This window comes from Nicotiana sylvestris, chromosome 12 (genome assembly GCF_000393655.2).
Source record: "Nicotiana sylvestris chromosome 12, ASM39365v2, whole genome shotgun sequence".
Lineage (NCBI taxonomy): Eukaryota > Viridiplantae > Streptophyta > Magnoliopsida > Solanales > Solanaceae > Nicotiana > Nicotiana sylvestris.
This window is the reverse complement of record NC_091068.1, coordinates 2288629-2360717: the sequence shown is the minus strand read 5'-3', so window position 1 is coordinate 2360717 and position 72089 is coordinate 2288629. Positions and strand designations below refer to the sequence as shown.

The window sequence follows — 72089 nt, the reverse complement described above, 5'->3', positions numbered from 1 at the left end:
TGAAGGGCCGTGTTTGCAGCACCAAGTTTTTATTATAATTTGAAAAAAAGAGTCGACGGTCAGGTGAATACCGTTTGAAAATTTTGTCATAATAAGCCGAGCCAGCTTCGGCCGCGTCTTAAACCGTTCTTGCCGAAATAGCCTTAGAGTATCTTTCAGTTGTCGAAAGGTTATTTTCGTAAAAGAATGGACAAGTTTTAAAGTGTCAAAATAATCCTCCCCGGCCTCAAAATTCATGTGAAAATTGGAAGGGGCCACATTTGCAAAAAATAACCATTTGGTTGCATTTGTCGAACAGAGAAAGGGAGCTGGAATTTTGTTTTTAAGTCTACCAATCTTTTGATTAGAACATGCGGGTTGTTTAATTTTCAAGCTTGTGGGTAATCTTTAAATCCTTGAAACCCAGTTTGTTTTAAATTTTAAAAAAAGTGTTTAGTATTGTTTATCTTTTATTGGTCCGAACTACGCAAGGTCTGATTCATGCGGGGTCATGATACGTAGGCAATCTCCATAAGATTCGACCACAACAAAAAAAAAGGGAAAAAAGAGAATGAAAAAGAAAAAGAAAAAAAATAGAAAAAGCAATGAAAAAAAAAAGAAAGAAAAATCGAAAAAAAAGAAAGAAAAAAAAAGAAAAACATCGAAAAAGAAAAAAAAAAGATGTTGTCACCTGTTTTGTTTTGAAGCATAAACTTAAGGTGGTTGGTTTGTGGTAATCCGGACAATGACGCCCAGAATCCTTTGCTTGCACCTCATGATATACAGTCTGCGGTGATCAGGCCTAATAACAGAAGCACTTGAATCCTATTGGAAACTTGTTGACGGAGGTTGCTGATATTGAAGCTGGCAATGGTCTTCACAATACTAATGCAAAGCTCAGTGGCTAAGATGCCAGTTTTGATAAAGTGGGAGGACGCTCCGTTCCTTGGTCAGCAAGAGAGAAGCTTGTGGTGGCTTATTTTGTGGTCATTTCTGTTGTTCGAATTATTAAGTTTGTAATTGGGATTTTGTCATGTGCCAAACCTTCTTATCTTTCCATTTTGTCATATCAGTTTGTTTAAGTTTTGTCGAGGTTGTGTTAGGATTTTATTTTGGTTGTTTTGTTTGTTTTATTATTCAAACCATTTCGCCGGTAGTCTAATGCAAAGCCGGTCTTTTGTTAAGTTCCAGTCGTCTTTTTGTTTAGTCCTTTTATCATTTCGTTCAATGCCGATTCTAGGGACATGACATACACCCAGTTTGGGCCTAATCTTAAAAGTTAATCATAAAACCCTGGGAAGGTGATCAAAGCATTCAAAAGAAATAAGAACGGTTTGGGATTATTTGGAGCTCGAGTCATGTGGAACTGGGGCAAGTTAAACACAAAGAAAACCGTTAAAGAAAGATTCGCCTAAATTGGCATGAGGGTCGTTCATAATAATGAGAATGAGAGTGTCGCCCAACGGTGCTTTAGAAGTGACAAATGAACAAACAGATGTTGAATATAATTGTCAAGTCCAGCACCATCAGAAGAGACTACAAATTTAAATTGTGTTGTTTGCACTTGGCATGTTTTGAAGACTGGAATGACGAAGGCATTTTGTTCTGCTACCCAAACACTTTATCCTTCGTTACCCCTTTTGAGCCTTTTTTATTTTCTTTCCTACCCCTCGTTCGGAGTTAGTAGCAACGAATAAAATACGCAAGCATGGCGGGTAAGAGAAAAGAAAGAAAAGAAAACAACAAAATGGAAAAAGAAGAATAAAAGAAAAAGAGAGAAAGAAAAAAAACGACAAAAGAAAATGAGAAAAGAAAAAGAGAAAAGAAAAATGATAACAAAAACACAAAAAAGAAAGTCAAATGAAAAAGAGGAATTGGGAACTACGTTTGACCTGATTCCTCAAAGAGGATACGTAGGCGCTTCACGGCTCGGTCATAGTTTTGAAAAATGAAAAAAATCAATTAAAATATCCCCAAGCAAGAAACTACTGGGGCAAAAGTTGCGTTTGTTGTAAATAAATCTAATTCCGAAGGTTGTAATTAATAACCCAAAATCGATTCATTTTTGAGCCTTTAATACCCTTTCTTTCTAGCCCTATCCAAAACCCACATTACGGTCCAAAGAAAGACCTTCTGACCAGTCTTCAAAAGATGCCAAGTCAGACAAATGAAGAGTCTTACCGGCGAACATAACATTCTGTTCCACAGCAGAAGGGACTCTAATCTCCAGCAGAAAGAGTCATGCCGACGACACTCCAAATCCCCAGCTGGAAAATGATACAAATGAGAGAGTCTTATCGGTGAAAACCTTCACAGGCACCATAAGGCGATGAAAGCTGAGAGAAAAGCCAAAAATGAGAGAGACTTGATAGTGAAAACCCTTCGGGCACTACAAGTCGAATAAGATTGAGAATCAGATGGGGAATCGCCAATTGAAGATCTTGAAAGATGATTGACGGTAAAAGGATAGGCCACATGCGCATGTCATGGCCATTAGAGTCGGTATCTGCATTTGATAGGTTTTATTTATAGTTTCTTTTGTTAAAGAGTCGTCTTTCCCTTGGTCTTTTTATTCTGTTCTTTTTTTTTTTATCTTTTTCCTCTCATAGAAAAATCCCCAATAGAGTCTGTCTGGTCAGAACAAGTGTGAATTGACTTCAAAATATGCCATCAGCTTTCCAATTATGCCAGATGAGATCTGACTAGTATATCCAAATGGTATAGTCAGCAAGGAACAAGCGCGAGGCCAGTGTCAAAAAGATATCCCCAGCAAAGGGAATTGACAGAAGGATTGACGAGCGTCAAGAGAGATATCCTTGCCAAAACCAAGGTTATAAACCTCAAAGGCCAAGGCCCATGAACAGAGCAAGGAGAGCAGCGAGCATGATTTGGCGAAATCCATACTAGACTGAAAGGTCGGGGAAAATGCCAGTTTCCAAGCTGTGCCACAAAAGAAGAGGGATACCCCCCAGCAGGAAGGGATTATCCCCAACACATAATATCATCCCCAACAAGTTGTGGAACACAAAGCAAGGAGGGAGAAAGGGAAAACCATCCCAGCAGGAGTATCACAACCAACCACCATGTTTTAAACTAACAAATTTTGTTTGATTTGAAACAGGTAAAGGAAATGGCATTGAGGCAGAAACGCATGCCACAAGGGATATTATCAAACTGGGGCAGAAAATTTTCCTTCCATTTAGAAAATTTTCTGGAAGTCAGGTACCCCCAGCTGATAACATTTTACCCCCCAACAGGTAAGTAAATCAAGGGAGGTATTCTTTGAAGGGAGAAGCTATGCAAAAACAAAACAAAAATAAAAAAGGGAATAAAAAAAAGAATAATAATAAAAATGGGGAAGGTAGAAAAGGAAAATTCATCCCAATCCCCAGCAAGTATTCAAGGTAAGATATTTTCAAGTCTTAAGGATATGTCGGGTTCATCCGCCCTCAAATAGGATCTGTTGGGTTCATCCGCCCTCAAATAGGATCTGTTGGGTTCATCCACCCTCAAATAGGATATGTCGGGTTCATCCGCCCTCAAATAGGATCTGTTGGGTTCATCCGCCCTCAAATAGGATCTGTCGGGTTCATCCGCCCTCAAATAGGATATGTCGGGTTCATCCGCCCTCAAATAGGATATGTTGGGTTCATCCGCCCTCAAATAGGATCTGTCGGGTTCATCCGCCCTCAAATAGGATATGTTGGGTTCATCCGCCCTCAAATAGGATATGTCGGGTTCATCCGCCCTCAAATAGGATATGTTGGGTTCATCCGCCCTCAAATAGGATCTGTCGGGTTAATCCGCCCTCAAATAGGATCTGTCGGGTTAATCCGCCCTCAAATAGGATCTGTCGGGTTCATCCGCCCTCAAATAGGATCTGTTGGGTTCATCCACCCTCAAATAGGATATGTCGGGTTCATCCGCCCTCAAATAGGATATGTTGGGTTCATCCGCCCTCAAATAGGATATGTTGGGTTCCTCCGCCCTCAAATAGGATATGTTGGGTTCATCCGCCCTCAAATAGGATCTGTCGGGTTCATCCGCCCTCAAATAGGATCTGTCGGGTTCATCCGCCCTCAAATAGGATAGGTTGGGTTCATCCGCCCTCAAATAGGATATGTTGGGTTCATCCGCCCTCAAATAGGATCTGTTGGGTTAATCCGCCCTCAAATAGGATCTGTTGGGTTCATCCGCCCTCAAATAGGATCTGTTGGGTTCATCCGCCCTCAAATAGGATCTGTCGGGTTCATCCGCCCTCAAATAGGATCTGTCGGGTTCATCCGCCCTCAAATAGGATATGTTGGGTTCATCCGTATCTTTACAGCCAGGCGCCCACCTGTATAATGAGAGGAATACATTCAGTCTTTACTTTTAAGTGTTGAAGCCAGGCGCCCACCTGTATAATGAGAGGAATACATTCAGTCTTTACTTTTAAGTGTTGAAGCCAGGCGCCCACCTGTATAATGAGAGGCATAAATTCAGTCTTTACTTTTCAAGTGTTGAAATTGGGAGCCCGCCCAGATAACAGAGGCATAAATTCAGTCTTTTTATTTTCAAGTGTTGAAATTGGGAGCCCGCCCAGATAATAGAGGCATACATTCAGTCTTTACTTTCAAGTGTTGAAATTGGGAGCCCGCCCAGATAACAGAGGCATACATTCAGTTTTTTTACTTTTAAGTGTTGAAGTTGGGAGCCCGCCCATAATAACAGAGGAATACATTCAGTCTTTACTTTTAAGTGTTGAAATTGGGAGCCCGCCCAGATAACAGAGGCATACATTCCACGTCTTTACCCATAGGAGATGCATTTCCTCCTAAGTTTTAGTTTTACCCATAGGAGATGCATTTCCTCCTAAGTTCAGTTTTACCATAGGAGACGCACTTCCTAAATTCAGTTCTACCAATAGGAGACGCACTTCCTAAATCCATTCACCAGTAGGAGACGCACTTCCTAAGTTCAGTTTTACCAATAGGAGACGCACTTCCTAAGTCCATTGTACCAATAGGAGACGCACTTCCTAAAAAGTTTCACAAGTAGGAGACGCACTTCCTAAAAAGTTTCACAAGTAGGAGACGCACTTCCTAAAATGTTTCACAAGTAGGAGACGCACTTCCTAAGCAAGTTTTATCAGTAGGAGACGCACTTCCTAAGATAAGTTTCACCAGTAGGAGACGCACTTCCTAAGCAAGTTTCACCAGTAGGAGACGCACTTCCTAAGCAAGTTTCACCAGTAGGAGACGCACTTCCTAAGCAAGTTTTATCAGTAGGAGACGCACTTCCAAAGATAAGTTTCACCAGTAGGAGACGCACTTCCTAAGCAAGTTTAACCAGTAGGAGACGCACTTCCTAAGCAAGTTTCACCAGTAGGAGACGCACTTCCTAAGCAAGTTTCACCAGTAGGAGACGCACTTCCTAAGCAAGTTTTATCAGTAGGAGACGCACTTCCTAAGATAAGTTTCACCAGTAGGAGACGCACTTCCTAAGCAAGTTTTATCAGTAGGAGACGCACTTCCTAAGATAAGTTTCACCAGTAGGAGACGCACTTCCTAAGTTCAGTTTCACCAATAGGAGACGCACTTCCTAAAAATATTTCACCAGTAGGAGACGCACTTCCTAAGCAAGTTTCACCAGTAGGAGACGCACTTCCTAAGCAAGTTTCACCAGTAGGAGACGCACTTCCTAAGCAAGTTTTATCAGTAGGAGACGCACTTCCTAAGAAATATTTCACCAGTAGGAGACGCACTTCCTAAGCAAGTTTCATCAGTAGGAGACGCACTTCCTAAGATCAGTTTCACCATAGGAGACGCACTTCCTAAAGTTCAGTTTCACCATAGGAGACGCACTTCCTAAGTTCAGTTTCACCATAGGAGACGCACTTCCTAAGTTCATTTCACCCATAGGAGACGCACTTCCTAAGTTTAGTTCTACCAATAGGAGACGCACTTCCTAAGTTCAGTTTTACCATTAGGAGACGCACTTCCTAAGAATAGGTTCACCAATAGGAGACGCACTTCCTAAGCAAGTTTCACCAATAGGAGACGCACTTCCTAAGCAAGTTTCACCAATAGGAGACGCACTTCCTAAGTTAATTCCACCGATAGGAGACGCACTTCCTAAGTTTATTTCACCAATAGGAGACGCACTTCCTAGGTTCAGTTTCACCAATAGGAGACGCACTTCCTAAGCAAGTTTCACCAATAGGAGACGCACTTCCTAAGTTAATTCCACCGATAGGAGACGCACTTCCTAAGTTTATTTCACCAATAGGAGACGCACTTCCTAGGTTCAGTTTCACCAATAGGAGACGCACTTCCTAAGCAAGTTTCACCAATAGGAGACGCACTTCCTAAGTTAATTCCACCGATAGGAGACGCACTTCCTAAGTTTATTTCACCAATAGGAGACGCACTTCCTAGGTTCAGTTTCACCAATAGGAGACTCACTTCCTAAGCAAGTTTTACCCAGTAGGAGACGCACTTCCTAAGAACAGTTTTCCCAATAGGAGACGCGCTTCCTAAGCAAGCTTTACCAGTAGGAGACGCACTTCCTAATTTGATTCATTTTAAGTTCGACCATAGGAGACACCATTCCTAGTCCAGTTTTTGAAGTTTACCCGTAGGAGACGCACTTCCTAGTCGAGATTTTATTCATAGGAGACGCACTTCCTAGTTCTAGTCACTGAAGTTTTCACCCTTAGGAGACACACTTCCTAGTTTAGCTCATTCCGATTCAACCATAGAAGACACACTTTCTAGTTTGAGTCATTGAGGTTTTTAGTTTAGCAGACACATTTGCTAGCAAGAGTTTTGGTTTTACTCAGAGGAGATGCACATCCTAGCCCAGTCTTTAGTTTACTCTCATCATTGCATCAGTAGTGTAAGTGAGTTACAATTTTGCTAACGACTCACAAATCTTCCCAGTACAAACTGGGTTAGAAAATTTTGTTTGTTTTGTTTGTTTTGATTGTCAGGGACCCGCCTGTAGAACAGAGGTTGTTGCGTGTCGAAGATAGAAGAAATCAGGGGTCCGCCTGTAGAACGGAGAAACATGTTTCAAGATCAAGCAGTGGCCCACCGGAAAGCAGAAGGTTACAACAGAAATCCCCAGCATTCAATCCAAGTTAGAAGCTCGCCTCAAGAACGCGAATCAATAGTCTGGGATGATCAACAGAAGCTGGTCACAAAAACAAAAAAAAACAAGAAAAAAAAAGAAAAAAAGAGAAGAGCCCAAAATACGGAAGTGGAGAACAGATGAGATCTGCTCAGGAACTAGCGCCTACAACTAGCAAGTGTCAAGGTTCAGATCCAAAGTCTGTATGAAGCACCATTCAAGACTCAAGACCAAGTTTCAGAAGACTTAAGAGATAGGAACCCTTGTAACTAGTAGCTGATAGGCTTAGTTAGTCTTTTTCAGTTTTCATTTTTGTTGTAATGACAGGACCGCGGACCGGAACCTCAACGGAACGGCACCTCGATCGGCTCTTCACCTCGGTACACTTCACTATCTCTCTCATTTCCGAACTACACGTGGCCTGATTCCTGTATAACCAAGGATATGTAGGCAGCTCGGATACCAGGGCTCGGTCACATTCCCTCCCTTTCCTGAAGTGTAGTCCGTCCAAGTAATGGTCGGGTCAAAAACACGGCTAGTCGTTCTTTGTCGGAAAACTCTTCGTGTTTCCAGTCAAAGAGGGGCAGCTGTAAGCACGTGATTTTTGACCCTCCCCGAGAATTTTCACATTTTTAGCGTGAATATGTGAAATTGGGTCTAGTATAGCTATTTTAACTATTTTTACTTTATTTCGTTGCAAAAAAAAGAAAATTTCAAAAAAATATATATATAAATTTTAGTTTATGTATCTCTCATAAACTTGAAAAATACAAAAATTGTACTTTATTTTGGTACTTTATATAAATTCGAAAATTACAAAAAATATAGTTCTATTAATGTTTGCAGTCATTATAATACAAAATATTACTTCATATTTTTGTCTTTATTAAAGAACGAAAATTACAAAAAAATAGTTTTATTAATATTCTATAATCATTTTAACTTTGAAAAATACAAAAAAATATTACTTCATATTTTTATTACAAAAAATAAGTTTTATTAATATTTTGTAGCTATTTTAAATCTTGAAAAATATTTAAAAAAGATATAGTTTTGTTTAAATACTAGTCTTATTTTTGGTAGTTATTTTGCTTACATAGGACTAGTTAAGCAACGTGTTCCTATTTCTCGGGTCCGGGCAAAAGAATAATATTCGGGTTCAAACTACCCGGTTTTAGGCCTAATTTTCGGACCTAGCCCGTAATAAACCGTGTCCAGGACACATGGGGAACCCCACCACGCGTGGGGAACATATGCCTCGAACCCCACCACGCGTGGGGCTCATTTTCCTTGACAAACCCATGCTAAATACACGGGTGAAAGGAACGAACAGGGGACTTTTTGATTTTTGGAAAAGGGGGGCAACTATTCATCTTCTTCTCAAAAGAGAAGAAGAAACCCTACTGTAAAAAACAGGCAAAACCCTCCATTCCGTTCATCTCCCCGTCACCACCAAACAGACCCCAAACCATCGACAACCTCCCAGCTGCCTAAACGACCACTGTTCCTCCGTCTTTTTCAAAAAACCAGTCCAAAAAACCCTACCCCGTCTCAACCCAAACCAACAGCAACCACCCGCCAGTCCACGCCCGCCATTGCAACCCGTTGCGAGCTTCCCCCGTCGACCAATCATCACCACCGTTAAACCCCCCCGTCACCTCCACGCCATAACCATCACCCCAACCAGTCGGACCTCCCTTCCCCAACGCCTCAACACCACTGCCCACACCCCTTACTGTCCGAACGACCAAAAAACCAGTTGCGACACTCACTCCTTCGCGCCCGTCGACCATCGTTCGCCATCGTCTTCCTCATCTCGCAACCAGTCCGTCGACCACTGCCCAAACGATCATACTCCACCGTCGTCGTCGCTGCCCCCGACCCACTGTCCAAACGCCATAACAACCAACAAAAACCACCTCCATCACGAACCAGTCGCACCTCCGTCAACCACCATTGCCATCCGCCACGAGCTCCAGCTCCACCCAAACCAGTCCGGCAAGTAGCATCGTCAAAACGTCAGTAGCCCTCCACTCCCTCACGTCCAAAACCAGTCGCGACACTCCCTCACGCCGGAACAACCATCGCCGCTGTTCCGTTCAGCTCCCCCACGCCCAAATGACCGCCTGGAAAAGTCAGTTGTAGCCATGACTCATTGTTAGTCCGTTCGGGTTCGAGTTTCCGGCACGAGCTATTCCGTCCGAGCTTTGATAACCTTTTCTATGGTTTCCCGGTCGAGGTTATCCGTAGAGGTCGCTGTAGGGGTTCGGTCCATGGCTCTATGCGTTTCTGTTTATTCAGGTTAGTAAGCCTTCGATGTATTGGATTAAAGAAATTTTACGTTCAATGTTTGAAGTTGCAATATATCAATTGATATGATAATTTTCTGCTTATGTTTCATCGTATGCATTTTAGTTCATTTTTTGTGTTATGTTATTATTGTTTACTTGATGTCATTTGATTTAGTTGTATTAGTAGTCCTAAGACACAGTTTGACGTTGATTCGCTCGTCCCTTCATTGTCTTAGTTTATTTGGACAAAATTAGTATTAGTACCTGTTGTTACTACGCCCGAAACACTCATTCGCTTAACTTCTTTTATCAAATCTTGACAAGTTACGAGATTGTAGTTGTAAAGAAGCCGTAAGGTTTAGTATTGTTAAAGGCGTAAAAATGGCATCCTTTTTAAAAAAATAAAAAAAATATAAAATAAAAAAAATATAATAGTAATAATAAAGAATAAAATGAGACGAGCCTCGCTGAATAAAAGGGACAAATTGCGGGGCCCTCACAAAATATATGTATTAAATACTTAGATTCCGGGATGGGCCGTTTAACAAATTTCACGGCCCTCCCCAAAAATAATAATGCGCTAGTTGCTTTAGGCGCGCCTTTAATAATGTTATCTCCCTAAACTCGGGTGCACATTTATGTGACCCAAGTCCAAATCTCAACGGAGTCGAAATATGTCTCTAGTCACGGGCGCATTGATTGTGGCGTGGCCCGAGATGCATTTCCATGACGTTGCAAATTCCTTTTAAAAATAAGAATGAGATGAGCCTCGCCGAATAAAAATACAAATTGCGGGGCCCTCAGTAAATACTTGTTTTAAATTACTTAGAATTCAGGAGGGCCGCTTAGTGAATTTCGTGGCCTTCCCAAAATAATAACGCGATAGTCTCTTTAGGCGCGTGTTTAATAATTTACTTTCTTAAGCTCGGGTGTGCATTTCATGCGACCCAAATCCAAATCTCAAAACATCAAATAAAATGCGTTCCGGATTGTGGGTGCATTTCATGTGACGCAGTCCAAAGACGTGTTTTAAGCGATGTTCACATTCTTGTAAAAACAATAATAATAAAGCGGTTAAAAGTTAAAATTGGCACATTGGTTCATAATTGTATTTAAAATCAGATAATCAAGCCGAATATAACAATTGAGCGACCGTGCTAGAACCACGGAACTCGGGAATGCCTAACACCTTCTCCCGGGTTAACAGAATTCCTTATCTAGATTTCTGGTACGCAGACTGTAATATAGGGTCATTCTTTTCCTCGATTCGGGATTAAAATTGGTGACTTGGGACACCCTAAACCTCCCAAGTGGCGACTCTGAAATAATTAAACCAATCCCGTTTTGATTGTCCTTTAATTGGAAAAAACTCCCCCTGCGCCCCTCTCGGGCGCGGAAAAAAGGAGGTGTGACACACCTGTTAAAACTCACCTTGATGAGTTTAATTCAATTATAATGGACCTGAAGAATGTGGATATCAAAATTGAGAGTGAGGATCAGGCCTTCATTGTATTATGTTCTTTACCACAGTCTTATGATACTTTTGCCGATACACTGCTATATGGGAAAGATAGCATTTCACTAGAAGATGTTAGTAATGCACTAAAATCTAAAGAGTTGAAAAAGAGCTTTCCAGACAACAGAATTGAGGGCGAGGGTCTTGTGATTAGAGGAAGAACACAACAAAAGGACTTTAACAAGGAAAAGTCAACCGCAAGATCAAAGTCTAGAGCAAGGAAGCAAAACTGTTATGAGTGTGGGGAGCAAGGTCACTACAAGAGAGATTGTCCTAAGCTGAAGGAGAAAAGAGGGAAGCATAAAATAGATAATTCGGCAAATATTGTTGACACTGGCAATAATTCTGATGATAGTGATTATGTAGGGGAAGTTTGTGCTGTGAGTTCTAGTCATTGGCAAAATTCTTGGGTTCATGATTCTGATGCTACTTTCCACATGAGTCCACACAAGAATTGGTTTGCAACTTACAAACAAATGAGTGGGACTGTCTATATGGGAGATGATAAACCATTACCAGTAGAGGGGGTTGGTAACATCACATTGAGAATGTTCGATGGAATCATCCAAAACATTGAGTGTTGGCATGTTCCTCGGATAAAGAGAAATTTGATTTCTCTTTCGACTTTGGATGATCAAGGGTATAAATTTCACTCCGAGAATGCAATACTTAAAGTGTGTAAAGGCTCCATGGTACTCATGAAGGGTAAACTACATTCTAAATTGTATCATCTTCAGGCCAGTGTAGTTGAAGGGGAAGCTGTTGTAGCTTCTAGGAAAAGTGATCTGAATCAGTCTCAGTTGTGGCAATTGCAACTTGTACATATGAGTGATAATTGATTGTCTTTGTTGAGTAAGCAGAATTTGCTGAATGGGTACAAAAATCAAGTTTTGAATTTTTGTGAGCATTGTGTGTTTGGTAAACAGACAAGGGTAAAGTTCATCAAGAAGGCCAAACATAAGACCAGAGACAAGTTAGATTATATACACTCTGACTTGTGGGGTCCAAACAGAGTTCCCTCCAAGAGTGGTGCCAGATATTTTATGACTTTGCGATGATTACTCAAGGATGGTGTGGGTGTATTTTCTGAAAACAAAAGATGAGGCATTTTCGATATTTGTTAAATGGAAGACGATGGTTGAGAGGCAGACGGAAAGAAAAGTTAAGCGTCTTCGAACTGACAATGGGTTGGAATTTTGCAATTCTGAGTTCGATAATTTCTGTAGCAGGGAGGGCATAGTGAGACACCGCACTTGTGTCGGAACACCACAACAAAATGGTGTTGCAGAACGTATGAATAGAACGCTTTGTGATAGGGCACGAAGCATGCTTTCACACTCATGTGTTAGCAAAGATTTTTGGGCTGAAGCAATCAATACAACTTGTTATTTGGTCAATAGATCTCCATCCATAGCTATTGAGTTCAAAACTCCTTTTGAGATATGGTCCGGTTCGCCTGCTGATTATTCAAATTTAAGGATATTTGGTTGTCCTGCGTATGCTCATGTGAGGGATGGAAAACTTGAGCCGAGGGCAAAGAAGTGCATATTTCTAAGGTATGCAACTGGAGTGAAAGGTTATAAGTTGTGGTGCACAGATCAAAAGACTCCAGGGCTAATTATCAGTAGGGATGTAACATTCAATGAATCTGTCTCACTGGACTGTCAGAGGGAGAAGGCAATAGTAGAAACAAATCGTGGTGTCAGTGACCGCATAGAGCTAGAAATTGAATCTCCACTAGCTCAGCCTAGTAGTTCTAAAGTAGAGGAAGTGGATGAGGTGCAAAATATTGATCAAGACGATAATGTTGATGCACCTGCGCAACAACCATATAGCATTGCAACAGGCAGGGAGAAGAGAGTGAGCAACCGACCGCAAAGGTTTGCAAACGTAGTTGATGGGAATCTTCTTGGATATACGAATCCAGTGGGATTTGCTTTGGCAGTTGCAGAGACTGTTGATGCGTTTGAGTGTTATAGCTATCTAGAAGCTATTCCGAGTATAGAACCAAATCGACGGATTAGTGCTATGAGTAAAGAGATTGAGTCTCCTAGACTTGGTTGGTGTGTGCAGTACTCAATAGAGCCCTTGCGAGGGCTGAGGGCAAGGTAGAGAGACGTTGTTCCTGTTGATGAAGAGAATTCAAGCCAAGGGGAAGATTTGTTATTTGTGGCTTGAATTATTTCCTTGTATTTTTAGGAAACCCATAGTCCCTATAGGTTTAGGAAAACCCATTGTCCAAATAGATTTGGAAAAAGAAAACCTATAGTCCTTGTCAAATTGGGAAACCTTTCTCGTATATATTTGAGACCTTTTGGGATCTATATTTAGGGATTGTAGTTGAGGATTCTATAGATTGTATTGTGTTTTTCTTCTCATTCATAGTGGAAAACTCTCTCTGCTTTTGCCCCGAGGATTAGGCTTGGCCGAACCTCGTTAAATCCTTGTGTTGATTTTTTCTTCTCTATTTGCTTTGTGTGTGATTGTGTGCTAGTTAACCCACGATATTCCGCAACAGAAAGTAAGAAACAAGTTTTATCCTCTACCGAGCACTCCAAACTAGTATCTTACAAAGATACGAAAGTGCTGAATAAAAGTACCACAAAAATTTAAGGAAATGGCTAATCGTTTAAAAAAATATCAACTTCTTTTAATGTTGACGACCAATTCAAAAATGTTGTTGAGCAGTGAATATCTCTAGTTGGAAAAATGATACACAAACGAGATACAAACTCAAAATGACACACATATACAGAATATAAAGAACAATGAAGAAGTATGAATTCTTTGATTTGTTTGACTCAAAAATATTAAAACCTTTTTGAACAAATCAATCAAAGATGAAGGGGTAAATCTTAGTCAAACATAATTAATTCCAGATCGAAATGTTAACAACAACGATTGCATATGGGACGAAAGAGATATGATTGATTTTATAAAGATACGACATTGTCTTCCTCATCAATCGATGAGGAAGTAGATTTACATATTTTCTTCGAAGTCATTTCCTCTTTTTTCTAGAATAGAAGAAGGGAGATTTTTGTCTTTCTTTATTAGAAATCGGAGAATCCCCCCAGTTGAGAGCTTTCCCTGGCTATATATAGTCAGGGTATCCTTGCCCTTTGCTTGACTCGACGTCTTCTTGCCACTGATGTGCCTTGGTCATGATTTTAGGCATCACTCTTACCGATTCGTCATATGTCATGGAGGAGAAATGGAGTGGGCTTTGTGGACCTTCACTGCCTAGTTACTGAGACGAGGTGTCGGTCGGCTTAGTCGTGATGGTCAAATTTTGACCAATACAGTTAGTCCCTCCGTCTGTCGGGGTCATCCTATGTCGGACTCGGCAGACGGATCATGTTCGTTATGACTTCAAGAGAAATCTAACCTACGACTTTCCGTTCCTTAGTCACATTTTGTGGGTTTTTTATGGAGTGGCGGCGTTCTTTCAATCCTCATGGACCGTTGCGGCAGTTTCGAAACTAAAACGTCATTTGGTATTGAAGTATTGGTTCGTGGTTATCACCATTATGACACACGTTCCTAGAGAACTGAAACGTTTCATGCCCTATCAGATTTGATAGGTGACTCTTGGATTTCGTGCTCGGGGGATTTATGTCTCTTATAAATAGGTGGAGTTTATCATTCGATTGGCATACTTCTTCATCTTTTACTCGGGAGAGTTCTGCAAATATATCTTTTTTTCTGATACCTTGAATTTCTGCTTACCCTCTTGTTCACTGAAATCTTTCATCTCTCTTTTTATTACTTCTTTGGTGCGTTTTCTGCTAAAAATGGCTGGTGATTCTTCTCATGACGATCACCCTGCTATTGATCCGGTATCGGAAAGTGCTGCTCAAATCATTGGAGGAGCGGATGCGGTGGAGGATGAGGGGGTCCCATCAGTGATTGAGATCTTACCCCGCCTTGGGAGAGACCCGACTGACTTCACTACACCCGCCGGGGTCGAACCGGAACCTATTTACTCTGTTCTGAGGGAGAGGGACATTGCAGAGTTGAAGGAAAGGTGGGGGATTCCCGGTTATGTCGATAAGCGGCCGGCAGTGGGAAAAAATATAGTTCGCTTCAACCGCCCCTGGTACTGTGTGTTCTATTCCTACCCCTTCATTGTATGGTACACATTTCCTCTTCCCCTATTGGTGGTGGATTTTTGCCGCTTCTACGAAGTGTGCCCCGCCCAACTTTCACCATATTTATACAAGGTATTCCTTATGCTTCTCAAGTATGCTGAACTCGCTGGTCGTGAGGTCACTTTGGACCATATGCTCAACATCTTTGCTCCTCAAACTTATTCGTGGTTTGATGGTTCACATGAGTCCTCGGGGATCGAGGGGGATGGTGGTGAAGTTGGACGATAGGACCAATCGTCATTTCTACGAAAATTACTTTTATGTGCGAACTTAGCCTATCGTGGCAGACCCTACGGAATTCCCTGTAAAATGGAACTTTGCACGTAAGTTTGTATTCTTAGTCGTCGAAGTGCTCGACCATTTTCTATGGGTACTAAATTTTATCATGTCTTTGCAGCTGAGAGATTGCCTCCTCCACCTTTCGAAGGTATCCATGAGTGGGTGGAGGCCATATTTCCCCATACGGTGGGGATTCTCACCTAGTCGACCTTTCATGGGAGGTTCGACGCAGGCCCCTTACAGGTGAGATGACGTCTTCATCTACTGTTCTTTCCCTTTTTACTTAGCTTCTCATGTGCCGTTTGTCGTTGTCAGGGAGAGTGCGGAGAGCAAGGGCCCCTCCGTTAGCGTTTCGCCAGCCGGCCGCGTCTGCTCACCCTATTGTAGTACCTATTACCCGACCTTCATCGAGGGCTGCTTCAGTTGAGTCTGCGGCTTTGGTTACTCTTGCGAGGGTTGTTTCTCAGGATGAGGTTCCGACCGATGTCGTTCGCCCAACGGGTGAGTCACCATCTACAAGAGAAGAGGAGGGACCGCCAAAGAGACGGAGGGTGGAGTTTGAGACAGTGCCCCCGACAGTAATTTATTTGGATGACTCTCCCCCGACGGGTTCTGGAGAGGGCGTTATGGCGGTTCCCCCCATAGGGACGGAGCAGACCGTCGAAATTGTCAATGTCTGTGATCGACAATCAGAGACTCCTATCGTTGCCTTGGCTTAATCAGAGATCTTTGTCGTTATTGATGTCCAACAACCTGTCATGATGGAGAATCAGATTTCTGGGGCCGCCGTCGTGATTTCAGACGTGCCCTCATCTTCTGCAGTGGGTCGGGCTCCATCTTCAGTAGTAGAAAGAGGAAAAGGCGTGGTGGTTGATGACTATGAATATGAGTTAGACCTGGACCCCGATGATGTCAGGATATTTGAGAAGGGCCTTACTCATTCGGTGGTTAATGCGGGGGGCTCAACCTATATTCTTCAGATCCCTTCCGGCCTCAATCTCTTGGGGAAAGGGGAGGATCTGGTGCCGCAGTTCAACCTGTTATGCTCCGAGGCCGAGAATGAGTCCCTCCGGTCTGTTCTTGTTGCTGATTTTTATGGACGAAGTGGCCGCCATGGGCTTAAGGGTACGTTGCATTTTACTTTTGCTTTCTTTTTTCACCCTTCTCGGAAGTACTAGCCTAACCCCGTCTTTGCGTTTTCCATACATATATGGTGGAAGTGGAAAGCATTCGTAGGGCTAACACCCGGGCAAAAATTTTCTTGAAGATGTTGGAGAAGTATCGTCATTACCGCGACAGATATCGTGAGATGCATAGGTGGTTGAGGACGGATCCCCGTAATTGGGCTCTTGGTGAGGAGTTCGAAAAAAGGGACTAGGAATTGATGCAAACTATCCGCAGCAAGAGCGCACTCGAGGAGCAAATTCGAATTAAGGACGAGGAGCTCGAGTTGGGTAAGGGGGTCGCCGCAGAATGTAGCGGTGTGCATTCGATTTATCGATTCGATTTTGACCCTTATCGATTATCGATTTGTACATATGCTTATCGTTATCGTTTCAATAAGGTTTCCATTTTTTCGATTTCGATTTAACAATTTTCGGGGCTTATCGATTCAGTTATCGATTACACAAATAAGAAAATTTGCGGGATTCCACGGTAAGTATATCGCTATAAACACGCCTAACTAATATGGACAAAAGAAGCTAAAATAAGACGAACACCGTTTATAACATAAAAATTGTGTCAACAAGCACATGCAACGAAACTAAAGTAAGGGATCAAATGTATACCACCAACACTCCAACGGTATAAAAAAATAAAAAAAATACACCATCACAGCTAATTCTGTTTTCCATTAATTTGAACTTCATTCCCTTGAGCTTTAAATATGATCATTCATTAAATGTTGTAGAGGAAATAATAGGGTTAGGGACATAGGGTAAAGGGAAGGGTATTATAGGATACATTTTTTTTAGTATATCTTATCGATTTATCGATAAACCAATAACCGAAGAGGACAAAATCGAAATCGAAATCAATAACTCGATAAGGAAAATTTCAAAATCAAAATCGAAATCGATAAATCAATAAACCGATAACAAATAATCGATTCGATTTATCGATAAAACCGATTCAAAGGCACACCCCTAGTAGAATGTGCGCATTTGCAGGGTAGGTTGAGGTCAATGCAGTCGGAGATGGATCAGAACTTGGTCAAGGTCGAGGAGATGAGTGTAGAGTGGATAAGAAAATTGACTGCAATGGAGAACAGAGTCGTTGGGTTGGAGAGTATTCAGAGTGCCTGGTCCGAGGCTTCAGCGAGGGAGACGGCCCTGGAGAACACCATCCACATCCTCCAATCCGAACAGGAGTCAGAGAGAGCAACAGCTACCCTCAGGGAGGCGAGGCTCGAGGAGTGTATCAGTGTGATTGATCAGGAGACATCGGTTCTGGGAGATCGGGTTGCAGCTTTGGAGGCAGAAAATGAGTGATTATTGGCTCAGGTTGAGTCATCTTCCGCTGTCGTTCCCCCCAAATGCATAAGCTCTGGGTTTATGTTGAAGCCCAGTGGGATATATACAAGCGTTTGTGGGAGGCGGGCATCGTTGCCAAGGCTACTTATGAAGAAGCGCGAGCGAAAACACAAGATGCTCGCATCAATTGTGGGTATGATGTTGTGACGCCAGAATCTAATGGGGATGTGGATAGTGGTAATGGAGAACCTCTTGGAGATGGTGATGATGGTGGTGACAGTGATGGTGATGGTGACGGTGGTGATGACGCCTAATGAGGAATGTTGTCCTCTACTTTCATTTTCAATTGTTTGTCGATTGTTGTTCGTTCGTGTGTTTTTTTTTCTTTGGGTTGGCTTGGGCCATATGTAAGCGGCGATAGCCCGCACTGTGACTTTGTATAAATGAGAGTTCTTTTCTTCGCTATCTGTCTTGTACTTCACTTTTATTCCATTTGTTTATGGCTTTTGGTGCGAGATAGATGCCCGTATGACGAGTTTCGATTTTTCTTTCCTTTTGGTGGTTTTCGGCCTTAGAAATATTTTGAACTAATCGAAATATTGCCTTGTCATTACTGGACCGAGATTGAAACCTTCTCCCTTTTTGACGAAGGCCCTTGGCCTTAAAGGGTGTTATTCCGAACTTGTCGAAATAATAGCTCGTCGTCATTCGATCAAGGTCGAACCCTTCTCTTTTTTGGCGAAGGCCCTTGGCCTTAAAAGGTGTTATTTCGAACTTATCAAAATAATAGCCCATCATAGTTCGATCGAGGTCAAACCCTTCTCTTTTTTGGCGAAGGCCCTTGGCTTAAAGGGTGTTATTTCGAGCTTATCGAAATAACAGTCCGTCGTTGTTCGATCGAGGTTGAACCCTTCTCTTTTTTGGCAAAGGCCCTTGGCCTTAAAGGGTGTTATTTCAAACTTATCGAAATAACAACCTGTCATCGTTTGATTGAGGTCGAACCCTTCTCTTTTTTGGCGAAGGCCCTTGGCCTTAAAAGGGTGTTATTTCGAACTTATCGAAATAATAGCCGATCATCGTTCGATCGAGGTCGAACCCTTCTCTTTTTTGGCGAAAGCCCTTGCCCTTAAAGGGTGTTATTTCGAACTTATCGAAATAATAGCCTATCATCATTCGATCGAGGTCAAACCCTTCTCTTTTATGGCGAAGGCCCTTGGCCTTAAAGGGTGTTATTTTGAGCTTATCAAAATAACAGCCCATCGTTGTTCGATCGAGGTCGAACCCTTCTCTTTTTTGGCGAAAGCCCTTGGCCTTAAAGGGTGTTATTTCGAACTTATCGAAATAATAGCCTATCATCACTCGATCGAGGTCAAACCCTTCTCTTTTATGGCGAAGGCCCTTGGCCTTAAAGGGTGTTATTTTGAGCTTATCAAAATAACAGCCCATCGTTGTTCGATCGAGGTCGAACCCTTCTCTTTTCTGGCGAAGGCCCTTGGGCTTAAAGGGTGTTATTTCGAATTTATCAAAATAATAGCCCGTCGTCGTTCGATCGAGGTCGAACTCTTCTCTTTTTTGGAAAAGGCCCTTGGCTTTAAAGGGTGTTATTTCGAACTTTTCGAAATAACAGCCCGTCGTCATTCGATTGAGGTCAAACCCTTCTCTTTTTTGGCGAAGGCCCTTGGCCATAAAGGTTGTTATTTCGAACTTATCGAAATAACAGCCCGTCATCATTCGATCTAGGTCGAACCCTTATCTTTTTTAGGTAAGACCCTTGACCTTAAAAGATGTTACTTCGAGCTTATCAAAATAACAGCCCGTCGTTGTTCGGTCGAGGTCGAACCCTTCTCTTTTTTGGTGAAGGCCCTTGACCTTAAAGGGTATTATTTCGAACTTATCGAAATAACAGCCCATCGTCGTTCGATTGAGGTCGAACCCTTCTCTTTTTTTGGCGAAGGCCCTTGGCCTTAAAGGGTGTTATTTCGAACTTATCTAAATAACAGCCCGTTGTCGCTCGATCGAGGTCGAACCCTTCTCTTTTTTGGCGAAGGCCCTTGGACTTAAATGGTGTTATTTCAAACTTATCGAAATAACAGCCTATTGTTGTTTGATCGAGGTCGAACCCTTCTCTTTTTCAGCGAAGGCCCTTGGCCGTAAAGGGTGTTATTTCGAACTTATCGAAATAATAGCCCGTCATCGTTCAATCGAGGTCGAACTCGTCTCTTTTTTGGCGAAGGCCATTGGCCTTAAAGGGTGTTATTTCGAACTTATCGAAATAATAGCCCGTCGTCATTCGATCGAGGTCAAACCCTTCTCTTTTCTGGCGAAGGCCCTTGGCCTTAAAGGTTGTTATTTCGAACTTATCGAAATAACAGCCCGTCGTCGTTCGATCGAGGTCAAACCCTTCTTTTTTTTGGCGAAGGCCCTTGGCCTTAAAGGTTGTTATTTCGAACTTATCGAAATAACAGCCCGTCATCATTCGATCTAGGTCGAACCCTTATCTTTTTTAGCGAAGACCCTTGACCTTAAAAGATGTTACTTCGAGCTTATCAAAATAACAGCCCGTCGTTGTTCGGTCGAGGTCGAACCCTTCTCTTTTTTGGTGAAGGCCCTTGACCTTAAAGGGTATTATTTCGAACTTATCGCCTGTTGTTGTTCGATCGAGGTCGAACCCTTCTCTTTTTTGGCGAAGGCCCTTGGCCTTAAAGGGTGTTATTTTGAACTTATCAAAATAACAGCCCGTTGTCGTTCGATCGAGGTCAAACCCTTCTATTTTTTGGCGAAGGCCCTTGGCCTTAAAGGTTGTTATTTCGAACTTATCGAAATAACAGCCCGTCGTCATTCGATCTAGGTTGAACCCTTCTCTTTTTTAGCGAAAGCCCTTGGCCTTAAAGGATGTTACTTCGAGCTTATCGAAATAACAGCCCGTCGTTGTTCAGTCGAGGTCGAACCCTTCTCTTTTTTGGCGAAGGCCCTTGACCTTAAAGGGTATTATTTCGAACTTATCGCCCGTTGTTGTTCGATCGAGGTCGAACCCTTCTCTTTTTTGGCGAAGGCCCTTGGCCTTAAAGGGTGTTATTTCGAACTTATCGAAATACCAACCCGTCGTCATTCCCGGTTTCTAGAGAGTTGGACATCTTCCTTGAGAGTCCCAGTTTGTTTGGCATTGCTTGCACCAGATGGTGCAACGCTGGTGAATACGAGGTGTTGATATTTCGCTTAGGTTTGTGCTGTGTACGCATTATAGTTTTCTTGTCTGACTCCTGCCGTCCAGCTCGAAGATGTTGCCAGCAGGAGGTATTTCAGCTGTGTTGAAGCAATTTTTGCCCTTCGATCGAGGTGTTCCTGTGTACGTTCATCCACGCGGTCTTATGTGCTTGCCTGGACAAAGAGTGGGAGGTTAGGATGAGATTTTCTTCGCTCCCAGCCGGTGATCCGGTGGGGGAAAATAGCTTGGTTACACCGTTTGCCTTGTTTAGTGTATCGATGCTTGATTAGGCGAAGATTTCCGAGCCTGGTGATTTTGCTTGGCTCTTCTTCCTTTTCTGCGCTGCTCCTATGTGTCACATGGGTTGGGTTTTTCCTCCGCGCTCTTTTTGGTGAGTGATTGTATTTTTTGGTTTCGATCTAGGAGAAACTAGGAAATTTTCACTAAGAAATCCCCACAGACGATGCCAAATTTTTTGACTCAAAACTTAAAACCTTTTTGAACAAATCCATCAAAGATGAAGAGGTAAATCTTAGTCAAACATAATTAATTCCAGATCGAAATTTTAACAACAACGATTGCATATGGGACGAAAGAGATATGATTGATCTTATGAAGATTCGACATTGTCTTCCTCATCAATCGATGAGGAAGTAGATTTACATATTTTCTTCGAGGTCATTTCCTCTTTTTTTTCTAGAATACAAGAAGGGAGCTTTTTGTCTTTCTTTTTTAGAAATTGCAGAACCCCCCCCCCCAGTGGAGAGCTTTCCCTAGCTATATATAGTCAGGGTATCCTTGCCTTTTGCTTGACTCGACGTCTTCTTGCCACTAATGTGTCTTGGTCATGATTTTAGGCGTCACTCTTACCGATTCGTCGAATGTCATGGAGGTGAAATGGAGTGGGGTCTGTGGACCTTCACTGCCCAGTTACTGAGACGAGGTGTCGGTCGGCTTGGTCGTGATGGTCAGATTTTGACCAATACATGATTCCCATTAGATTGAAGGAAATATATTCTTCTAATTGAACAGAGTTACTAAGCTCAAAATTACTCACAACATACGTCTCTAAGGCAACAACATACAGCAAGCTTTGAAACCTTTGTTGTTGACCTGCACATCATTGAATCAGAGAATAATTCAGGAAACCTAATCAATGTAGTTCATATTCGGAAATGAATACAAAATAGAAATTATTTTCTCTCAGGCATTTCGTCAAACAATTGGAAGGCATAATTAGTGAATATGATATCTGTATTATAAACTGTATAATAACACCCACACAACAAAATCACAACATTAGATTAAAGCTTCGAAACCTTAGTGGGCATTTGGACATAAAAATTGTAAAATTCCAAAAAAAAATAAAAAAAATTCAAGTAAAAATGATATTTGAAAATTAGAGTTGTGTTTGGACATGAATATAAATTTGGGTTGTTTTTGAAGTTTTGTGAATAATCTGAGTGAAAATTTTGAAAAATAACTTTTCGAGTTTTTCAAATTTTCGAAAAATTCCAAAATACATCTTCAAGTGAAAATTGAAAATTTTATGAACAAACGTTGATTTAGAAAAAAACTAAATTTTTTTTGATAAAAGGGAAAAATTTCTTATGTCCAAACGGGCTCTAGTGGGCATTTGGACATAAGAATTGTAAAATTCCAAAAAAAAAATGTGAAAAATATTTTCAAGTGAAAATGACATTTGAAAATTAGAATTGTGTTTGGACATGAATATAATTTTGGGTTGTTTTTGAAGTTTTGTAAGTGATTTGAGTGAAAATTTTGAAAAACAGCTTTTGGGAATTTTTCAAATTTTCGAAAAATTTTAAAATTCCTCTTCAAGTAAAAATTAGAAATTTCATGGGTAACACTAATTTCAAAAAAAAAGCGAAAAAATTCTTATATCCAAACAGTCTCTTAATACTCCCTCTATTCCCCTTATTTGTCCATAATATTTGCGTACCCTTGAAAATAATAATAAATGAAGGATCTTATCATAATACCCATAATAAATGGAAAGAATTACAAGAAAATACACATGACTTCATACCATAATAAAAAAAATGGCCCATGTTTTTAAGTTTTACCCAACTTAACTCATATTGTACATATTTTGAAAGTATTAACAAATTCAAAACTTGTATTCTTACAACCATTGCTTCTAAAAGCTATGGAGTTAAATATGTGTTCTCACAACCATTGCTTTCACTCTCTCTTCTTCTCACATCTTCTACATATGCTTCAAAGGGACGTCCGCCATTGTTGCTTCTTACCTTGTGTCACCTAGTTGCAATGTAAGAAAATTGAAGAGTAGAAGTCCACCATTGAAAGTTATTCAAAGCTTTGCTTTCAAAAATAGGATTTTTTGAGTTTGTTATTTGTTTGGATTGGGTGTTGTTCCAATTGATTGAAAATATCAAAAGGAGAGTGATTTGGAGTAGATTTGAGTAAGATTTGAGTTAAATTTTAGAAAAAACGCAAGGAAGAAGACAAAGTCAGTTTTTGTATAATTATATATAATCTTGTATAATAGTGTATATGAGTGTATAAACACATCTTATACACTATTATACACTTTTATACACCATTATACAAGCATCTGTAGACGAACTTCTTCCACGATTTTCAGTTGCAATTCTTGTTAAAAATCAGTCCAAATCTCCATTAAATGACTTCAAATTTTATATACAACCTCCTTATACTATTTCTAACAAGTCTAAATAACACTCACTCCAAATTTCTCACAAAATCAAATTCGAAATTTAAACCCACATGTTTAAGCTTGTTAAAATTTTTAATTTTCACCATCCAAATAGATTTGGTTTGTTGAACTAATATTTGAGTCACTGTTACTGATTCAAAAAATTAACTTAAAAGCTTGAGCAATCTTTTTTAAAAATTAATAGTGATTCTATAACCTATTGGAGTTGGATTGTAAATTGAAATATGAGTTATGAAATTGAAAAGTATGAAGCTCAGTTGTTCTTATGTGAAATTTTCCCTGATAAATGAACTGATTATTAGCACCTAAATAACTTCTAATTTATCAAAGTTTTAGCTTGGTCATATCCTTCTTTCTTTTTTATTTTAACAACAAACAATGTACTTGGGAATAGAGATGTGTAATTGTAATTTTCATCAAATGTGATTATTTTTTTTCTTGGGCGGTCCCTTGTTGCCTATTTTTTCATTAATGTGGTGTTTATACTTTTTTGAGTCGAAGGTCTATTGGAAACAACTTCTCTATCTTCACAAGTTAGGGGTAAAATTTGCGTACACATTACCCTCCCTAGACCCCACGGTATGGGATAATACTGGAGGAAATTCAAAAATAGCCAGATTTACGAGTGATACTTGAAAAATAGCTACAGTTTCAAAAGTAATCGAAATTTAGCCACTTTTCATGTAAAGATAAATCTGAACGAAAACACTGTTCAAAATCCGAAAAATATTCCAGCACAATATACTGAGTTCGACTTTTTTACATGTAAATTTCCAGCATAATATACTGGAGTACTTTCAACATAATATACTGGACTTCTAGCATAGTATGCTGGAAGTTCATACACAAGTGCTCCAATCTCCGGTATATTATGCTGGAACTTTTAGTGTGTTGGAGTTCCAGCATAATATGCTAGAAGTTCATACATAGGTGCACCAATCTCCAGTATATTATGGTGGAACTTTCCGTATTGCAGCAAAATAATGGCTATTTTTCAATGATTTGGCAAACGTTGGCTATTTTTTAATTACCTGTCCGAAAACTGGCTAGCTCGTGCTATTTTACGATAGTTATTTGTTGTTGTCTTGGATGCATAGTTACTTCACGTACGAATACACGTTATCTCATTCAAAATAATGAGTCTTTTCATCTATAAATATTCATATACAATATTAGCTAAATTTCTTGAATATAATCCTATTATAAAATATAACATGGCAAATCGTATATTATATAGTATACGGACCCTTTCTTTTATATTGCAAATCTGAGTCTTTTTGGAAAAAGAAAAACAAAACTAATATATAAATGCCCCAAAAAGGAAAAAAATGATATAAGGGTTGTGGTAAAGTAGTATGTACTTCTTTATTCTTAGCACAGGTCTCGGGTTTGAGTCCAGCATAATAGAGTCGCCCTTGTGAGGAAGCACTTTATCCCAAATATGAATTCGGATTTAATCTTGTCTTAATGCGGGTACAGTACACCTGATTGGAGACAAAGAAAATATGAGTTTAGTCCCCAAGAAGGGACCTTCCATAGAGAATTGAAAATAATCTGGAAGTCTGTTGCAATATTCAAAGGGACGTTCAATATTGGAAAAATAATATTATATAACCGATGTAAAAATAATAGTCCGAAAAATATAAAAAAATTATATATATTTTGCATAGGACAGTGTGTGTTGATGAATTCAATCAAACCAAAGATACCTTAGTTTTAATGAGCCAATTTTTTGTCCCATCCAAATTCATGGCTCAAGTTGTGTTTATGGAAAAAATGTAGAAATGACATCAGGTAGTCACTATAAAGGGCTGCTATTTAGGAATTAGCTAGTGCGTCCTGAATTTTAATTTTCTAGTTCAATTTTTTAGGATAAAAATATTCCGAATTATCCTGAAGTTAAGATTTAGTTTACAAATTCAAGACAAAATAAGTACCGACTAATCTCTAAATAGCATCCTGAGAATAGTTATCTGCTCACTTGCCCCTAAAAACGGACACTTGCATTGCACTGAAGAATGAAACATTAATGGATGACCACCAAAGATTGTGGTGAGAAGATAAGTACTTGTTCATTCTTAACAAGATGTCTCGAGCTCGAACCCTAGGTATGAAGTCGTCTTTGGTATGAAGCATTTTACCCCTGAATATGGGGTCATCTTTGATACGGAGCATTTTACTCCCATGTATAGAGTAGCCTTTATAGGAAGCTTCCCCAACCCTAAAGTGGAACTTTCTGACGTGAATCTGAGTAAGTCAAACTCCAAAACGGATAGCAAACATCAAGTGAAAAAACAAAACAATAATTATATATTAACGAAGGCACCAAAATATTGAATTCTTTGTGCCCTGCACATTTAAGCAGGTACCTGAACATAGTTGAAATGAATACATAGAATTCATATAACCGACTTCAACTTATTTGGAACTGAAGTGTAATTAATTAAATCGCAGCTGTTTAAACATAAAGCATGCCATAAACCTTTCAAAAGCTCCTAACTCATCAGAAAAAGTAAAAAAATATATATATTAACAAACAAGATAGAAGAAAAATAACCAAAATTATTTTGAATCAACCCTCAAGTTAGCTCACCAGATATCAAAGGACTAAACAATAAACCGATATCATTTGTGTTCGAAATAGGATACCGCCTAGGTAGTTTCTTTTCTCCGCTTCTGCTGTTATATCTTCGGCTTTTTTCATAGTAGCTGTTTGTTTGGCTTCGTGGCCTTACCATCCGTTCGACGCCTCCACAGAAAGATTGGTTACTTTCTTAGTATTATTATTTTTTGATTGGTTATTCAACTTTGTTTGTACAAGATTGAATTGCAGATTTCATTTCCTCTTTACCCAATAGTGTTTCTACTATCACCTGCACAAAACAATGCACATATATCACCATTGAGTACTACCATAAAAAGAGTTACCTATGCACATATTTTCAAATAAATGGTAGCAATAAAGTTACAAGTCGGAAAACAAGGTGATAAGGTCCAAGAAATCGTAAGATTAAGATTTGTGAAGCATTTCACCAGTTCCAACAACAACAAACAACCCAGTGAAATCCCACAAGTGGCGTCTGGGGAGGGTAGTTTGTACGCAGACCTTACCCCTACCCTGGGGAGGTAGAGAAGTTGTTTCCAGAAGACTCCAAGTGGGGTCTGGGAGAGTCGTGTGTACGCAGACCTTATCCCTACCCTGGGAGGTAGACAGACTATTTCCGAAAAACTCCACAAGTGGGGTCTAGGGAAGGTAGTGTGTATGCAGACTTTACCCCTAACTTGGAGAGGTAGAGAGGTTGTTTCCGAAAAACCCTCGGCTCGAGAGGAAGAATAGAGACTAGCAAATATCGACAACAAAGGCCAGAAAAATGATACCAACAGTATATATATCGTAAAAATAGATGGAAGAAAGCAATAGCAATAACAATAGCGATAGCGATAGCAATAACAACAAACAGTAACAACGACAAGGTACTAGAAAACCGAAGCGGAAGATAGTACGAAAACAGCCACAATACTAGCATTCTAAACACAACGACATTTCACCAGTTCTGAACATTAAAAAAGGAAGTCCAAGCAACACTTGATTGATATGAACAGGAGAATTAAACATCTTGATCATGACAGCTTTCAAAACTGCAACTTTACCTTTCTTTTGCAGGAAGAAAACAATTTGATAAACAATTTTATGATCTAACGTTGGGGCAAATTAAGTAGGACTTTGAAAGTTCACCTCTTGTACCCTATTTCCCGACCGAGCAAGTAACTTGTATTGATTTTCAAACATGGATGCCATATATACCTGATAGCAGATCGATGATTAGAAGCTCCCGAAAACAATAAAGAATGGTTTAGTTCTACTGTGTATGCCTTATGTAAGGTGTTACCTGAAATGTTGGAGCCAAACCAGGGCTCAAGAAGTACCGTCCTTTTGACACAGAGGAAATACCCTCAAACTGCTGTAATTCTTTGATAAGTGATTCCACGTCCGGCCACTGGCGAACATCACATTAAAATTCTACTATCAGATATAGACAAATGCAAAGGCATATTGCAATTCGCAATCAGATTCAGTAATGATTTCTTCTTCTTTTTTCTGAAGAGTATCATCTATACTATGATGAATTATGTATGCACTTCATTGCTCGAGATGATAACAAGTGTCCCTTTATCTGAAAACGAGGACAACCATGGCGTATTGATCTAAGGTGTCTTTAGTAAATTGAATGAAGTTGCAAAAGGAATAAAACTGCTCAAATTGTAAGGCTAACAACATAAACCTCGGTATCTTGCTCTGCTGCTTGGAGTTTTCCATTCAAATTATCATGATCACCAACTACAGCCTCTAATGCCTCCATCATCGGATCTGGCTGCAAAAAGTACATTTAAACGCATCGGTAAATATCAACCTTAACTAACAATATCAAGAAAACCCCCTTAATAATATCACAAAAACAGATAGATTACCGTTATTTCCTTCAACGATAAAAAGATGCGCTCAAGTGAAAAGTCTAACTGGTGAACTTTTGCCTCCACAATCTACAGAAGAGAAAAAAAATTCCACAGTAAAAGTAAGATATTTCTAAAACTATTAGCTCTTAAATTATCATAGAACATATTATGCGCTTAACCTGCAATACATTCACATGCACAACATAATTCACGAACTAAGCCAGCATCACTCTTTCACAACTCAAAACACTATACTTATCTATATTCATCAGATAAATTTCTTTGTTCATTTCACCTTTACAAGAAAAGGTATGAATTACAAATTTGTAACGTTATTCTTCGAGAAACAACTACCTGACCAATTTTAAAGTACGACGCAGGGTCTAAAGTGGCGTCCCATGAAACTTCTGTCTGGTGAATTAGAGCAGGTACTCCTTCAACCTATATTAAAATATTGCAAATTTAAGATGTAATCAATAGTTAACTGGAGTGACTGCCAAGTGTCATGTGTCTCCCATAAGAAGATCATGCTACATCATTGATATACCTCAACAAATATTCCGAAGTAGGTAATTTTTTGTATGCAACATTTTACCACGTCCCCGACTTGAAGTTTAGCCTGCAATGCAAATAACACAAGCTTGGTGACTTCGTTGAGGGAGCAAGATCCAGAATAACTAACACTGAGGAGACTAGCATACAGTTATTTCCAAAATACATAGGTAATTTTACCTACATTGTGCTTCTTTCCAAACCCAACCAACTAGAACAACTGAGGATCACCCTTTTTTTCTTCCTTTTTTTTTGTGGGAGAAGGCGACAAGTATTTTTTGTGTGTGTGTGTGTGGGGGGGGGGGGGGTGGGGGTGTGTTCTGTATAAAGGGCAGCCCGATACACGAAGCATTCCGCGTTCACACAAGGTTCGAGGAAGGGCCCGCACCCCAAGAGGGTAACCCTAATGCAAGCACTAGTGGTTGATTCCACAGCTCAAACCTGTGACCTATAAGCCACATGGAGACAACTTTACCGTTGCTCCTGGGGGGTCCTCAACGACTAACTTTATTGAAAGTATGCCTGTCCATTTTCTCAATATCTCTTCGGAACAATATATAACAAGGAGAAAGAAGTCAGGTTGGGTCTCCTCCTGAAGTCGGTCACAATATTCAAGACCAGTTTAACATAGGAAAACTAATACCAATACTATGGAAGCTCAGAAATTTGAGAGATAGCCAGCTGGATAAAGAAAAAAATTTGCAAGCTTTAAACAAGGGTAAAGTTGTTACCATAAGGCTCCTCTTCTTCTCGACCAATTCCTCCTTTTCTTTCGCCTTTATCGAGAATATTAGCCTTCTCGAATTTCTGTCAGCCAACACCACACTTACTCTGACTCTCTACATGGCAGAGATCACAAATTATGGTCTTACTCGGAGTACTAAGATTGAGACTGGAATAACGAAGCCCTCCTCACCTGGCCAACAAATGATGATAAGAACTTGAGTTTCTCTTGATCGTAAATCCTGAGAAGATCTTCCAGTTTCATGTCTGACGAGATCTCCTCTTCTTCGACATTTTGAGCAATTTGTGAATCTACTCCGGCCTCAGGAGAAGCTGCCTTACCAAAACCATCATAGCCTCCAATGATCCCCAGACCTTGCTTGTACAGGGATGGATTTACGCCTTTTTGCCTTAACCAAGATTCAAAAGCTAAGAATTTCCACCTGGCTGCTAGATTGCGGTATGGCAAAAATCCTATCAAGGAACCAAAAGATACCTGTAAAAAGACGTAGTGAGTTTCCATAAGAAAAAAAAAAGTTGAGAGTAGATGCGCATAAGTTGAGAGTTTCCATAAGTAGACTTACAACAAAGCCTCTGGTGCTACAACTAACTAGTTCCACTTCCTCTCTTCCTCCACTCTTAACAAGCTCTTCAGCTCTTACCCAGTCATTATCCTCGTGTTCCTACAAGATTGCAGCACTCAGTTTTCATCAATACAGTTATTTCTTCCTAGTTAAGGAACTGATGCAGAAAGAAGGAAAACATTAATCTACCTTAATGGGTGATTTCGTCAGGAAGTTGTCAATCTCTGAAGCATTTCCATAGCCCTCAGATTTGACAGGACGCATGGTGTCTTGACTAACGCTTGATGTTGCCTTTTTAGGTTGGTCTAATCTATCGAAGCACAAAGTATTAATCAAGCAAATCTAAACAGCAAAGTATTTAAGGGTAATGTCCAAAAATCAAAAGTACCTTTTGGGTTTTCCAAGAAGTGCAGCATCCAAAGATTCCATGGGTTTGTTGGAGTCGGAACTTCTCTCGGCAGGCCATGTATCAGTCTGCTGGGATCCTTGAAAAGCAGTCAAATAGATTGACTAAGATGCTAAATTACCACTTCAGATGAGTATCTGTCAAGAAAAGAATCCTGTTACCTGTCTCAGAGCCTTGCTCGTCAAGAGGTTTGCTTATGCTACTTTGTAACGGTTGGTCAAGTTTATTCTCTGCCACACTTGTATGCTCAGAAGAAACGTTAGCAGCATTCAACGTATTTTCATCCAAAACACCTGTACGCTGATCCTCGGAAGATCCTTGATTTTGATCTATCTTCAGATTCAAATTACTCACCTCTGGCTTATTCAGAAGCAAGCTGTTTTTGGATTCATTAGTTGATGCATAAACCTTCAGACTAGAATCTGCAGTGTCGTTGCTAGCTACAGGTAAAATATCGCTTGATTGTCCATTATCTTCACTATTGTCAGAGTTGATACTCATCGGCTCCGGCTTCTTCAACAATGTAGCATCACTAAACTTATCACTTGATTGTCCATTGTTTTCACTGCTGTCAGAGTTGATCCTCATTGGCTCCGGCTTCTTCAGCAATGTAACATCACTAAACTTCTCAGGTTTCCGTTCTTTGCCCATTTTCAGTGTCAAGTTTGGCCTAATTTTGAAATTTGATGATTCATCCTCCTCAGAATACAAAGATGGTTTCCGCAATATAACATTTGGAACACTACTTTTCCTACTTACTGCAGGTACTGAAATTGGTTGGCTTTGTTTATTATCACCCTCAGTCTCTAGCGGTTTCCGCAACATAACATTCGGAACACTACTTCTCCTACTTACAGCAGGCCTTGAAATCGGTTGGCTTTGTTTATCACCTTCAGTCTTTGGCGGTTTATCATCAACCTCGAACTTAACTCCCTTCTTCGGCACAGGACGAACCAAATTTAATCCATTTGATGAATTGAGAGAATTCTTTTCCTGGGACGCGTCAAATGGAACCTCCACAATTTCACCAGATGTTTTACCCTTCTTCTTTCCAAATGACTCTTCAATTTCAAGATAAGATGCATCTGGGTTTGTCTTCCTACTTATTATCTATGAAATCAAGAATCGCTATCAGAAAAGAAAGATACATACAGCATCAAAAAGCTTTGCAAGGTCAATACTAAGTAACTCACAATATATTAGCAGATATCAATTTATAATCTATAATTGTACAATTCCAGATACAGGATTAGTTCTCTTTTCCTATAGTAATCCACATTCTGTTGGTAACCAAACAAAGTTTAAAAATTTAGAGGGGATAAAACACTCCATTTTCACCCGATGCAGAAAAGTAACATAATTCCTCAAGTTTGAAATGCATTGATTCAAAAAGTCTCTTAACTATATATACTATCAACTACTTCTTTATCCTAAACTAGTTTTTGGGTCGGCTACATGAATCCTACAACTCAAATCTGAATTGTATTGATTCGACAAGTCTCTAAGCTATCTATACTATCAACTACGTCTCAATTTTAGACGCACGATTAGTTATCCTTTCCTCTAGAACCCTCATTTTGTTGGTAAAAAAAGCAAAGTTCAAAACTTTAGAGGGGATAAAACGCTCCATTCTCAGCACACAAGTAGAAAAAGTCTCTCGGCTCCTCACATTTAAATTAAACAATTCAAAAAGTCTCTTAACTATATATACTATCAACTACATCTCAATCCTAAACTAGTTAATTGGGTCGGCTATATGAATCCTACATTCTCCCCCTCCGTTTCAGTTTATGTGACACTATATCCTTATCAATCCGTTCCAAAAAGAATGACACAATATTACCACAATCTATCTTAAACTTCTCATATTATCTTTAATGACAAGCTTTTGTAGCAACACAAATGATATGGAATGTTTAAGACCACACATTTCAACAGTTTTATAGTCACACAACTATTATAGCACGTTTATGACCACAAACATAAAATCTTCATTTTTAACTTAAACTTCGTGTCCAGCCGTATAGGTTCACATAATTTGAAACGGATGGAGTATGTCTCAATACAAAACTAGCTTTTCGGCTGGCTATACGAATCTCATATACCTATTTTCTTAACTAAACAAAGGAAATTTCAAAAACCAATAAAGAACATAAAAGGGGCAGCCCGGTGTACTAAGCTCCCGCTATGCGCGGGGTTCAGGGAAGGGCCGGACCATAAGGGTCTATTATACGCAGTCTTACCCTGCATTTCTGCAGGAGACTGTTTCCATGGCGTGAACCCACGACCTCATGGTCACATGGCAACAACTTTACTCGTTACTCCAAGGTTCCCCTTCAATAAAGAACATAATTTGCTGAAATGAACAAGGAAAAAGGTAGACCACCTTAGCTATGGTCAATTTTGGGTCTTCACCAATCAATCTACCAAACTTGAGCTCCATTTGGTCCCACTGGTCAAGCTTATTATTACTCCTATCATCTTTAGAAGCAGCAAAAACAACAACTTTCTTGCTCTTTCTGCCATAAAAATCAGTTCTTGACAAAACCCCACTTGTTATTGAGCTGCAATTATCATATTTATCAGCAAAAGTAGTAACTTTCTTGGATTTTTTGGGTAAAAAATGAGTTCTTGATAAGAACCCATTTGTTAGGGAGCTTGAATTATCATGTTTAAAAGGAGAAACAGTAACTTTATTGGATTTTCTGGGAATAAAAAGGGATTTTGAGATTCTTGAATTGTGTAAAGATGAAACTGACAAGAAGGGGTTGGGCATTAAGGTTTTGTCAAAGGTAAGGTTGTTCATTCTTGGAAAAAAATCAAAGTAAATTTCATCAGATATTATTGACTAATATTAAAGATGTTTAAAGGAACGAGAGATTGTGAGCCTTGTGAAAGTGTAAGCAGTAGAGAGTGAGAATTTGCCTTTGGTTTATCCTCTCTGAAGTATTTTTGTTTGAGACGGTGAGAGAGCTGGAATTCGTGGTGTTGGCGTAAGGGGTGTCACGTGATTGGCACGTGAATTCTTTTTTTTTTTTTTAGTTTTATATGCTAAAACACTCGAGGATCCTTGCACAAATAACCGGCCGGCCGTATTCGCTATCTTTTTTTTTTAGCAATATACAAAGATTATACATTAATTATATATAATTAAAATATATGATACATAAGTTATGCATATATTATATATTCTATTTTTAGTTTAAGCGGTTGGGTGGTCGGCTATTTGATAAACTTGGTAACAAATTGGGTTTCATAGCCACTATAGTTTAGAGCCTAATAACTATAGTATGCCTAATTATCATTCGTAACTACTATTCAATTGTTATTAATTTGTATCAATTATATTTATTTGTGCAATGTATACAAAAGATACAACATTTATCAACGATATATTGTGATGACCCAAAGGGTCATCTTTTATTTTAGAATCCGAATCCGGGTTTTGAGGCCTTGAAAACCCCATTTTCCTTCTCCTCGATTTGCGTGCGCAATCCAGGCGCGTTTCCGGAAAGTTTTTGTGTGAAATTTAAGAAAAATATTGAAATTTGCCTTTAAAATTAATTAAAGTTGACTTCGGTCAACAGTTTTAGCAAACAGACCTGGACCCATGATTTGACGGTCTCGTAGGGTCTGTAGTAGAATATGGGACTTGGGCGTATGCCCGACATCGAATTCTGAGGTCCCTAGCCCGAAAAATGAATTTTTGAAGAAAATTGTGTGCTGGAAAATATAAAGATTTTTTGGAATAGTGTGTAATCTCGTTGGTGTTGGGCCCGTATTTTGGTTCCGGAGCCCAGTACAGGTTTAATATAGTATTTAATTCGTATTTGTGAAATTTGGTGAAAAACGGAAGAGATTTGATATAGTTTGGACCCTTGGTTGAGAAAATAGAAATTTTGAACTATCTTGAGAATTTCATGAGTTTTGGTGTTAAATTCGTTGATTAAGATGTTATTTTAGTGAGTTGATCGCACGAGCAAATCCGTATGATATTTCTAGACTTGTGTGCATGTTTGGTTGGAGTCCCGAGGGCTCGGGTGAGTCTTGGATAGGCCACGGGGTGTTTTGGAGTTAGGAGAAATATTGTTGGTATGCTTCAGCTGTTGCAGGCCTCTAATCTCGCAATTGCGAGATCAGGCTTCACAATTGCGAGCTTTACATGCTTGGCAATTGCGATCCTTTCATCGCAAATGCGATCAAAAGGCTGGGCCAACAGAGTTCACAAATGCGAATAAACCTTTGCAAATGCGAAGGGAGTCTGGGAGGGGAACTGATCGCAAAAACGACCATTTGATCACAATTGCGAGGTCTGTAATCGCAAATGCAACACTTTCCTCGCATTTGCAAAGGCAGCGGGAATTGTGAAGGCTTTGCAATTGCGATAGCCCTTTCGCAATTGCGCGCTTTGCATTTGCGAAGCTCTGGTCCCAATTGCGACATCTGCAGCTGAGTAAAAGGATCTTGGATGGGATTTTTCATTCATTCTTCAAATTTTCAAAACCTAAACTCCAAGAGGCGATTTTCCTAGAGCAAGTTCTTCTCCAAATCATAGGTAAATGATTCTTAACTTACTTCTTCCAATCTATTTTATCTTTTTACAAGATTTCATCCTAGAATCTCGAGTTTTTCATGGGAAATTGGGTGATTATGTAATTTCAAAATTTGGGGATTTAGACCTCAAATTGAGGTCGGATTTCAAAACCAATTACATATTTGGGCTCGTGGGTGAATGGATAATCGGGTTTTGGTCCGAACTTCGAGTTTTGACCAAGCGGACCCGAGATCGGTTTTTGACTTTTTGGGGGAAATATTGGAAAATCTATAATTAAGCATGTGAATTGAGTTCTTTCGCATTTATTGATGTTATTAAGTTAATTATGACTAGATACAAGCGGGTTGGAAGTGGAATCGAGAGATAAAGCGGTAATTGAGGCTTGATTTTTGGCCGTGGAATCGAGGTAAGTGTTTGGTCTAACCTTAGCTTGAGGGAATATGTGTTGTTGTCTTATTTGCTACGTGTTTAGTTGTTTAGTACGACGTATAGGTGTGGTAACGAGTATCTATACGTTGTTGTTGGGTCATAGCATGCAAATGAGTCTTATACTTGTGACCATTGTGTCTCTTATCACATGTTGTTCATGCTTAAGCTGGTTATTCTTCATGTTGAACAAATTTTAGTTATATTTTCTTGTTATTGGGTAATTGTTGAGTATTGACTCAAGTTGAGACTTACATTGTGAATTTAACTGTCGAAACGAGATTGGTTATAGCTGATTCCCTTGCCGGGATGTTATTGTTTCTATTTTTTTGGGTGAGGAAGAGTGTAAAGCACGAAGGGTGATGTCGTGCACGATATTGTGAGTGAGTGTTAATGCACGAAGGGTGATGTCGTGCCATATTATGTGAGTGTTAATGCATGAAGGGTGATGTCGTGCCATGATTATGAGAGTTAATGCACGAAGAATGATGCCGTGTCGTTTCTGTTGTTTCTTATGGTGAGGATGAGAGTAAAAGCACGAAGGGTGATGCCATGCACGTGTTATTATATCATTATTTCTTTTGGTTCAACTATGGTGTTTACTATGCTTCTTCATTGAATTATTGTCAGAATCTGTTATTCCCCGCAGCATGTTCTCCTTCCCGTCTCTATCGGTTAAATTTATGTTATTATTGTTTCTCGTATATGATTTAACTGCAAATTTTTATATTGTTGTCGTGTCCTAGTCTCGTCACTACTTCGTCGAGGTTAGGCTCGACACTTACCAGTACATGGGGTCGGCTATACTGATGTTTCACTCTGCACTTTCTGTGCAGATCCAGATATCGATCCGAGCTGACTCTGAGTTCGTAGCTGGCTATTGTGCAGGAGACCCGAGGTAGATCTGCCAACGTCCGCAGATTCCTAGAGCCCCCTCCTACATATACTCATTTACTGTTTCATTTAGTTCACAAACAGTTGTACTTCTTCATTTCAGCCAAATACTTGTAGTTAATCTTAGTAGTTCGTGAATTGTGACTCCATACCCCGGGTAGCTAGACATATAGATTTCACACGCGCAATATTATTATGCAAGTTTCGTTTCTGACATTAATTATCATGTGTTGAGTTGTAGTGGTTTATAAGTTATTTATAAGAATTTTATGTTGCAAACCTCTAATGTTGGCTTGCCTAGCAAGTGCAGGTCGTGACATATATAGGGATGTATATAAAAGATACAACATGTATCGATCATATTTGTTCCTTCAACGAATACAACTAAGCGAAATATAGAAATATGGAAAAATAAAATGCTTTTATTGAGAGTCCACCTCAAGACCTTCTTTGACTAAGTGAGCACTCTAACCAACTGAGCTATAGAGCTTGTTGCTCTTTTGTTTTAGTTCCAAATAATTATTCTTTTATTTCATGAATTTGCTATAAAATTCAAATATAACTATATACAAATAGTAAATTTACTGAAAGTATAGCTACGAATGATAAATATAATATAAATGCTTGATGTATCGCGTAATTTTTCCTATCAAGAATAATGGCTTAATAGGCTTTACAAAATTGCAAATGAAGAAACAACTAAGAAAACCACTAATTTATATTCTGCATGTTTTCCTCAAGATGATTAGTCTCATTATATAGCAATATTAAATATTCATTACAACTAATCTTGAATCTCTCATATTTATTAACTAGACGTATTAGGTACGAGCTTTCTAAAAATTGAGAGTCTTCTAATATGAAACTCCTTATACACTTAGTGGGCCTACCCTAAGTAAATTTAGATTATCGGTTAACAACAATAATATATTTAGTATAATTTTAATAGTGGAGTGTGGGGAGATAGTTGTATGCTGACCTTGCTCTTACTTTGCATAAATAGAGAGACGGTTTTCAATAGATAAGGTTTTGAACCGATTCAGACACTAAATTATGCCTTTATCGGTTAGTTAAACAAAAATAGGTAAGACAAATAATGGATTTCCTATTAAAGCAAAACTGAGAAAAAACATACAAATATATATGGTGCCTTAATAGGCTTTACAAAATTGCAATTTTAGAGGGAAAAAAAATTTAGAGATAGCCTGATTTATAATTGCTAACTGAAAATTAGTCGCAGTTTTAAAAGTAATTAAAATTTAGCCACCTTTTTTATGTAAAAATAAAATCTAAATAAAATCACCCTTAAAACCAAAAAAAAAAAATCCAACTTATGCTGGAATTCGAATTTTTTACATATGAGATTCCAGCATAACATGCTGAATTTTATAATATGCTGGAGTTCCAACACAATATGCTAGAAGTTTATATGCAGGAGCTCCATAATCCAACATATTATGCTGGAACTTTTCGTGTTTCATCTAGGGTATTTTGTCAGGATTTTATCTCCACATAAAATAATGGTTATTTCTCAATGACTTTGCAAATGTTGACTATTTTTCAATTATCCGTTCGAAAACTAGCTAGCACATGCTATTATCAGAATTTTAGATTATCAAATAATATTTATTTTTTAATTACCAGTCCGAAAACTGACTAGCCCATGCTATTATCAGAATTTTATATTACCGAATGATTAAGCACAAAAAAAGTAAGACAAATAATGGATTTCTTATTAAAGCAAAACTGAGAAAAAGCATACAAATATATATGGTGCCTTAATAGGCTTTACAAAATTGCAAACAAAGGAAAAAAATAATAAGAAAACCAATATAATATTCTCCTCAAGATGATTAGTCTCATTGGCAATAATTAATAACACTATAATTTCATAATTATGACTAATCTTGAGTCTCTTCTGCAGCCTGTGGTTCATCAGTAGTAGTATTAGAGCTTTCTTGTTCATCATTTGATCCACTATTTTTTTTGTTTGTAGTTGTTGTAAGATGGTTATAGGAACCCTTTTCTTTGAATAATTGAGAGAAATGAGGTTTGCAATAGAGAAGTCCATCTAATGCTGCATATGATGAAGTTGTAAGTTTGCATCCACCATGTGCACACTTGAAGCAAGATTGGTGGTAAAATTCTCCATCTACTGTCACCTGTTTTTTCAATAATATATTATATATATTTTGATTAAAATCTTTAGAGTATTTGAATTAAATGTTAAAGTTGAAAAAAAAATACTCTTGTGAAAGTGAAATGTTAAAACTCTATCTTTTTCACTTTTATTTAATTAAGAATAATTATTCCTAAAGGGAAGCCTCGGAATTCACTTTTAGTAATCGGAGGCGGGTCAAAGGCTGGTGCCACCTAAATGTAGGTAGGCGGCCGATGTGTGGCGTTTGGAGTTCTCATTCGTACACCTGTCCTCGATGGAATAATGAGTGATTTGTTCCCTTGCGGATTGTGGCCTTACCACTCGGTCCCCGATGGCCAGCAGGGGATTCCATATAGCAGCTCAGTAACGATAAAGTTACTTCCATATGACTTATGGGTTCGAGCAATGGGAGCAACTACTAATTAATGCTTGTATTAGAATAGACTATCTACATCACAGCTTTGGGGTGCGACCCTTCCTGGAACCCTAAGTGAATCGCGGGATTCTTTGTACAACGGATTACCATTAAAAATAATTATTCCATGAAGGACTAACACACAAAGAAGAAAGAAGGCTCTTTCTCTTTTTTTGGTTGGTATAATTGACTATCTGGTATTCAGAATTTACTGGCCCAACTTATCCAGATTTATGCCGTGTAAGGCCCATTTAAGGGTAAAACGCTTTCTACCAGAGGTTTTTTCATTCCGAGGTTCGAACCCTAGACTTCTAATTAAGAATAGAGGTGTCCAATCCATCTCACCACACCTCTTGACGGTGGAAGAAACTTAATTAATTTTATAACAATTAGTACACCAAAATCCCTTACCTTTTCCAATGGGTACACAGTTTTCTTGCATGCAGCACATTTTTCCTGAGTGCCGGAAAATAGAGAGGACAATTTGCTAGGGCTTCTGTTCTGTAATCACAACAATATATAAAGGTGAAACTCATACATTCTTAATATATATAAAATTAGTATAACAAATTCCATTTAACGAATATCAGTAATTACATGTCAATATTATTTACTTTTTTATTTTACAAAAAAGATCACTTCTTCTGCCTCAATTTATGTAGCACTTTGCACTTCTCGAGAGTATTATTAAAGTTAAATTGGATTAAATCAACTTGATTTTTAAAATTAAAATTAAAATTTTCAAAAACTATACAAAAAATACATAAATTGGAATTATTCTCACGTCCACAACAACAATAATATACCAAGTATATTCCCACTGTATGGTCTTGGGAGGGAAATTCGTAAGCAAACCTTATCCCTACTTTGTGGAGGTAGAAAAACTATTTTCGATAAACTCTCGACATAAGAATGAAATTATTCTCATGTCAATATGAAAATTATATTTTAAAATATTGATCAAAGTTAACATAATTTAAATCTTGAGAAGCGAAAAATATCTCTTAAATTGAGATAGAAGGAATAATTATTAAATTAGGCATATATAAGATACATACCAGGTCATTGTTCCTCCCAACTGCACATTGATATAAAAAAACAAATAATTAGTTAAGGAAAATAATAAAAAATATAAAAATGTTAAAAGATTTAGAAAAACTAACGTGATGTGGACTTAAAAGAAGCACTTCCTTTCTCCTTGAGAAGCTGTTCAAAATGTGGCTTGCAAAATAAAGCTCCATCTAGGCTAGAGTAGTTGCTCAACTATAATTCAAAGGTAAATCACCAAAAAATAAATTAGAAGCTTCAAAATTGATGATCTTCCACATAGAAAAATATTTTATTTTCTTTTTACCTTTTTTATTTTATTTTATTTTATTTATTTATTCGATATTAACTCAGCTTGTGTGTGGTTGCTCACATTGCCGGTTGTAGGTAGGGTTGCGAGAGGCAAGATTAGAAATTAAGGGATCCAAAATATGTTTAAGAAATGTCACATCTAAGAGTCGATCTATGACTTAAAAATATTTTTTAATCCCTTTACAATTACGCTAGAAGGTTATATTTCTTATACATAAAAGAAATTTAACCTATACACATTGTAATTTTCTGGCAAAAAAGTTAAATTGACCATCATTCGAGGAATCTTCAAAACACATAACTGTTGTATCTATTCATTAAAGAACCTTTACACTAATAGCAAGCTAGATTCACTATTTGCTTTTCTAGCCGGTATATATAGATTATATAGTGATTAATATATCTATATAATACATAGTATACATGGATTATACGTATATAGTATATATCCGCCGATAATTTTTAATTTAAGCGATTGATTGAGCAACTATTTGGGTTAATTCTTTGTTTTGGATTAATTTGATATTACAACAAAATGGACAACCTGGTGCACAAGATATACCGCGTTCACATAAGGTCCAGATAGGGGAAAAGCTACATTTTGGTAAGAGTAGTCAATCGACTACCCTTTATCGAGAAATTGTACTGTGTATAAAGATAAAATATTAGGTTTTAGAGGTACATAAAATATATTGAACACCCTTTGTCAGGAATTTTTTTTTTTATACTTTTTTTCAAGTTTGAACACCCTTGAGAAAATTTCAGGCTTCGCCACTGGGTCCGGGGAAGGGTCACACCTCAAGGGGTGTGATGTAGACAGCCTACCCTAATGCAAGCATTAGCGGCTGCTTCCACAACTCGAACCCATGACCTGTAGACATAGACAATTTTACCATTGCTCTAAGACTCCCCGTCAAATTAATTTGATATTAACAACAACATTTCCCAATAAAAATTCATGAAATATTGAAGAAATGAAAGAATTGTAAAATCTTACAGCAAGTCTTCCATTGCAATGGCTACATCTGAAACAAGTATTATGATAATTAACACCACTTGCAGAGATCACTTCTGCAGCATACACAGCTTTATCACATGCCTTGCATTTTGTTTGAGTTCCAGAAAAAGACATGATTTTATTTTGATTTTTTAAGTTTGTTTTATTATTTGGGAATTGAGATTTGAGATCATTTACATATGAATATTCTCAGACCCCCAAAGTTATAATGGAATAAAAGCTCATGAATATTTAACTCAATGAACAATTAGTTGATTTATTGTTCTTTTTAGTGGCTAAGAACCAATTATATAAATGAATGGATTAGCTAAAATTTGCCTAAGATTAAGGACATGCAAAAGGTTGTTAATTCAGTTGGGAGCTTGAAGGTGAAAATGAAAATAAAAATAAAAATTAAATTTTAATTAGTATATGTGATAGAGAAACTTTTAAAAAATTAGTTAACTCATTTGGGAGTCATGTCTCATGCAATAGGTATCGGTTCAATTCTGACTGTATTCGTATGATAAAAAAATAAAAATAAAAACCAACAGACATGCACATTTATGTGTTATACTAAGTGGCGTTTAGACATAAGAATTGTGAAATTTCATAAAAAAAGTGAAAATGGTTGTCACGACCCAAACTAATGGGCCGTGACGGGCATCTGGTACCTTACTCAACTGAGTACCAACATAACGCATTTTTCATATCATTCTATTATAGGTAAATGAACCGGAATAAAGCATGAGGAAATACGAACTTATACATATGAAGCACGGGCCTATAAGTCCGGCATGATTCTTTCTATACTCGAAACATAGGCCGACAAGGCCATACAAGTATCCGTATACATGACATCTGTCTACAAGCCTCTAAGAACACATAATATAATAAAGGTCGGGACAGAATCCCGCCATACCAATCAATACATGTACTAATCATACTGGCCAAAGAAGCAACTCCGGAGCAAATGGAGCGCATCAACACCTTCCGCTGAGCTGACAGCCTACTTGGAGTACTCTCGACCTGTTTATGAGGACCTGCGGGCATGAAACGCAGCATCCCCAAGAAAAAGGGACGTCGGTACAAATAATGTACCGAGTATGTAAGGAATGAAAATTAGTAACTAGTAGACATGAGAGAAACATGGAGTAAAAGACTCAACATGTATATCTGAATAACTTTGTGAATCGTGTAAATGTCATACCATGCAGAGGTATATGTGTTCATAACATCATCAAGCCTCTGAGGGCATCCCATCATATCATCTTGGCCACTGTGGGCAAATCATCAACGTATACCAGCTGATCAGGTGGTGGTGCGTATATAATGCCATAACCTTTTCCCATATCCCATTACATATAGATATATACATATATACGCGTATATAACGTCATATGGTCATGGGTCAATGTACGTGAATACAATGCATGAAAAGTACGTCAATAAAATCTCTTGGTGTATCATAAGACCATTATGCCTTTGAATAATATCATGAAGTAAACTTTTTCAACTTACGTATTTTTCTGAGACCCATGAACAGATGATAGAACAATATGACACATGGGGAATCAAGAACATAAGCATCTTTAGCATTTCTATGAATAGAGTCATTTATGGAAGTTGTGCATTTGCACGTTTCGTTTGCATCATATGGATCATGCCAAAAGAAAAAAGGGATAACCTTAACATACTTGAGCTAGTTCTCTTAAGAAAGATTGCACCGTACTCGCTTAGAATTTCAAAATCTCATACTGCTTTGAATTGATGAAGATCTTCATTGCTTATGAGATAGTTAATGAGTGATCAAAGAAAGCTACAAATACCAGATCCAAATCGATCTCTTAAACACACTTGAACGGCTATAACCCTTAATTTTAGAAAAGATCTAGTGGATAAGGTGGAGAAATTAGAAATAGTATAAAATGAAAGAAAAATGGTCTATATGTGTACAACTAGTGGAGGAGTAGCCCGGGCTTTGCCCCGGTCCAACGTGGATAAAGCTATTTTTGTTATGAATAGAATTCTATTTAGAATGAATGTCTATCTTGTAGAGAATGTTACTTCGTGATTAAGTCATTTTTCCCTATAAATAGAGGGATCTTACCCCATTGTAAATCATCCCAAAATTCAATAAGAATTTCCTTTCTCTCTTTCTCTGCAATATTGTTCTTCTACTTTTATTGTTTTATTACACGTTATCAGCACGAGACTCTACCGTCTCAAGAAGCTCTTTGAGAAGATTAAGGTATAACTTTTCTCCTCTTTTTAATTATGACTGACATTATGAAAAGAAAGTTCGTTGCCCTTGAAATTTCGGCAAGAACTATATGACATGGGTGTTGGATGCTGAAATTCATTTAGATGCAATGGGTCTTGGAGACGCCATTAAAGATAAAACTAAAGTATCCACCCAATACTGTGCTAAAGCCTTGATTTTCTTGCGCCATCACCGTGATGAAGGGTTGAAAATAGAATATCTCACAGTCAAAGATCCACTTATTTTGTGGAATGGCTTAAAAGAAAGATATGACAACTTAAAGTTGGTCACTCTTCCACAAGCACGATATGATTGGGCTCATATGAGGCTCCAAGACTTTAAGTCTGTTTCTGAATATAATTCTGCGATGTTCAGAATTACTTCTAAATTGAAACTCTGTGGAGATACTATCACTGATTATGATATGCTTGAAAAAACGTTTACAACGTTTCATGCCTCCAATATGGTCCTGCAACAGCAGTACAGAGAGAAAGGTTTCAAGAAGTACTCTGAGCTGATTTCTCTTCTCTTTGTGGCTGAGCGAAACAATGACTTGCTCATGAGAAATCACAAAAATCGACCCACTGGGTCTACACCATTGTCTGAAGTGGATGAGGTGTATTCTCATTATGCTACGCGTGGAAAAGGCTGTGGCCCTATTCGTGGTCGTTTTCATGGTCGTGGACAAGGAAGAAATTTTCTTGGTGTTAATCACCCTCCAAAGAAAAATAACCACCAAAAGTGGAAAGGAAAAGATGAGAAGCCAAAGGAAAATGGTTCAGAAACTGAATATTATCGTTGCGATGGAAAAGAGCATTGGACAAATATTTGTCGTGTACCAAAATATTTGGTTGAGCTTTATCAAGCATCTCTAAAGAATAAAGGTCATGAAGCCAATTTTGTTTCTGACAATGATTTTGACATCACCCACTTGGATGTGGCAGACTTCTTTGAGCACCCTGACGGGAAAATAAACCATTTGATCGATGATGATCTGCGGTTAAAGATGATTGAGTAATTTTATTTTTTATTTTTACATATTCGTAGTAGCTAATAAACATCATGTAATCACAGTTCTTTATATAAGTAGTAGTAATTAGTACTATTTATTTTATAGGATAATGTTAGTTCATTTTGATTAAATATAGTTATAGTATTCGTTTTAAACAATGTTTCAGTTTGCTTAGTTTTTTCAAGAATTAACATATTCTTTACTAAATTAAGGTTGTGATGTGAAAAGAATATTTAGTTACTTGAGTTGAAAACAAAAGGATTAACTTTGAAAGATTTCACGTAATTAGAGAATGACGTAAAATTAATGCGAGCATATTTGCAAGTGAATCACGTTATCACGTTGTATTGGGAAAAATTGAGTTTACATATTAAAGTAGAATAAAGATGATGTGTCAGGACACGTAGACTAGTCAAAGAGTTACAGCTGGCAAAGAGACAGGAGTTGCAACAGATACGAGCAAAGACAAAGAAAGAGGCACGGGCAGATATTCAAAGGACTCGGCGCCCGTACCTATTTAAGTCATTTAGGTCCAGGAATCAAGGGGAATGAATCTGACAATATATAAGAGTACAGATACAGTATTTAATGAGCATTAAATACTGAATACGTTAGAGAATCTATATTAAATACAAAAATTGTGTAACGTAGCATTCAATGTCTTTAATTACTCATAATAGCCTTATTATGACAAGGGCATAACGCATATCTCCCAAATAGCTATAAAAGGGAGATAATTGATCAATTGTAGGGACACGAAATACTATCTGAATATATTGATTTACTTGTTTTTCTTCTGATTATATTATTGCTAGCCAAATTACTTTCTTTCATATATTCTTTTGATTATCAGTAACCCGAGTTCTTCTAAATTAAAGCTTTGACCGAAATCCCATTCTTTGGTTAAACAAATTGGTTCCGTTACCGGAAATCTGATAATCTACCCTCTTTTAGCTTAACTTTCCTTGTTACATCAACCATGTCGAACAACAATGACGACATTCAAAGAAACCAAGAAAGCCAACAACTTCAGGGAAATCCACAGGGTAATCAAACCCCGGTCCCTTCTCCACGAAGCTCTCCTCGGCAGTCTCGTGATGGCTCTCCTGATGGATCTCATACAAATGGAAACACTCAATTTGAAAATGTTGAAGCTATTGATGAAGCTTTGCAAACTAATTGCTGCACAAGTCAGTAAAGCTCTTGAGGCTTTTGCTAGCCAGTTACCTGTTGCACCACCCACACCCACTCCAAACAACAACACTTTGGAGAACCCTCGTTCCGGGCTTGTCAACTCAGGTAGCAGTGGAACCCCCGACGAATCACAGGCGAGAGAACCAGGTAACTTAGTCAATTCTGATTTACAAAATTTAGCACTAACATTGCAGAAATAGCTCAAGGAGCAAAGTGACCGCATAGAGCAAATACCCGGGGTGTCGCCCGTAATTAAAGGGATAGATACGGATAAATACTCGCAACAACCCTGGAAGCCAATTGCTGCTCCCCTCCCGATTCCAAAGAAATTCAAAATGCCTGATATTCCAAAATACGATGGAACAACATACCCACGAGACCACGTGATCGCATTCACAATAGGCGTAAAAGGCAACGATTTGACTAAGCAGGAGATTGAATCAGTATTAGTCAAAAAATTCGGTGAAACACTCACCAAGGGAGCATTAACATGATATTCTCTTTTACCCGAAAATTCTATAAATTCTTTTGCTGAGCTTGCAGATTCTTTCATCAAAGCACATTCGGGAGCTCAAAAAGTCAAAAAAAGAATGGAATATATTTTCAAGATCAAGCAAGGGGACTCAGAATTGCTTAGAGAGTTCGTGGACAGATTCTAACGTGAAAGAATGACATTACCACATGTACCAGATAATTGGGCAGTTATAGCTTTCACAAACAATTTGAATGAAAAAAACTCAGAAGCTACGAGGCGACTCAAAGAAAGCCTTCGTGAATTCCCAGCTACAACGTGGAATGACGTTTACAACAAGTATAGCACGAAGCTGAGGATAGAAGAAGATACTGTTCCATGACTTCAAAAGAAGAAAAGGTAAGTTCGAGACGTGCGGATACCGAAAAAAGATCCGGTAAAAACAGGTACGAGCCATACATGAGACCTGCGGGAAAAGACTCACGATTAAAGCAGGACAATCAAAGGTATGATCACAGACCAAGGAATAGAGAGTCAGGTTCTTCATCAAGATTTAGAAACGATCGAAATACCTATGAGTCACGAGATGATGATAGAAATTTGAAGGCGAGATTTGGCAGTTATAGTTTCAACGTGAGCACTTCCGAGCTCGTAGCTGTTTTGAGAAGCATGGGAGATAAGGTACGATGGCCAAAAGAGATGAGATCGAATCCAAACATGCACAACCCTGATCATTGGTGCGAGTTTCATAATAACCATGGGCATAAAACGACAGATTGTAGGTTTTTACAAAGTGAAGTTGATCATTTATTAAAGCAAGGATATCTCACTGAGTTGTTCAGTGGAAAAGGTAAGCAAGCTTACATGAAGAACAGTCAGGAGCCCCCGAAGCCACCTTCTCCCAAAAGAACCGTCAACGTTATAAGCGGAGGTGAAGACATCAATGACATATCATACACTGCAACTAACAAAGTTTCCAAAGTTACAATTACCCAAGGGAAACGGATGCGGCATGTCATAGAGGAAGAAAGCATTACATTTGATGATGCAGATGCAGATAGTGTATTAACCCCTCATAATGATGCACTAGTAATATCTCTAATTATACATGATACTAATGTAAAACGAGTTTTGATTGATCCAGGTAGTTCCGTGAACATTATTTTGCTAAGAGTACTACGTGAGATGCAAGTAGAAGATAGAATAATACCAAAGGCGCATACTCTATCTGGATTTGACAATTCTAGTGTTGTGACGAAAAGAGAGGTAACACTCACTACATTCGCAGAAGGAGTCGTCAAAGATACAAAGTTTCAAGTAGTAGATATGGAGATGGCTTACAATATGATACTTGGGAGACCATGGATCTATGAAATGGATGTTGTTCCTTTAACCTTGCATTAAGTCATTAAATTTCCATCACCCTGGGGAGTATATCAAATTCATGGAGATAAACATACATCTAGGAGCATCAATTCTGTAGCAAATTCAAGTACGAAAAATAAAGGAAAATAGCAATCACAGAAGACAGCTGAGGGCACCACAATACAAACCTCAACTGAACAGGGACGAACAGATGTGGATTCAAGGCCTGACACCATTCAAGAACCAGAAGAAAACGAAAATATCAAAATAACAATTGAGGAATTGGAGCCTGTTGTGTTATTCGCTCAATGGACTAATAAGAAAATCTACGTAGGGGCCAATCTTAGCCAAGTCATGAGAGGTAAGTTAATTGAATTTTTAAAAACTAATATAGACTGTTTTGCTTGATCCCATTCTGACATGACAGGGATACCACCGGAGGTGATGACTCACAAATTAAATGAAGACCCATCATACCCTCCTGTCAAGCAAAAGAAAAGAAAGCAAGGAACTTTCAAGAATCAGGTAATTCAAGAAGAGGTTCAAAAATTGCTAAAGATTGGATCCATCCGCGAGGTAAAGTATCCTAATTAGTTAGCCAATACTGTCGTAGTTCCAAAGAAGAATGGAAATGGCGAGTTTGTGTAGATTACACAGACCTTAATAAAGCTTGCCCTAAGGATTCATTTCCCCTACCACATATAGATCAGCTGATTGATGCAACTGCAGGGCATGAACTATTAAGCTTTTTAGATTTATATTCAGGTTATAATCAGATCAAAATGGATCCAGGAGATTAAGAAAAATCGTCATTTATAACAGACAGAGGGACTTACTGCTATAAAGTAATGCCTTTTGGTCTCAAAAATGCCGGTGCAACATATCAGAGGCTGGTTACTAAAATGTTTCAAGAACATTTGGGAAAAACCATGGAGGTTTATATAGATGATATGCTCATTAAAACTCAGCATTCGAGGGATCACATATCACACTTGTCTGATACTTTTCAAATTCTGCTCAAATTTAATATGAAGTTAAATCCCGAGAAATGTGCATTTGGTGTTGCATCAGGTAAGTTTTTAGGTTTTCTTGTTTCTAACCGTGGTATTGAAGTGAATCCCGCACAGATTAAGGCCATTGAAGAAATCCCTGATATGCTTTCAAGTAAAAAAGAAGTTCAGAGGTTAACTGGAAGAATTGCAGCCTTGGGAAGATTCATTTCCAAATCATCAGAAAAGTGCTTTAAATTCTTTTCAGCTCTTAAAAAGCAAGATCATTTTGAATGGAATTAGGAATGTCAACAAGCGCTCAGAAATTTGAAAACGTACTTATCAAATCCATCATTGCTAGCAAAACCAAAGGCTGAGGAAAAACTTCTCATTTACCTTGTTGTTTCTGAAGTAGCGGTAAGTGTTGTTTTAATTCGAGAAGACCAAGGTAAACAATCTCCGATCTATTATGTTAGTAAATCTTTGTTAGATGAAGAGACATGATATCCTCAATTAAAAAAGCTTGCACTTGCATTAATCATGGCATCTAGGAAATTAAGACCTTACTTTCAGTGTCACCCTATTGCTGTAGTAACTGCTTATCCCTTACGTAATATATTGCATAAGCATGAGTTATCAAGAAGATTGGCTAAGTGGGCTCTAGAGTTGAGTGAATACGAAATCACATACCAACCTAGAACTGCTATAAAATCTCAAGTGTTAGCCGATTTCGTGGCTGATTTTAGCCAAGGGATACAATTAGAAGTAGAAAAAGAATTACAAGTGTTCAATGGAGCTAACCTAGGAACTTGGACGTTATTCACTGTTGGTTCATCTAACGTAAAAGGTGCAGGTTTAGGGATCGTATTGGTACCACCTACGGGTGAAACCATTCGACAAGCTATCAAATGTCATTCTATAACTAACAATGAGGCAGAATACGAGGCTATGATTGCAGGTTTAGAACGAGCACGAGAACTTGGCATAAATTAGATTATAATCAAGAGTGATTCACAACTTGTAGTTAATCAAATGTTGGGGACTTATACAGCCAGGGAAGCAAAGATGCAGCAGTACTTGGAAAAGGTACGGGATTTGATAAAACAATTTCAAAATTGGAAAGTTACACAAATACCAAGGGACGAAAATGTTGAAGCAGACGCCCTAGCTAATCTCGCATCTACGGCTGACGTGGCAAGTGATTCAAACGGTTCAGTTATTCATTTGTTTCATTCAGTTCTCGACCCCGACAAGAATGAGGTAAATTTTAATAACTTAACGTGGGATTGGAGGAACGAGATTGTTGCTTTTTTGCAGTATGGTACCATCCCTGGTGATAAGAAAAAAGCTCATGCACTTCGAAAAAAGGTTGCTCGGTACTGCTTAAAGCAAGACAATCTTTATCGAAAAATGTTTGGTGGTCCCTTAGCAAGATACCTCAGACCTTCTCAAACGGAGTACGTAATGAGGGAAATAGATGAGGGACATTGTGGGAATCATGCAGAAGGAAGATCATTGGTAAGAACCCTAATTAGGGCAGGGTATTATTGGCCTAAAATGGAATAAGAAGCAGAGAGTTTCGTGGCTAAATGCGATAAATGTCAAAGGTACGGTAACAATATGCATAAACCTGCGGAGTTACTATATCCGGTCATTGCACTGTGGCCATTTATGAAATGAGAAATGGATATCGTGGGTCCATTACCACAAGTAAAAGGACAGGTAAAATTTTTGCTCGTACTCACTGATTATTTTACTAAATGGGTAGAGGCAGGAGCATTCAAACAGGTGTGAGAAAAGGAAGTGAAAGACTTTATTTGGCGGAATATCATATGCCGATTCGGTGTACCAAAGGAGATCGTGTGTGATAATGGTCCTCAGTTTATAGGAGCTCAAATCACAGAATTCTTTCAAAGTTGGCAGATTAAAAGGATTACGTCTACGCCTTATCATCCGGTGGGTAATGGGCAAGCAGAATTAACAAATAAAGTCATTATCAACAATTTGAAGAAGCGTTTAGAGGAATCAAAAGGTAATTAGCCAGAAGTGTTACCTGATGTTTTATGGGCATATCGCACAACCGCAAAAATAAGTACAGGAGAAACACCATTTTCGTTGGTTTATGGAGCAGAAGCTTTAATTCCCGTTGAGATAGGAGAGCCAAGTACGAGGTTTACGCAGGCAACAGAAGATTCTAATAACGAAGAAATGCGTGTAGATCTTGATTTACTTGAAGGAAAACGGGAAGCTGCATTAATAAGAATGACAGTACAAAAGCAAGTCATAGAACGGTACAACAACTGAAGAGCACGCCTCAGATTCTTCAAAATTGGGGACTTCGTTCTCAAAAAGGCTTTCCAATCTACGAAGGCAGCTAATGCGGGTAAATTAAGTCCAACATGGGAGGGACCCTATAGAATTCATGATATTGCAGGTAAAGGAGCATACAAACTAGAAACAATGGATGGCAAAATACTACCTTCTCATTAGAATGTTGTTCATTTGAAGAGATACTACTTCTAAGGAATACCCACAGTCAGGTATCTATGTTTTAAAATTCTATTTTCGAATTGCTAAAATTTTACTAGCGATTTTAGATGATAGGAAAAAAGCTATCCCGTACTAAATGATGAGTCACGACCTGCAAGGCACGTGGAATACATTAAACTTCCCAGCCCAGGGTTACAAATATTCTGATAGAAATTCAAAACGGGTTAAGCAGTCTTCATCTACAATCGTACCACCGAGTCCCATATGTTTTTTTCTTTTTTCAGGGAAAAGACCAAATGAGAGGAATAATCAAGTGCTCGAGGCTTCATACTTTAACACTCAAGCACTTGGGGGACTACATAATATACACAGGCATGTGTATAAAGAAGGCAAAGAAGATTGAGAAAAGTCAAAGTTCAAGCCTGAAAAAGTCAAGTGCAGAGTAAAAGTCACGAAGTCATGAACTAAGGCCAAAGAAAACCTTACTATAGTTAGGGTAAAGGCTATGTACTTAAACGGGTTATAAAAAAAAACTCGTGTTTATTATTTTTACTTTTTAAAATTTGTTACAAGAAAAACAGCTACAAAAAAGTTATTGATGTAATTCAAATACATGTAAAGAGTTATTCAAAACTAGACAAGGTTCAAATACAAACTTGTCAAAGTTATTTCAAGGAAACATGTGTGTTTCATATTTCTTTTATCGTATGTTAAACACCATTATAAAGTTGAGACGTCTTCTTCATTAAGTGTCGAATATAAAAGGGCCCTCTTTTATAAAACTTATGTTTAAATTAATTAGTCATAAGTTTAACAGAAGCATTTTTGAAGAATAAAAATGCAAATTATTCTGTAAGTTCTTAGAAATAAAGGCAAGAATAAAGTAAACAGAAGTGCAAGATAATAACAAGAAAACTTCTTAATATTTAAAAAAAAACTTAAGACTAAGTACATACTTAGTTGTAAAGCTACGAATTGTTTATACAAATTGCCCCATGTAAAGGTCTGGGGACTTGCGTTTCCAAAATAAACCCTCAAATGAAACCAAGGGTTTGATCACAATTTTCTAAATAAAACAAAAACAAAGATATTCAAACAACTAAAGCTGGTCACTGAGAAGTTGAAGGTACTGAAGCAGGAGTATCAACAGTTGCGGGCTCAACTTGACTTGCAGCAACAGGCTCGTTTGGACTTGAAATAGTTGGGATACCCGTATCGACCTCAACATTCACGGAAGCTTCGGCCACAGGAGAAATAAAATCTTGAGTTTGCTGAGCTTTCTCAATAGTTTCATTGATTTTAGCCAACTCAGATTCCAAGTTGAAATTTTCTTGGTCAGCTTCAATTAGGGTATCACGGCGTGAATTCAAAAATGCCCAACTTACTTCAATAGCAGATTTATCTTCAATGATCTCATAATCCCTTTTCCAGTCAGCAATCTCGTTCTTTAACTTCTCATTTTCAGCCAAGGCAGATGTGTAAGAAGTCTGGAAAGAGGCATGGGAGCTTTCTAAAGCACGCACCTTATCAGAAGAAGCTCGAAGGTCTTCTTGTGCCTGAGTCAAATTTTGTACGAGCTCCCCAGCGTAAGCTTCTTTTTTACTCAAAAGAGCCTTCAACTCTCTGATTTCTTCACTAGCCTTGGACAGTTTCTCTGAGAAGGAAGTTTCAAGGCGAGTTTTTTCTTTATCTGCTTGGCTTGAGGAAGCCTTTTCAACCACCAACTCCGAAGTCAAAGTCCGTACTTGCTGCTCCAAGGTACTCTTACTCTCTTCTAAATACTCCACATCAATTTGCAAGCTCTCAAACTGTTCCCTCCAATTGCACATCTCTAACTGAGAATCACGTACTAATTGATCTGAGTGGGCAACTCTTTTCATCATCTCTGTGCCGATAAGGTTGGCCTAAAAAGGGAAAAAGGAAATAAGAATCCTCAAAGATAGAAAAATTACAAAGTAAAAGAAAAACGAGAAGGGGAATACCTTTAAAGTGGTGTGCACAATATCGTTCATCAAGGTCAAGGAACTATGGCTCTCTAGCTTAGCTTTCTCAATTGGGCCAATTAAAGGCTCTAGCCATACATCCGCTTGACCTGATTTCCTTAAGAGACTGCCCTCAGCAGGAACTTCAATGACTACTCCCCTCATAGAAGCACTCCTGCTTGAGGAGCCAACCTTAGTGCGATGAATGTTTGGAGGAGGAATTGTCGAAGGAGGAACAAAAGAGGTGGTAAAAATAGTCTGGGGAGGAACAGAAACAATCGAAACTAGCAAAGAATGAGTTACAGACATGGGTGTCGAAAAACAAAGCCAAGGGTACTTCATCTAAAACATGGCCTAAGCCTTCACTACCAAACCTGCTAATAAAAAACTGCTCAGTAGAGTCATGAGCAGCAGCGGGAGCAACATCATCGTCAAGAATCAGTACCGGAGTCTCAGTAGACTCGATAAGAGGAACAGAACGACGGGGGGATACCTCTGCTTCATCATCAGAAATGATGCGTCTTCGAGCTCGTGGCCTTGTCACCAAAGAGCCCCCGTCTTCCTCCTCTTCAGAGTCTTGTTCCTCAATGGCAACGACTTTTCTTTTTGCAGAAGAACCCAAGATTATTTCTTGAGCCCTTTCCAAAGAGATGCGGGAAGCCGCGACTGCCTCAGTAGTGACTCCACGAATAGCAAATCCTGATAAAAAGATGGATTGAAATTAGTGCAATAAAAAAAATATACACGAAAAGATGAAATAAAATAAAATCTCTTACCATAAGTTTTTACTTTCCAGCCAAAACAGTTAGAAAGTGTCTTCCAAGACCTACCATCCATTGGTGCTGTCCTCAATAACTTGTCTACCCAATCACGGAAATTAGGAATGTCCTCCACAACTCCCATGGTTGCTAAAAAAAGCAAAATTAGAAAAGTTGACAAACTTGACAAACTTGAAGAAAAAAGGTATGAGAAAGTTGAAAAGACTTACATGCAAAATTCCACTTCTCAGGGAAGGGAACATTATCATCACCCACTAAACCAACAATGGGGACATCAACAAACCTGACATACCATTGCTCCTTGCTCCTTGCTCACCAAAACTCTCTTGCTCCTTGCTACTAGTGTGAAAATACCATTGCGGAAGAGTCTAGGGGAGTAAAGGTGAATCAAATGAGGGAAAGTAAAGGGAACACTGGCTGTGTTGGTCAAATGCCTCAAACAGGCAACAACCCTCCATATGATTGGGCCAATTTGACCCAAACAAACATTGAAGAAATGACAGAACTCAAGAATAACAGGGTCAATAGATGGCCTAAGCCCTAAGGTGAAAAGGTATGTATAAACAAAAGAAAACCCGGTTATGTAAGAGGTGATTCTTTGATTTGGATTAGGAATAATAATAGGGAAATCACTACTACAATGACAGTCTCTACGAACTACAGAAATCAAACCTTCTGTAATTTGAGTGGGATAAATAATAGCACGATCTAAACCAGAGACTTGGTTCCTAAGAGATTCTCTATCATGATAAAAAGATAGTTCCGTAGGAACTATATCCTCTACTGTAGGCTCACGAAGAGGTTCAGAAGGATTTTTACCTCTTGAAGAAGATCTTTGTGAAAGTGAACCCCTAATTCTAGAAGAGGGGCCAGAACTAGATAAAGGAGTGGAAGAACCGCGAAAAGATCCTAAATTACGAAGCCTACCTCCCCTTCTGCTTCTAATGGGGGCATTAGGGAAGGTATCAACTATGGGAACCCTTCTAGGGTTAGAATTTGAAGAAGACATGATGAAGAAGGATGATACGATGAAGGAGCAAATAGGGATTTGAGAGATTGAATATTTAGTAAACTTTATGTGGAAAAGACAAATAAAGAAATTATATTTATACTGATAAGCAACCGCCGAAGGAAAAAGTGTAATGATGGAAGTACCATAATAATGATAATTGACGCTTCGTAAGTAATGGAGCCGTAAAAAGGCCTTAAAAAGGGCTGCGAAACTGCAGAACTAATGAAAAGGTGACACGTGTGAAGAACATTAAATGGAAGCGTCAATTTTGTCATAGCATTAATGGTGACAAAAATTTTCGTTTTAATGAAATCCACTTCCCAAATATTCAATTGATGAATAAGTGGCAAGTGGGGGGACTATCTGTATTGGGAAAAATTGAGTTTACATATTAAAGTAGAATAAAGATGATGTGTCAAGACACGTAGACTAGTCAAAGAGTTACAGCTGGCAAAGAGACACGAGTTGCAACAGATACGAGCAAAGTCAAAGGAAGAGGCAAAGGCAGATATTCAAAGGACTCGGCGCCCGTACCTATTTAAGTTATTTAGGTCTAGGAATCAAGGGGAATGAATCTGCCAATATATGAAAGTACAGATACAGTATTTAATGAGCATTAAATACTGAATACGTTAGAGAATCTGTATTAAATACAAAGATTGTGTAACGTAGCATTCAATGTCTTTAATTACTCATAATAGCCTTATTATGACAAGGCAAAACGCATATCTCCCAAATAGCTGTAAAAGGGAGATAACTGATCAATTGTAGGGACATGAAATACTATATGAATATATTGGTTTACTTGTTTTTCTTCTGATTATATTATTGCTAGCCAAATTACTTTCTTTCATATATTCTTTTGATTATCAGTAACCCGAGTTCTTCTAAATTAAATCTTTGACCGAAATCCCATTTTTTGGTTAAACACAGGTTATGAGTGCCCAATTGCCGATTATGGGATTTGAATGGAATGTAAATACATTTCTTTATTACTACACCAAGTTAATCATTGATCGCCTTGCTCTTTTACTGTTCATTTGAATTTGAGCTAACTTTGAAAGTGAAAATACCACTTTTCTATTACTAGCATGATGGAAATTTTTAAGAAAGTGATAAGTGTAAATAAAGTATGATTGTATTTTTAGCTATATAATGGTTTGAATCGTAACGAGAGTTTGCCCGAAATTGCATTAGAGTCATTATTGAATCAACAATTTATCTTTGTTTCTTTCCCTTTATATCTAAAAATACTAATATTTATTCATCTATTTCTTTTGTATGTCAAATAATAGGAAGCAAATATGGATATCTTACAAAGCAAACTTGGATCAAAGTTCAATTGTAAAAATATTTGTTTAGTTGATTCATGTACGACACATACAATATTCAAAGAGAAGAAATATTTCTCTCATTTAAGTATGTGTAAGGCAGATGTTACTACAATTTCTGGTAGTAGTAAATTAATTGAAGGCTCTGGAAGAGCTACTATAACTCTGCCTAAAGGGACAATACTTATCATAGAGAATGCAATATTCTCCTCCAAGTCCAAGAGGAACTTGTTGAGTTTTAAAGATATCCGCCGAAATGGATATCATATTGAGACAATAGATGAGAATAATCTTGAATATCTCATCATTACCAAGAATGTCTCTGGCTAAAAGAGGGTTATTGAGAAGTTCCCATCTTTATCTTGTGGCATGTATTGGACAAGAATTAGTGCAATTGAGGCACATTCTACTGTAAACCAAAAGGTTACTGATTCCAATACTTTTGTACTTTGGCATGATCGATTGGGACACCCTCGATCAATTATGATGAGACGAATTATAGAAAACTCAAATGGGCATCCATTAAAGAATTTAAAGATTCTTTTAAATAATGAATTTTCTTGCACTTCTTGTTATCAAGGCAAGTTAATTATAAGACCATCACCAACAAAGGTTGGGATTGAGTCCCCTGCGATAAGGGGACATTTGTGGACTTATTCACCCATCTAGTGGGTCGTTTCGATATTTTATGGTCTTAATAGACGCATCTTCTAGATGGTCTCACGTGTGCCTATTATTATCTTGCAACCTCGCATTTGCAAAATTAATGGCACAAATAATCCGATTACAGGCGCAATTTCCCGATAATCCAATTAAGTCTATTAGACTTGATAATGTTGTTGAGTTTTCATCTCAAGCATTTAATGATTATTGCTTAGAAATTGGGATAAAAATGGAACATCATGTAGCTCATGTTCACGCTCAAAATGGTCTTGCAGAGTCTTTAATTAAATGTCTGCAATTGATAAAAATGAGGCTGCCCACTTTGTTTGGGGTCACGCCATTTTGCATGCAGCAATGCTAGTTCGTTTCAGACCGACAAATTATCATAAATATTCCCCGTTGAAATTAGTTTTGGATCATGAACCTAATATATCCCATTAAAGAATTTTTGGATGTGCAGTATATGTGCCTGTAGCACCGCCATATCGCACCAAAATGGGTCCGCAAAGAAGGTTAGGAATATATATTGGGTTTGAATCGTCCTCCATTATTTGCTACCTCGAAACATTGACGGGGAATTTGTTTACTGCACGATTTGCGGACTGCCGATTCGATGAGACACTTTTCCCAAAATTAGGGGGAGAAGTTGGTGAAACCAAACGGAAAATTTTGTGGAAAAATTCATCATTATCTCATCTTGACCCACGTGCCTCTATTTGTGAAAAGAGGTGCAAAAGATTATCCATTTGCAGAGAATAGCAAATCAAATGCCAGACGCATTTACGGATTTGAAAAGGATAACAAAATCACATATCCCTGCAGAGAATGTTCCAATCCATATTGATGTTCATATTGGACAATCTTCTAATGTCATAGCTAATGAGTCAAAAGCACGCCTAAAACATGGTAGACCATTAGGTTCCAAAGATCGAAATCCTAGAAAAAAAAACAGATGATCGAAATGACACTACAAAAGAATCTCATGAAGAAATCCACGATTTAATAAATTCTGAAATTCATGAGGAATCCATTGAGCTCGAGACTCAAGAAAATAAGGAACTATCAATAAATCCAATCGATATTGAGACAAATTTGAATCGATTGGATATAGTGGTGGATTATGTCTTTGCATATAATGTTGCATCTAGCATTATGCAAAATACTGATGATCTTGAACCTCAATCTGTTGGAGAATGTCGACAAAGACGTGATTGGTCAAAATGGCAAGAAGCAATCCAATCAGAGTTGAACTCACTTGCAAAACGTGAAGTTTTTAGGCCTATAGTCCAAACACCTAATGGTATTAAACCTGTTGGCTATAAATGGGTCTTTGTACGCAAGAGGAATGAGAAAAATGAGGTACAACGATATAAGGCATGCCTTGTTGCACAAGGATTTTCACAAAGGCCTGGTGTCGATTATGAAGAGACATATTCACCAGTTATGGATGCTATAACGTTCCGTTATCTCATTAGTTTTGTTGTCCATGAAAAGCTTGACATGCATTTAATGGATGTGGTTACCGCCTACCTTTATGGCTCACTTGATAATGAGATATACATGAAAATTTCAGAGGGATTTAAAATGCCTAATGCACATAATTCAAAGTCCCGGGAAATATTTTCAATCAAATTGCAAAGATCTTTGTATGGTCTAAAACAATCAGGACGAATGTGGTATAATCGTCTTAGTGAGTATTTATTAAAGGAAGGCTATATAAATGATGCTATTTGCCCATGTGTTTTTATAAAGAAAACAACATCGGAATTTGTTGTACTTGCCGTATATGTTGATGACATAAACCTTATTGGAACTCCTATAGAACTCCAAAAGGCAATTGATTATTTAAAGAAGGAATTCGAGATGAAAGATCTCGGAAAGACAAAATTATGTCTTGGTTTGCAAATTGAACATTTGGCAAATGGAATTTTTGTTCATCAATCTGCCTACATAGAAAAGGTATTGAAACGGTTTTACATGGATGGAGCACATCCATTAAGTACTCCGATGGTTGTTCGATCACTTGATGTGAATAAGGATCCATTCCGACCTCAAGAAGAGAATGAAGAGATACTTGGTCCTGAAGTACCATATCTTAGTGCAATTGGTGCACTAATGTATCTTGCTAATACTACAAGGCCTGGCATAACTTTTTCAGTTAATGTCTTAGCAAGGTATAGCTCTGCTCCCACAAGGAGACATTGGAATGGAATCAAACACATATTGCAGTATCTAAAAGGGACTACCGATATGAGCTTATTTTATGACAATAATTGCAGTCCTGATCTTGTTGGTTATGTCGATGCTGGGTATTATCCGATCCACACAAGGCTCGATCTCAAACAGGCTATGTGTTTACATGTGGAGGCACTGCCATATCTTGGCGATCGACTAAGCAATCAATTATGGCTACTTCATCTAATCATGCTGAGATAATTGTTATCCATGAAGCAAGTCGAGAATATGTGTGGTTGAGGTCTATAATACATCTTATTCGAGACAAATATGGTTTGAAGTGTGACAAACTACTCACAATTTTGTATGAAGACAATACAACATGCATAACCCAATTGAAGGGAGGATTCATAAAAGAAGATAGGACAAAACACATTTCACCAAAGTTATTTTTCACACATGATCTTCAAAAGAATGGTGATATCAATGTGCAACAGATTCGTTCAAGTGATAATATGGCTGATTTGTTCACAAAATCTCTACAGACGTCAACCTTCAAGAAGCTAATACACAAGATTGGGATGTGAAGGCTCAAGGATGTGAAATGATGCTCTCATCAAGGGGAGTTTAATGCGCGTTGCACTCTTTTTCCCTTACAAGGTTTTGTCCCATTGAGTTTTCCTTGCAAGATTTTTAATGAGGCAACCAAAAGGCATATTGTTAGATATGTGTACTCTGTTTCCTTTTCTAGAATTTTTTTTTTCCCATTGAGTTTTATTTTAGTTAAGGTTTTAATGAGGCACATTACTTATCGAGTAGACATTCAAGGGGGGTGTTATGAATAGAATTCTATTTAGAATGAATGTCAATCTTGTAGAGAGTTTTACTTTGTGGCTAAGTCATTTTCCCCCTATACATAGAGGGGTTTTACCCTATTGTAAATCATCCCAAAATTCAATAAGAATTTCCGCTCTCTTTCTACAATATTTCTCTCTCTTTCTCTGCAATATTATTCTCTGCAATAAATAGAGGGGTCTTACTTTTATTGTCTTATTACAATTTTGTTTTATTGTACATTCTATTAGCTTTCTAATGTTAACCGTAACACTCTATGAACTTCCATTGGTAAGGTCTGCGCCAAGAATTTAGATTATGATAGTAAACTTTGGTTTTTAATTCTCGAGTATTATGATAGTAAACTTTTTAAGGAGGAAATCATTTTGTCACAAAGTGGTTCAAAATTTGCAGTACGGAGTTTATCCAAACTCGCTGAGCATGAAGATCTTTCGCTGGGGAATTTTGTCAAATACATAAGTGGCATCGAAGTTCTTCTTCTTTATCAATATTTTTATCCTATATGGAAATTTTCACACAGCAGAGAAGTACTACAGGAAACTCAAAACCCACATATAAATGAAAAATTGGAGAAATTTTAAAATAAATAAATGCAATAGCAAAGGCTAAACGTAGTTGGAGCAAGTAAAAGAAAATATAGAGGATTTTAAAAGTAAAATTTTATGGTTTTTTCGTAATTTCACTTGAACCCCTTATTAATAGTACAACAACAACAACAACGACCCAGTATAATCCCATAAGTGGGGTCTGGGGAGGGTAATATGTACGCAGACCTTACCCCTACCCCGGAGGGTAGGGATGCTGTTTCCAGGAGACCCTCGGCTCAAAAAAAGCAACAGGAGACGATATATTAGTACCATAAAAATGCATAATAAAATAACAGCAATATAAGAGATATGAAATACAGAATACGAAATACGAAATAGATGGTTGGTATAGTAAAAACTAGCAGGTAAAGCCCTGCATCAATAGACGACCAATGACATTCTTAGTCTAACTCCTAACTGGCTAGTCTCACTCTATTGTGCTGTAGAAATATTCACAACTTTCCGCTAACCTACAACCTTAATGCTCGACCTCCATAATTCTCTGTTAAGGGCCATGTCCTTATTAATAATTCCCCTTATTAATAGTAGTAATAGTAATAATAATGGGGTTTTCCCCTCCGTAGTTGGATGCTTAATCAACATATGTTTCTGTTTCTTTCATTTGCGCAGCTTAAGATTATGAAACCAATAAAATAAGAGGTCGTTTGGTAGAGTGCGTTAGAGAAAATAATACATGTATTAGTTTTGTGTATTAGTAATGCTTTGTTTGGTATATTTTACAATCTATGTATAACTAATACAAGCATTAGTTATACACTCTATTTGGTATTATCCTATGTATAACTAATGCATAGAAAATCATGGCATTAGCTATACACAGGCTATTAATACATGCATTAGTATGGTTAAAGATAAAATTATCCTTAAAGTCCCTTAAGTTAAAGAATATGGTCGGCATTTTTGTAAACAATTAAATTTCTTAAATATTATGCAATGCATTTTAATTTTTAATACACCACACCAAACAATACATAAAAAATAATCTCTGTATAACTAATACTTGCATTACTAACCCATATATTACTAATACACCTTATTTAACATTATTCTTATTCGCTCTACCAAACGACCCCTAAGAATATGTGTGTTTATTTCTAACAATGCAAGTAAAGAGTCACCAACTTGGCTTTCAATTGCTTCCACGTCTTTGGCTTTATCCAAAAACCTTAATTAATCATTCACCAATTCTTACTTAACTAGTTAATTTCCTATTAATCAATAATTAACTAATTACCTACATAATTAACAACTATCTTAAATTATTCAAAATATTACCCACTTTTAACACACTTTATATAACTTATTATCATGGCCATATGATACCTTGTATGGTATTAGTCCATAAATTCCGGGTATTTTAGCTCGGGTCGTATTTTATCCCAAAATGCCAAATTTAAGCGAAATTCATTTTCTTCGACTTGCTTCCCCTTTCACCTTCATGAATTTACTCATCACTTATAATCTCCAAATAATCTTTTCCTGATGTCAATTACCTTACGACAAATTCAACGTACAATACTACAGGGTGCAACATCGTCCTAACTTAATACTGCGAAGCGTAACATCACCGTAATGTAATACTACAAGGCGTAACATCATCGTAATATAATACTGCAGGACGTAACATCATCGTAATATTGTGGGTGTAACAATGGTATTTCAAAATTAGAGTTGTGTTTGGATATAAACATAATTTGAAGCTATTTTTGAATTTTTATGATTGATTTATAGTGAAAATTTTGATAAACAGATTTTTAAAGTTTTTCAAATTCTGAAAATTTCGAAATTCAACTTCAAGTGAAATTTAAAATTTTCATGGCCGAAAACACTAATTTCGGAAAAAAAAAAAATCGAAAAAAGTGATTTTTTATGGCCAAACGGACCCTAAGAAATACTCTTATTTATAGCATTTTGCTCATATTAAGACCCATGTAGGAACTTTTTTAAAGAATAAAATCATAAATTAAACATTCTATTAATTTCTATTGTAAGATGAATACAGTTAAATATTTCAAACAGTAATCTCTCTTTAATTCAATGATTTCCCGAAGATATAATAATCAACAAGCTGCTTTAAACTAATTATAACCTGTCAATTTCACCAAAAGTAATTATTTGTCGTGTTAAGCAATAACGTAATCGTAGATTGTACATTTAGTCAACATTAATATATCATTAGATGATTCTCGTATTTTAAATATATGGTATATGATAATATCTAGACAATGCATGAGAGGGAAAAAAGGAAAAAGGTAAAGGTAAAGAAGGAAATATCTTTTAGGAAATAGGTAAAATGCGTGATCCAGGATCACGACTTATAGTTTAATACTATCAGTAGGAGTCTTTCACACAATTAGTGGCGGACTCGGGATTTTATACAAGCGGGTTCAGTCAAAGAACATAGTAACCACTAATATAAGCGGCACCAGTAAATACAATTTGCTCACTACTCAATTTTATTCTATCATGTGACTTCAAAATAAAGTCATTGACGCTCTTTTTTAATCAAAGTTGATTATTTTTTTAAAAAACTATTTTGCTTTTAATTTTTAGAATTTTATCTATATATATTAACAAATTTATAAATTTATTGACTTTAAAAAAAATCTAACCAACTTAAAAATCTTATAACTATAAGAAATTTAACATTATAAGTATTTTCAAACAAAATATATATAAAAAAAGGAGTTATAAAAAAAATGAATTGTGGAACACGCATAAGTTTGCCGCTTTAGCCAGAGATTCAAACTTGTGACGTCTGGCCCCAAAATGAACCCCCTTTGCCGCTGCTCTACAGGTTCCATTTGTGTCAAGTAGGTTCATCTCTTACACCATTATCTGCTTTCACGATTTTCTGATGAAGTTAACAAGTAAAAATAATTAATTTTTTTGACGAAGCAGGTTCAACTGAACCTCGGGTCCGCCCCTGCACACAATAAGTGTAGATTCAATTCTTATTTTTTTGTTATTCTTCATTCACCCAAGTATTTACATGGTTAATTTGTATAACTTAAATCTTTTTTTTTCTGTATACTTTTGAAGACTAGCATAATGGTCCACTTTTTTTCTTTTGGTTAATTGGACTATGTTGTGCAAACGCTTTAAAATAGTTGTCGCATTCATATTTGATATTCCAAGAATGCACTACTTTTCGAGGATTTCACATATAACTATCGATATTTTCGGAGAGTCCGAGCAAAATAGAATTAGACATATATATAATGAGTCCGAGAAAGCTTATATCATCAAGAAACACAGACATTTCAAATTATTTAACTTTAATCTATGTAGCATATCTTTAAAAGAATACATATAACTGATCTCAACTTGTTTAGGATTAAAACGAAAATGCTATTATCATCTTGAAAACCTTTAGTGTGTGTCCTTCACCCGGGGATGGAGCTAGAATACACGTTATGGGTTCGATCGAATCCAGTAACTTAAGAAATTCACTTAATGTATACAAATTATTATTTTAAAACGTTCATTAACTTAAAAAAGGATTAAAATTCCGAACACATAGCTTTAAATCCCGGCTTCGCCTCTGCCTTCACCTATATCTCCACAATAACTTGAGAATCCTCATTGACCTCACACTTATTATCAGCAACATTAGACTCAGTAACCAAATTAACAAGAAAATCAAAGATATCAGTTGCTATAACAGCAGATGCAACATCTTCTTTATTTAGAGTTCTTCTTTTTCCTTGCATGGTCATAATCCATGCCCTTTTTGTAAGTTCTTCAATGAATAATTCACATGCCTTAGAAAAAATAATGGGAGCTTCACCAGATATCATCTTCACATCATCACTTGATTTCTTCATTATTTTCTTGATTCTTGCTAATGGTAATGAGTGTGGACCTGTCTTTGATATCCTTCCTGAAAGAATTCCTGAATATGCCCCAGCTTGCCTCATTTTGATAACTGTGATATTCGAGTCGGCTTACGCGTATTTCAACTAATTTTACAGGTACCTGTTATTCTCACCAACACAAATATCGTTTGGGATAATAGGAGTGTTGTGGGAGGAGAGTGATATGCCCCAACTTGTCTCAATTTTCTTAATAACTTTGATATTCAGGTCAGCTCGTGTGTGCCTCGGCTAATCCACAGAACACAACGTCCTAGGTACGAAGTACTTTTGGAATAATAGGAGTGTTGTGTGAGAGGAATGAATATGCCCTAGCTTGCCTCAATTTTTTAATAACCGTGATATTGAGGTCAGCTCGTGCGTACCTCGGCTATTTAATAAAATATATACCTGCTACGTCCTACCAACAAAGCTACGAAGTACTTTTTGAATAATAGGAGTGTTGTGGAGGGGAGTGAATTTAGGGTTTTGTGTGAAAAATGAGAAAGAAGGTTGTAATTGTTGGTTTAATTTGAAGAGGTATAAAAATGCATGAATATATTTATAGATATGGAGATATGTAGTAAGAGATATGTTTAATATATTTATGATATATTTATTGATATGTAGTAAAAGCAAAGAATAGGATGGCCGGCTGTCTTGGCCGGCTAGAGGGTATTAGTTAGATTATTTCACAAAATTCTTATTCAATATTTGGAGATTTTCTTATAATATAATTTTATGTTTTTTTCTTTCTTTCTTTTTTAAATTAATTTTTTTTGGCGAGATAAAATACACTTGTCCCTTCTTGATTATGTAAGAGTTTTTAAAGTGCCCAAGTTTTTAGTTTGGACACTTTGATTTTGTGTAGTTGATGGGAGATACGTAACACGTATCTGATGGAATAATCAAAGTGCATATAAACTGACAGGAGGATGAGAAAATGTAATATAAGGAAAAGGTTTTTTTCTTGCAAAATAACGCTTTTGAAAAATAATGAATTATTACTGATAACGAATCGATTTATTTTAATTAAATTAAAAAGGTTGAAAAATGGCAGTGGTGAATTGTCAATTTTTTAATTTTAACATATTTGATTTTTATGTGTAACTTTCATAATATCATCTAATAATTACATAGATGTTGACTAAATCTACAATTTGTGATTATGTTATTGCTAATCAGGACAAACTACTACTTTTAGTGAGATTGACAAGTTGTTTAATTAAATGAGCCTTGTTGATTATCATTATTTCTTCTAGTAATTGTTCCATTAGAGAGAGAATATTTTTCTGAACAAAACAATAGAATATAGCTACTCCCTTGGGTCCACAATAAGTGACTAATTTATTTTTTTATTTTGGTCCAAAATAAGTGTCCATTTATATAATCAAGAAAAAAATTAATTTATTTTTCCAAAATTACCCTTATATACATATTCCTAATTTTTTTTTACTTTTCACATTAAATTATGTTGCAACATTTAATTAAAGGTATTTTAATCACACCAACTATTTTTGTCTAAGATTAGTATTTCCTTGACGGGTGTGCCCAAGGCAAATTGGTCACTTATTGTGAATCGGAGAGAGTGATATATATGTTATATTAGTTAAACTCTTTTTCCCCCCTCGAAATCACTAAACACTTGTTATTATAATTAAACAACATAGAGAAACACTTGATATTATAATGAACAACATAGAAATGAAAACAGTAGAATTATTAATACTAATAAAGGAAACAAAGTTGGCTAGCTTCTAATATCACTACAAAAAAAATAATATGAAATTAGCTACGAACTTCCTCGCTAAGTAAAATTAGCGATAATTTTTCTGTTTAGCTACAGAATTTATTGATCGCTAATTTCTGTTCAAGTATTTCAATAAGCTTCTCCTTCCATCAAGAAATTACTCTTCTTAGGCACATGTAAAAAACAAAATAAAAAGGTCAAAATTAAAAAGAAAATAGGAATAGCCATATAACCACAGGATGAATTGCAGCGATTACCATTAGCAAGAATCTCATAAGCTAATTTTCTTGCTACTACTGCAACAGAAATAGTAGTTACGAGCCCAAATATTATTGATATATATAGGTATGTGCGCGCATCACGAGTATAATCATCTTTATTTTCTATCATATTACTGCTAAATAAAACACAACAGTGACAATCAATGTCGCTTGGATCCGCCAGATGAATACAACAGTTATGATTTTCCTCACCCGTTGGTGCGTCTGTCATACTGTATGGGTTCGTACGATAGCCTCAAGTTAATGGTGCAAAAACGGGGGAGAAAGGCCTTGTAGGAGTTAGGGTTTCAGAAACCTTAGCTACAGTATTGTAAATTATATATAATTATATAAATGTGACCTGATGGTATAAAAATTCTATCATGTATAAATAACTTATAATCTTTTTCTGAATAAAAATTCATGTATTTCGATAAACATGAATATAGTGGATAGTTGTTATCCAAAAGCTTCGTTTTATCCATAAGTTTTCGATAACGTCAAAGATTTTTTATTAAAAGTTGAAAAAATTTACTTTTAAAAAAAAATTATGAAAGGACTCTCTTGAAAAGTCAAAGAGTTAATAATTTATCAAATGGTCATCCATCTTATTATTATTTCTGTCTCAAATTATCTGTCGTGTTTCTTTTTTATACGCCCCTTAAGAAACATTAGTTAGGAAATTGATTAGACTATTTTACCCTTATTTATGTCTTAATATAAAATCTTTCTTAATTGAATATTTATTCTATTTATGTTTTATCTCCATCTTCAAAAATAATTATTACTGATGGTAAAAAAAGAAAAAAAATAATTAATTTAGTCTTGAACTTCTAAAATGACAAATAATTTGAGATACTATTTTTAGTAACCACGGCTTATAATATAAGACGGAGGGAGTACTTTACAATTACGAACTAATTAATGATCGATTTATTAAGAAAATAAAAGGAAAAACTATTTTGACATAAGCATGCCAGTTAATTAAAGAATTTTTAGTATTTGAATGGTCACCTATGACCACACCCAAAAATATAAAGTTTGAAAAATGCCAGTGGTGAATATAATCATATATCAGATTTGATTTAATGTGAAAATTTCATAGCATCATTTAATTATAATTATTGAAGTTGACTAACTTATAATCTCCGATTATGTTATTGCTTATCAGGGCAAATTATTACTTTTGGTGAGGTTTATAGGTTATTTCTAGTTTAATAAGCCTTGTTGATTATTATTAATATATGATTTTGATTGCATCATGTCATATTTAATTACTTTCTTTGGTTCCTCCGAGTTTCGATAAGTTTATTGCTTATTTGGTCAAACCCCATTTTTATTTTTAACATTGACGGATTATTTTCCTATAACTACTATAAAAAAAAAATCGTCGAGATCAGATATAGGGTGTGTTTGGTATGAAGGAAAACATTTTCCGAAATGTTTTTCAATTTTTCTATGTTTGGTTTAGGGCTGGGCATGTATTGGTTAAAACCGATAACCCGAACCGTTAATTGTTTATTAGGTTATCGGTATCGGGTTATTGGATTAATGGTTCGATAACGGTTTAGAATTTTTTTACTATTGGGTTATCGGTTCGGGGCTCGGTTTGCCAATTTTGTTAATGAGTTAACCGATAACCCAATAAGAATTAATAAAATTATAACTTTACCCTTAAGTATATATCTCTCCTATTCTTTCTCAACCGCACTCTTCAGTTGCTTCATCTTCGTTCTTCATAGACCTTACTAGTTACCTCTAGCGTAAGTCTTTAGTATACTATTTGTGAATTCTTCTCTTTTTTGCTTAACTCCAGCGAATTGTCTTCTCTTTTTTGCTTAACTCCAATGAATTGTCTTCTCTTTTTTGCTTAACTCTATATTGAGTTATCTTATCGGGTAAACTGATAACCGAACCGATAATATAGATAACCGATTAACCGATACTCGATATGTTATCGGTTCGGTTATCGGTTTATCAAATTTGTAAACCGATAATCGATATGCTAAACCGATAATATTCATAACAGAACCGAACCGACCGATGTCCACCCCTAGTTTGGTTGGCTTAAATGTTTTGCAAAACATTTTCCTTATGAACTCATTTTCCTCCAATTGGAGGAAAATGTTTTCCTTATCAAGAGTAGTGAAAATATTTTCCAAAACTCCTTCTCAACCTTCCCCACCCTCACCAACCCACCCCACCCCCTCTCTCCAAAAAAGGCTTTTTTTTTTTCAAATTCCAGTTTTTCCGTTACCACCCACCCTACTACCCCTCGATCCCTCCACTCCCCCCCAAAAAGCAAAAAAAATTATTTTTTTTACCTTTTTATTTTTTTTTTGCAATTTAAAATTTTATTTTTTTATTTTTCTGCACCACCCACCCGCACAAAAAAAAAACATTTTTTATACTTTTTTTTTTGTAATTTAATTTTTTTTTTCGTTTTACTGTCCCTCCCCCCGCCCCCGAAAAAAATATTTTTTAAATATATTTTTCAGTTTTAATTTTTTAATCTATCGGTTTAAATGTTCAAAATTTTACAAGTTCCAAAACTATGAGTTCGGAGGTTTATGTGTTTGGAAGTTTACGGGTTCGAAATTCTGCGATTTTGAAAGTTTAGCGGTTCGAAAGTTTATAAAATTTGTGGGTTCGGAAGGTTGTTGGTTTGAAAGTTTATGGCTTCATGTTTATTATATCTAAATTATTTATGAATAATCTTGAGAAGTCATTTTCCTTAATTTGCATACCAAACACCGGAAAATAAATAAGAATACTACTTATTTTCCAAGAAAACATTTTCCGTTATACCAAACACAACCATAATGGTTTTCGTTTTTCTAAAAAGGGATTGGACCAAATACACTGATTGTGTTAAGAACTTTTACATTAATAATGTGTTTTAACTAATTATAGGAGATTATTAATTTAACAAAAGGATTATAGGCATGATAACAACATGCTAACTGATTCAGTATTTGGTTTTGGTTGAGATTTGGTCCAAAGCTTATTAATCAAATAAATGTTATTAATTGCTCCTATGAATTAGAAGTATATTCTAAGAATCTTTATTATTTTCTCCTATAATAAGCTGTGTGGTCAAATATCTTCATTGATTTAAGAGCATCCAAAATATCGTTTAGGACAAAATCTAGTTGTTGGTCAATCTTCATTATTAAATTCCCCCTCCTCAAATTGGATTATTTTTTGAACATTATTACAAAAATATAATAAGGGGCTAAGTGTATTTTCCATGAGTATTAATATACTTTTGTGAGTTCGATCAAGTAATAATATGCACCAAAAGAAAAATCATCATTAAAATAGACATTTCGAAGTTGTTTTTAGATATCCTATCAGCGTCTTTAACAAATGTGAAATAAAATCCATTAATATACTCCCTCCGTCTCATAGTATGTGTCGTGATTCTCTTGTGCACGGCTCTTAAGAAAGAATAATTTTTGACTATTTTACCCTTATTAAATGTTTTCTCAATTTATGTATCATCTCTATCAATGACATTATCTATATTTTTACTAGATTTGAATGCAATTGATTATTAAGGTGAAAAAGGAAAAATATAATCAATTTTATCTTGAACTTCTAAAATGATAAATAATTTGAGACAACTATTTTTAGTAACTACATCACGTATTATGAGACGGAGGGAGTAACAAGAGATGCCATTTGAAAAATTTGATCATTGTCGACGATGATAATCCTTTCATATGCACATCGTCAATAACTTGAAGATCAAGTTTGAACATTTGGGCTTTAGTGTAAAACGAATTGGGCTTATATAGTGATTGACCCATGAAAGTAGTAAAAATAGCACGGTATAGTCAGTTTTCGGACTGGTCATTCAAAAATAGGCAGCGTTTACCAAGTCAATGAAGAATAGCCACTATTTTGCTGCAACAGTGACCGATCCAGCATAATATATTGGAGTTCGGTGCACATGTGTATGAACTCCAGCATATTATGCTGGACCGGTATACTTTGTTGGCTCCAGTATAACATACTGGAGACTGGAGCACCGGTGCTCCAAACTCCAGTATATTATGCTGGACCGGTATACTTGCTGGAACTCCAGTATATTATGTTGGAGTTCTAGTATACTTATGTTGGAACTCCATCATATTATGCTGGAGTTCCAGCATACTTATCTTGGAACTCCAGTATAATATGCTGGAGTTCAAATATACTTATGTTGGAACTCCAACATAATAATAATATACTGGCGTATTTTTCGGGTTTTGAACAGTGTTTTCGCTCAGATTTTATCTTTACATGAAAAGTGGCTAAATTTCGATTACTTTTAAAACTGAGCTATTTTTGAACGATCAGTTATAAATCTGGCTATTTTTGAATTTCTCCCATGAAAATATGACTTTAGATGGCCCAGATTTATCAATTGGGCTGCTGATGAGTGGGCTCTATCTGATATATATTGCACATTCACCACTACCTAAATTGTATTTTCTCCTTTCTCTTTTTTTCCCTTCTAAATCCTGAGTAATGGACTGAAGTACTATTTCTGCATTTATCCCTTGAAGCAGTGTCACGTGACATCGCTTCATCGAATTTTATTTGTAATATGTATGTATAAATAATAAATAAAATTAAAATATTAGGTATAAATATTAAAAAAAAAGATATCGCTTGCCATTACAGTACTTTATTCATTTGTTCATTATTTCAGATATTGACACCGCTTATGAAAATTCCTGCGTACGCCGCACCTCAAGGGGTGTGATATAGACAACCTACCCTAATGTAAGTATTAGTGGCTGCTTCCGTGGCTCGAACCTATAACCTATAGGTTACACGAAGACAACTTTATCATTGCTTCGAGGCTACCCTTCAAGGGTCGGGGCCTTTGAAAAATTCTCCAAAACATATGTAAGACAACACTTACTATGAACATATGCTTGAGTTATTCCTGCTCTAGTTAGAAAACTGGTCCTATATTCATTCTCCTACAATTACACATTATATTCTCATCATGATTATTAGTTATAGAGTTCTCTAGGAATTGATTAATACAATATCTTTGTTAATCATGCATTTGTTTTTACACAACTTGCTTCACTATCAATCCACTGTCACATATCTTCTAATATCAACAATTTTCATTTAATAAAGATGACAGGTGACAATTTTCATTTAAGGATTGTCAATGTCTTAATTTAGCCATATTATCCTTTTGAAGTATATGTGTCAATAAGATAACTTAGTATTTATACAAATAAATTGGAAATTGCCATCTATAGGGAGAAATTAAGTTACTATCTTGTGAACAATCAAAGAACATGATTATGACCATTAGATGGTCCCCTTCTACTTTCCCCAACTTTTCTTGTGAAAATTTCCTTTTATATTGCTCATCATCATTTCTATTTTCACACCTCAATCCAAGCCTTGAATTTAATTTTAACTAACCTTTAATTTCATTTTCTTTTTATAACCATCTAGTATATCTAGTGTTAGTGGCGGAGCTAATATATATATTACGGGTTCTGCTGAATTCATTAATTTTAGTTCTAAATTAAGAATAGCTTAAAAAGACTAGATTTTCAAACCTAATATAACTTAAAATTTTGACTCCGCCTCTGTCCACTGCCCATTGGCAATTCAGATTTGTTGCGCATAGGGCTCATTAGAGGCAAAAAGATTTCACACTATGGTTTTTCTAATTCTCAATGTTTGAATTCGAGATTTCTAGTTAAAAGTCGAGAGATTCAATCTATCCCGCCGTATTTCTGGGTGATCTAAATGCTT

The 72089-nt window shown here is 37.1% G+C and overlaps 5 protein-coding genes across 5 annotated transcripts; 2 read left to right on the top strand and 3 right to left on the bottom strand.

Moving 5' to 3' along the window:
- Positions 1 to 26017: 26017 nt before the first annotated feature.
- On the bottom strand, positions 26018 to 33406 carry LOC104233798 (uncharacterized). Its single transcript, XM_009787247.2, has 14 exons — positions 32837 to 33406; positions 30612 to 31560; positions 30433 to 30529; positions 30234 to 30354; positions 30045 to 30143; positions 29654 to 29956; positions 29469 to 29576; positions 28733 to 28804; positions 28540 to 28626; positions 28201 to 28272; positions 28014 to 28103; positions 27621 to 27728; positions 27467 to 27535; positions 26018 to 26603 (listed from the first exon to the last, which is right to left on the bottom strand). The coding sequence occupies exons 1-14, from the start codon at positions 33254 to 33256 to the stop codon at positions 26529 to 26531; spliced, it is 2670 nt and encodes an 889-aa protein (XP_009785549.1). The 5' UTR covers positions 33257 to 33406; the 3' UTR covers positions 26018 to 26528.
- A 4631-nt stretch (positions 33407 to 38037) lies between these two features.
- On the bottom strand, positions 38038 to 41508 carry LOC104233797 (LIM domain-containing protein WLIM2b-like). The gene is made up of 5 exons (XM_009787246.2): positions 41258 to 41508; positions 40065 to 40164; positions 39960 to 39979; positions 39313 to 39402; positions 38038 to 38487 (listed from the first exon to the last, which is right to left on the bottom strand). The coding sequence occupies exons 1-5, from the start codon at positions 41390 to 41392 to the stop codon at positions 38227 to 38229; spliced, it is 606 nt and encodes a 201-aa protein (XP_009785548.1). The 5' UTR covers positions 41393 to 41508; the 3' UTR covers positions 38038 to 38226.
- A 2475-nt stretch (positions 41509 to 43983) lies between these two features.
- Positions 43984 to 44538, top strand: LOC104233800 (uncharacterized). Its single transcript, XM_009787249.1, has one exon. The coding sequence runs from the start codon at positions 43984 to 43986 to the stop codon at positions 44536 to 44538; it is 555 nt and encodes a 184-aa protein (XP_009785551.1).
- Positions 44539 to 56912: 12374 nt separating this feature from the next.
- On the top strand, positions 56913 to 60099 carry LOC138884263 (uncharacterized). The gene is made up of 3 exons (XM_070165337.1): positions 56913 to 57099; positions 57762 to 58168; positions 60070 to 60099. The coding sequence occupies exons 1-3, from the start codon at positions 56913 to 56915 to the stop codon at positions 60097 to 60099; spliced, it is 624 nt and encodes a 207-aa protein (XP_070021438.1).
- A 3902-nt stretch (positions 60100 to 64001) lies between these two features.
- Positions 64002 to 64367, bottom strand: LOC104233799 (nuclear transcription factor Y subunit C-2-like). The gene has a single exon (XM_009787248.1). The coding sequence runs from the start codon at positions 64365 to 64367 to the stop codon at positions 64002 to 64004; it is 366 nt and encodes a 121-aa protein (XP_009785550.1).
- Positions 64368 to 72089: the final 7722 nt, after the last annotated feature.

Coding starts and splice junctions, on each gene's coding strand:
- LOC104233798 (XM_009787247.2), bottom strand. CDS start 33,256: ATGAACAACCTTACCTTTGACAAAACCTTAATGCCCAACCCCTTCTTG. Junction 30,144..30,233: donor TGACGAAATCACCCATTAAG/GTAGATTAATGT, acceptor GCAATCTTGTAG/GAACACGAGGATAATGACTG. Junction 28,273..28,539: donor CGTACTTTAAAATTGGTCAG/GTAGTTGTTTCT, acceptor TCTCTTCTGTAG/ATTGTGGAGGCAAAAGTTCA.
- LOC104233797 (XM_009787246.2), bottom strand. CDS start 41,392: ATGTCTTTTTCTGGAACTCAAACAAAATGCAAGGCATGTGATAAAGCT. Junction 39,980..40,064: donor TTCTTTTAAGTCCACATCAC/GTTAGTTTTTCT, acceptor ATCAATGTGCAG/TTGGGAGGAACAATGACCTG. Junction 38,488..39,312: donor CTGTGTACCCATTGGAAAAG/GTAAGGGATTTT, acceptor TTGAAAAAACAG/GTGACAGTAGATGGAGAATT.
- LOC104233800 (XM_009787249.1), top strand. CDS start 43,984: ATGGTCCTGCAACAGCAGTACAGAGAGAAAGGTTTCAAGAAGTACTCT.
- LOC138884263 (XM_070165337.1), top strand. CDS start 56,913: ATGGCACAAATAATCCGATTACAGGCGCAATTTCCCGATAATCCAATT. Junction 57,100..57,761: donor TGCAGAGTCTTTAATTAAAT/GTCTGCAATTGA, acceptor AAAAAAAAACAG/ATGATCGAAATGACACTACA. Junction 58,169..60,069: donor AGAGGAATGAGAAAAATGAG/GTACAACGATAT, acceptor ACATTCTATTAG/CTTTCTAATGTTAACCGTAA.
- LOC104233799 (XM_009787248.1), bottom strand. CDS start 64,367: ATGAGGCAAGCTGGGGCATATTCAGGAATTCTTTCAGGAAGGATATCA.